This window comes from Papaver somniferum, chromosome 10 (assembly GCF_003573695.1).
Source record: "Papaver somniferum cultivar HN1 chromosome 10, ASM357369v1, whole genome shotgun sequence".
NCBI classification, from domain to species: domain Eukaryota; kingdom Viridiplantae; phylum Streptophyta; class Magnoliopsida; order Ranunculales; family Papaveraceae; genus Papaver; species Papaver somniferum.
Genome location: NC_039367.1, coordinates 37,884,787 through 37,956,875, shown reverse-complemented (window position 1 = coordinate 37,956,875; position 72,089 = coordinate 37,884,787). Strand labels below are relative to the sequence as shown.

At 38.0% G+C, this 72,089-nt stretch overlaps 2 protein-coding genes across 2 annotated transcripts; both read left to right on the top strand.

Annotated features, from left to right (window-relative positions):
• Nucleotides 1-12,717: 12,717 nt before the first annotated feature.
• Nucleotides 12,718-13,749, top strand: LOC113315544. The gene has a single exon (XM_026563811.1). The coding sequence runs from the start codon at nt 12,718-12,720 to the stop codon at nt 13,747-13,749; it is 1,032 nt and encodes a 343-aa protein (XP_026419596.1).
• A 22,805-nt stretch (nt 13,750-36,554) lies between these two features.
• Nucleotides 36,555-37,871, top strand: LOC113315543. The gene is made up of 2 exons (XM_026563810.1): nt 36,555-37,018; nt 37,289-37,871. Exons 1-2 carry the CDS (start codon nt 36,555-36,557, stop codon nt 37,869-37,871), a joined length of 1,047 nt encoding a protein of 348 aa, XP_026419595.1.
• The last annotated feature ends 34,218 nt before the right edge of the window (nt 37,872-72,089 follow it).

Here is a 72,089-nt window from a genome sequence, read left to right as displayed (position 1 = left end):
GTTGCAAATGAAAAATTTGAAAAGGCTCAATCTTCCTTAGCGCAGCAGGAAGAACAGACTAATCATTTTAAGAGTTTGGCGGCATCCCGCGAAGAGGCCGTTGGTGCAGCTTCTAAAGAAGTGAATCGTCTATCTTCGTTGTTATCCCAAGCCCAACAGCGGACGACAGTTATTATGCATAAGGCTCGGTGTCAATTGGCTGAGGAGACAAACAAGATGCTGGAGAAGATTGAGCTTGGCCTTAAGACCGAGCATGGCCTTGTGAAGAGCTATCCGCGTCGTCCAGTGCCTGCTTCCTTGCCTGGCTCCTCGGGACCCTCATCTGGTGGGAGCGTCCCTTCAACTCTTCGGAACAACCCTGCTGATGGGGCGGCATCTTCTAAGTAGAGACCGCGGCATCATTATCCTTCCGTTAGATTTTGCTAGTCTTTTGTAAAAAGAATATTTTTGATGTGTATTCCTTGTAAATTTTTGATGTGTAATTTACAATCCATGGCCTTGCCGCTTTTTGTAACCAACCTTTATGAAATGGATCATTTTTTTGATATACCTGCAATATCAGTTTGTTGTTTATTTTAGGCATTGTGATGAAAGACGCTAAAAACAAAAGAGTTTTTTAAGTGTTTGGGTGCGATACCGAAGGGAGGTACCTTCGTGATCGGCTTGAGACCTGTCACCCCGCTGGCGAACCCTTGGCCAGAGGATTCCCAGACGGGGGGGCCGAGGCAACGTTCTAGGATATGGGGTTAAAAAATTTACATACACCCATTCCGTCGACCCGTTGCCTTAAGATTGGTTGGGTATCTCTTTCTGCTGGGTGCCTTCCCCCTGGTCTTACACTTATGGACACTGATGGGGGAGCCCTGAGAGATTGTAGATTAACTACTTTCCCCAATATTGTTGATAAGTTGATTTCTTGAATTTTTAGGAAAGCTTGTTTGATTGATAGGTTGAGGCCTGCAATTCCTCGTCCAGAGATAGAAACATGTAGAGCGGTCACGCTGCCTTCTTCTTCTGGTACTCTTCACGCAGATGCAAAGCTGCGTTGCTCCTATGGGTAATATGGTTTAAGCCACTTAGCATTCCAAGGATGTCGGAGGACCTCGCCTTTCAGATTGCGAAGGTAATAGGAACCGCTTCCCGCAATGTCGTGTATTATAAAGGGTCCTCCCCACGTAGGTGCTAACTTTCCCCATCTCTTTTCTCGTTGATACTGTGGGATAGTTCTTAACACATACTGTCCCTCTACAAAATTCCGAAGCTTGACCTTTTTGTTGTACTCCCTTGCTAGTCTTCGTTGATAATTTTCCATCTTCTGCAATGCTGCTTCCCTTCTTTCTTCTAGGTCGTCCAATCTCTCTAACATCATGTCTGTTGTGAGATTTTTCTCCCATGCTTCGGTCTTTGTGGTTGGCATGAGGATCTCTGTCGGGATGACTGCTTCAGCTCCATAAGTGAGGAGAAACGGGGATTCCCCGGTGGCAGATCTTTGTTGTTCTGTATGCCCATAACACATTATGCAACTGTTCACACCATCGCCCCTTATGTTCGTCTAATTGTTTTTTGAGGATAAGGGCGAGGGTCTTGTTGGTAGCTTCCGCTTGTCCGTTGCTTTGAGGGTATATGGGGGTGGACTTGTTTTTCCTTATTTTGAAAGTGTCAAAGAGCATGTCTATGTTTTTCCCCTGTAATTGTTTACCATTATCGGACACGATTTCCGCTGGTATGCCGAATCTGCAAATAATATTTTGGAATATGAAAGTAAACACGTCCACGTCTCTGATCCTGGCTAAGGCTTTGGCTTCCACCCATTTACTGAAGTAGTCCGTGGCTACTATCAAAAATCGTCTTTTCCCTGACCCTTCGACGAAAGGCCCGACGATATCTATGCCCCATTTCGCAAATGGCCACGGGCTATCTACAGAATTTAACAGTGTTGCCGGCGCGTGTATTTTTTGGCGAAGCGCTGACATTCTTCACACCGTCGGGACATCCTTGCGGCATCCTGTATCATTGTGGGCCAGTAATATCCTTGCGTTTTTGCTTTGTCGGCTAGTGACCTCATGCCGCTATGATTCCCTGCGTCACCATAATGGATGTCGTTTAGAATTCGGTGCCCCTCTCCGGGATAAGCAACGTAGTAATGGCCCGAGGAAGGATTTCTTGTACAGGACCCCATCCCGGAGATCATATCTTCCTACTTTGGAGAGTATTTTCCTAGCTTGTTTATGATCCGCGGGTAAGCTTCCCTTTTCGAGAAACGCATGGATCACCGTTCTCCAATCATCTTCGTTGCTGAAGTCTTCGTCTTGATTTGCTCTTGACAGGATTCTTCTTCGTCAAAATCGTTATGGATGTCTTCTCCTTGGTCTTCGATATTTTCTTCCACTGTCTTGATTGGTAGCGAAGGAGAATTGAGATGCAATCGAAGGCTCGTATACCCTTGTTATTTTAATAGCTTCGACGCTTTTATCCTTCAGCATGGATGATATATATGCTAGGGCATCCGCATGCCTGAGATCCTTTCTGCATAAGTGCCGGAATTTGATGTTCGGAATTTGTGACGCCAATGTTTGGACCAAGGCCATGTAAGCTGAGAGGGTGTCATCGTACACATTGTACTCGAGCTCTATTTGCCGTATGACAAGCTGCGAATCACTTGTCAGTCTTACATCGGTTACCCCCATTTCTATTATTACACGGAGGGCATGTACGACTGCCTCGTATTCAACGATGTTGTTGGTATGCTCTTTGAATTCTAACCTGAGTGCCTGTACAATTTTCTCCGGTTGGGGTGGTGATGACAATGCCTATTCCTGCTCCTTCCTTATTTTTGGAACCGTCGACGAAGACTTCCCATTGTCTTTGACTCGCGGGTTCGAGGATATCCATTGGATCTTTGCTTTCTTCTTCGGCTTCTGGTATTCCCTTAATCTCTTCGTCGTTGTCCAGGGGGAGGTCTGCTAAGAAATCCGCCAAAACTTGGGATTTTCGAGAATGTTGAATTTCATGAATGATGTTGAATTGGTCCAGGTGGGTGTTCCACTTGGCTATTCTGCCCACTTTTCCCGCGCTTTTGAGGACTGCTTCCAGTGGTGCTTTGCATGGGACGCGGACGAAGTGAGTTAGGAAGTAGGTTCTCAGCTTTTGAGTAGCCCAAACCAATGCTAGGATAAGCTGTTCGATCTTTGTGTAGTTCCTTTCCGCAGAATTGAGGGTCTTACTGACGTAATAGATAGGTGTTCTATCTTCGTATTGGTTTTGACCAACACTGCGCTGACTGCGTCTTCTGTTGCTGCTATGTACAATGCCAAAACCTCATCAGGATCCGGTTTCTGCAGGATCGGAATTGAAGCTAGGTGTTCTTTGATTTTTTGGAAGGCTTCTTCGCATTCTGCGGTCCATTCAAACTTGCTCCCTTTTTTGAGAATATTGAAGAAATGTTTGCATTTGTCCGAGGATCGGGCAATAAATCTGCCCAAGGCTGCGATGGACCCATTGAGTTTCTGCACTTCTTTTAAATTCTTCGGGGACAGCATTTCTACTATGGCCTGAATCTTTACTGGGTCTACCTCAATGCCCCTTTTTGTTACCAGGTACCCGAGGAATTTTCCCGAGGTGACGCCGAAAGTACATTTCTCTGGATTCACTTTCATGTGATGTTTTCTCATTGCTTCGAAGATATCTCTCAGATCCTGGTGGTGATCTTTGCGTAGCTTGCTTTTGACGAGCATATCATCAACGTAAACTTCTAAGGTACTACCAATCCATGGCCTGAAGATAGCATCGACCATTCTTTGGTATGTTGCCCCTGCGTTTCGAAGTCCGAAAGGCATTCTAGTGTAGCAATAAAGGCCATGTGGGGTGTAAAACGCTGTGTGTGGCTGATCTTCTTCTGTCAGGGCTACTTGGTTGTAGCCAGAATGTCCATCTATGAATGACAGCTCTTCATATCCTTCTACCGCCTCTACCAGCTGATCTATGCTTGGCAAGGGATAGCTGTCCTTTGGACATGCCTTGTTGAGGTTAGTAAAATCGATGCATATCCTAACCCCTCCATTTTTCTTAGGAACGACGACCATATTGGAGATCCACGTAGGGTACTTGACTTCCTTGATGAAACCTGCGTCTAGTAGTTTCCGAAGTTCTTTTTCCACGGCCTTATGATACTCCGGTGCAACTTTTCTTATTTTTTGCCTGAAAGGTGGTGTGCCTGGTTTGATGCGCAGCTCGTGTTGGATTACTTTTGGGTCAATCCCACGCATATCTCCTAATTTCCAGGCGAATACATCCGCGTATTCTTTAAGTAATTTGATTAGAGAATCTTCTCTTTTTTCGTCCATTATGGTCCCTACTTTGATCATCTTCGGGTTTTCTTCCGTTCCTATGTTGATTTCTTTTACGGGCTCTACTGGCGTGAACACCGGCTTCGGACCCCCGAGAACTGGGACGTTCTTTGATTGCTATTTAGTATGTTTCTGTCCTTCGTTGGCTGCTGAAGTACTTGTCTCTGTGTTTATGACATTATCATCTTTGGTCAAACCCCTTTCTGTAGTTTCCTTGAGGAACAGGTCTATGGCCTTCTCTTTCGCGGCTTCTTTATTTTTAATTCTTCGGGTTTTTCGCTGCTCTTCTTGTTCGTTGTTCATGCGATCCTGAGTGGCTTGGCACTCCCTTGCAGAGACCCGATCTCCCTTGATTTCCATTACTCCCTCAGGTGTAGGGAATCTGAGATATTGGTAGTACGTTGCCGCCACTCCCTTGAGTTTATGTAGCCACTTTCGTCCGATAATGGCGTTGTAGGGGGATGGGGCGTCAACCACGCTGAATCGTGTTTCTACTTTCATGGGTCCGACGTTAACTTGCAACACGATGTCTCCCAATGGCTTCGTGGGTGAACCATTGAATCCGTAGATGGTGTAATAAGAGGTCATCAGCTGTTCTTCATGGAGTTTCATTCGTTTGAATGCGTCGTAGAATAGAACGTTTACTGAGCTTCCCCCGTCTATGAGGATCTTTTTGAGGTTACATCCGGCCACTGGTAGTGTGAGGACCAGGGGGTCGTTATGGTCTTCCATGTCCTCTTCGATATCCTCAGCATCGAAAATAATAGGCGAGTCCATCCACTCTTCGTGCTCGTCCACCTCTTTCCCATCGATCTTATACAATTCGCAGCGGTCTTCGAACTGCTTCCGTAACCTCTTTCCTATCTGTGCTGTAAGTGAGGGCCCTGCGGCTTCAGAACACGAAATGGTGTTGATTGTGCGGTTCCCTTCTGGAAGCTGGACTGGCTTGGTTCGTTTGGATCTATCCTCGGTGACATCCTTTCGTATGTACTGTTTGAGCTCGCCAGCATCGATTAATTTTTGGATCATTATTTTGAGGTTTTTACATTTTTCGGTCTGGTGTCCGTTGAAGCAGTGATATTCACAATAATGTTTAGACTTCTCGGTTCTCGAGGGATGTTTTCCCTTAGACCATGGCCACTCCAGGTTTTCCCTTCCTTTGATCTCTCTCTGGATCCGAGCATAGCTAGCATTGAGCTTCGTGTAAACTTGATCTTCGAATTTTCGATCGCCTGTTCGTCGTTCGTCCCTTCGTTCCTTCCTGTCTTTGTGAGGCCTCTCCGCTGAACAATTCATTTTGTCCCCATTGGTTTGTTCTGCTGAATTGGTACGGTGAGACTTCTGCGTGTATGCCCTAGGGTTTTCACGCTGGATTTCTTCAAGACGAGCGTGCTTTTCAATAATTATTCGAAGATCTCCCTCTGTCTTAGGTACGCTTCCATGAATCTCAACGAATAGTGGACTCATTCGGTCTAATACCCACTTGTAGCAGTTGATACTTACCACCGGGTCCACACTCCCTATGGCTTGGCAGACCTTGTGCCATCTGTTAGTGTATTCCCTCGTGGTTTCCTTATAGCCGATTGCTAGCGAAAAGAGCTTATCCATTCCAGTATTAACAGCCTTGTTGTACATGTAAGTTCTTAAGAACTTTTCTGCGAGTTGGTCGTAGGAGTGGATGGAGTCTGGCGGCAGATTATCAAACCAAGACAATGCCGATCCCTTCAGGCTCGATGGGAAGTACCTACAGAGTACTGCGTCGTTTTGACTCCATCTAGCCAAGACACGGTTATAATATCGAATGTGTGCAGCGGGATCACTGGATCCGTCATAGCATTCAAATGTCGGGACAGGGCACTTGAGTGGAATGGGGGTGCTGGCCAGGCGATGAGTTAGGGGCGTGGAGTTAGCCTCTCTCATGACCTCTTCTAACCTTCCCCCGCCTTGTCTACTTTTTAACTGCCTGATCTCTTCCATCATTTCATCACGCAGCTCTTCCATCGCGCGGTGGTGCCCTACGCTCTTCTGCTCGTGATAGCTTGACTCTCCGTCGTTATAATCCGGGTCGGATGCGCTACTACCCCTTGCCGCTTTTCCATTTGCTGCTATGATGACTCTTCGGTCTCGATTTGGTTATGGTGCCTTTGAACTTGCTTCATCGAGTTGTTGGCTCGTCTTTGTGCTTAGGGCAATCCGGTCTTTTAAATCCTGGTTTTCTCTGGCCAACAGAGCTACAACATCTGCGTAAATCTTCTGGCTCTTCTTCAATTCCTCAAGCTCGGCCATCAATCGATGTGATTGGTTCGACCCCTGATTGGGAGTCCCAGCTCGTGCTACTACGGAAATGGTGCCGCCTTCTTCTATGGTTTGCACTAAAGGTGGGGGAGGTTCATCTTCGATTGTCGGCATTTCCAGATCGGGCGAAGTGCCCATCTGCGGCGTTAGAGCCGCCGACAAGTTTGATTTTGCTCGTTTGTTGATGGCATTCCGAAGGTCGGCGGGTGCGCGGGTTGGTGTGTTCTGGATTCATCCACCCTTTCTTTTGGTTGGTGAAATTGATTCGTAGCAAAAGTTTTACTGGCTTCCGCAGCCTTTGGGGCAGCCGCTGTTATACTATACTTTGTTGCCGCTGCTCTGAGGGCCGTGGCTGCGACAGAGTTAGCGTTCATAGGCGAAGTGATTTCCGCAGTGTCCTGCCTCTGACTGGTCATTTTGGCTTTGTCTCCTTTCTGCTTGCTCCGGGTGATGATCGGGGTTGTCCTTGGTGCTTCCTTTGACGTGACTTTGGATTTTCCTGCTTCCTGCATCTTTTCCATCGTGGGTCCTTTTGTCGCTTTCGTTTTCTTTCTGCACAAGGGAATTTCAAACAGCGAGAAACAGAAATGTCCGTGCGGATCGGGTTAGTTTACAAAATTCCTTACTCTAAGGCCGGGAAAAACTGCCCGAGGGCCACAGAACTTTTAAAAATGCGGATTCATTGAAGGTACGCGGGAACGTGAAAGGATCCCCTTGAAAATGCACGTAGATATTTTTGAAATTTTTTGAAAGCGACCCACTAGAAAGCCAGGTCCGTACGAGATCTAAAAAATGTAAATCCATGGATCTAAGCGATAAATAATTTAACCATTTTAAGTAGCTTCGACAGATACTTCCAGGACCATCGAAGATAACGGGTGCGTTTTTGAATATAGTAAAGTTAACAAAAGGTAAATACTGCTACAGCTGATGAAATAGAGCAATCATATGCTAATTTAATATGAAATCACAGGATAAGATAAATCTTTTACCGGGACGAAGTCCCTGTTTCTAGCGCCAAATTGTGAACACATAAATCACGAAGGCATCTATATGTTCACAAACAATATTCTCACTCTAGGTACGGACTCGCACTGATAATACAATGGCATTGATTCCTTGGCTCCAAACCTTCGGGTTTATCATAGCCTCATCCAATAACATCGAGAGGGGCGTTTACGTAGGGGAAGTTAAAGAACACGAAGCATAAAAGTAAAACTCATGGAGCGTTAGGCAAATATAAAGTGCTGAAATGTAAATAAGACTGGGATTTACGTGGTTCAGCACTAAGGCCTACATCCACGGGGTTGTTGTTTCACTATATACTCGATGGTTACAAAGGTAGTCGAGTTACTTTGGGGTTTACATAGATCTGTATATGGTAAAGGACTAACTTACACTCACAATTTCTCTCTCCTTCCCTTCCTCCATTTTCTGATCCCCTTACTCTTGGTGGAGAGGGGGTATTTATAGGGTTAGAGTGTGGGACCCATCTCTGAGGACCGTTGGAACCTTATCTTCTTGTGTTCTGTGTCCATCACGCGGGGGTCTTCGTTTATTACTTCATCACGCAGAGTCGTCCTCGTTCGTTCCACGGGTTGATCGACACGTATGCTGCTCAGAGTGTTTAATGCGGGTAGTTGAGGTGGCTGCTCGTGTCAGGCAAGTGTCTTCTGCCCCTGTCACATCCATGTCAGTTCATTTTCTCTCCACCGTTGATCTTGGCTTCTTTTGGGGATGAGATAAAGTAACTCTTCGAGAGTTATCTAGTGCTCCGCAGTACATCGTGTTACCGGTACGTCTTTTTAACTTCTGCCCTTAGATTTGTTCGGGCAAAGATCCAACGTCGGCGGGATGGTCATTTTGGCTGTGGGCACATGTCATCATGCTTTGATGACTTTGTCTGCATGCTCTCCATGTATGTTCCTATATACACGTGTTTGATGATGAAATATGTGCACACAATAATGTATAAACAATTATTCATATTTTTCTCTAATATGGTAGAGCAAGAGTTATTCTGTTTGATCTATGTTAAGCTTCAGAGTTAATTGTCTAGCCTCCACATGCATACATGTTCTAGTAGTTGGATGATTAAAAATATAATATCACTTCAAAACCTTCTGCTTGGAGCAAACATGTACAGATAATTTGGAAGTCTATGATTCATTGGTATTTGATGAAAAATAGCTACAACTGGACGTATCCTGTAAAATGTATCCAATATTTTCCGAGATTACTATCAAGAAGAACGACATAAAACACTTTACTCAAGTTACATCCATCTACCTAAGAGACACAATTATGATGGACATATTAAAGAGTCAAAAGTTGTTGTTGTTGGTGGTGTTTTATGAATCAAAAACTAACCGATAGATAATGGTACAAGAACAAGCAGTTGTTCCTACCCTACAACTAACTCATGAAAGTAGCTATCATGATGACGTTATAAAAGGGATAGTTGTTAATACGAATATTTAGTAAAGAAAAAATGTATATTCCACGGAGGATTCGTATAAGTGAAGACATTCTGGACTGCACTCGCCACTTTAACTCGATCCAATTCACTCATATCAAACGAGAAGCCAATTTAGTGGCACTCACTCTTGCGATACTCGTTGCTAAATAATATCCACAATTGGCCACCGGTCACTCCCAATTAAATTTCTCATATGTTGGGATTTTAGATTTTGATGGGTGTATTTTTCTTTTTCTTTTTTAGGTTTTCTCTTCTTTTATTAACTTGTTTGGTTTTTGTTAAATCTATTTAAGTCCATGAGCCTAACTAACCTGAAAACTGGTTTGCAAGGTTAGGGTTACCAAGGCTTATAAACTGCAGGATCTTAGATAACCCGCATTATGTGGGACTAATAATCTCAACACGCTCCCTCACGTGTAGTCTCGTTGGGTCTAACACATGGTCAAATGATTCGTCATAAATAACCTACTTTGATACCATATTGAAGTCCATGGGTCTAACTAACCTCAAAAACCGGCTTGCAAGGTTAGGATTCCCAAGGCTTATAAACTGCAGGATCTTAGATAACCCATACAATGTGGGACTAATCACGGCCCCTCACGTGTAGCCTCGTTGGATCTAACACGTGGACATTAAATCGGGTGACGCGGAATAAAGGTGATCAAACGAATCGTCACAAATTGCATGTTCCAATACCATATTGAAATCCACGGGACTAACTAACCTCGAAAACCGGCTTGCAAGGTTAGGGTTACCCAAGGCTTACAAACTATAGGATCTTAGATAACCCACACCGTATGAGACTAATCTCAACAAGACCGACATCGCCTGGTTTTCTGGGTTAGGTCATATGATTTTATCCCAAGAAGATTTGGATACTAAACTTTCTCCAAGTTGCTCGACTCTCTCTCCCACTTTATCAAAGAAAAATGTTGACATATGCAAGTAGAAATTTATCGCTAGTGTTATTTTATCTGTAATGAAACAATGTCGTTTAACGCTTTTAGTTTTCCTTTTTGTTTTGACTTAGAAAGGTCAATATAGTAGAAAGACGATTCAAACCCCACGAAGGTGTTAGAATTGGAAAAAAGATCTCAATTATAGTGAAGTTGGGATGTGCAAAAGATCAATACAACATAATACAATGCATTTTGAAACGAAACCGTAAAAAGAAATAACTAATGCATTACAGCTCGGAAATTTTAGTACCCACACGCCAATTAAAGATTAGTATTTTGACACTGTCACATAATTGTCTTTCACATCCACGTTTCTTCCATTAAACATTCTTCTATTTCTTTTAATCTACAAGCTCACCAAATGATAAACGATTATGGCTCAGATGTTCATACGAATGCTAGAACCTGAACCTTTTCTTTCGAACTCTATTATTATGGCATCAAACCCAAAGGATTTTGGGGCCTAAAATGATAATTGCCATCCAAACGTTGGATATGGGGGGCCTAATCCTTTTGAAAAGTCAAGATTACCCTTACCCAAATCTAACTATTCATTAAAAAAAAAAAATTAATTCTCTTCTTCTTCTCTTCTCTTCTCATTCATCAATCATGATGAAGATAATGATCACAATTTCATCATGATGAATATGATGATCATAAAAAAACAAACCAAAACTATTATCTTCTCCTTCTCCTTATCTTCACATTCTCAAATCATGATGAAAATGATGATCATAATTTCATCATGATGATGATCATAAAAAAAACTCAAAACAATTATCTTCTCATTCATAAATCATGATGAGATAATGATCATAAAAAGAAAAATCTAAGAAAATCCATTATTATTATTTTTCTTTTGAATAGCTAAAAAATCCATTTCGAAGAATATCGGCTTAAAAAAAAAATATGAAGTTGTTTACGACTGGGAGTTCTTATTTTCCCAACCGTAAATCATATGTTACGGGAGGGAAAATAGGAACTCCAAGCCGTCAGATAGGTATATAGTTGGGAAAATTTAAATTCCCAACCGTAATTAAGTGTTCACGGTTATAATTTCCTAGCCGCAGTAAGTAATTCTCATAATCACGAAAGGGAAAAAAACAGAGGTTTACTTTCGCATAGGTTTTCCTAGCCGTAAATATGAAAATCTCTGGGTTTTCCCAGTCGGGAGTACAATTTACATCCATAAAAACCTAGTTGTAACTTGTTCTGATGGTAAGAAAAAAAGGAAAAATACACAGGTTGAGTACGAGTTGATTTTTTTAGCCGTAACTTGAACTTTCGGCTTGGAAAACCTAGAAGTTTTTGCTTCTACAACTAGGACATTCTAATGACCCAGACGTTTTTGATCCCACTGTTGGGTTTACAGCCGTGATAGAGACACAGGTGACTGTGGATGTTGATTCGGCCAAGAGTTCATCTTAACCATGCTGTAACTATAGATTACGGCTAGAAGTTCTAAAATTTCAAACTGTAAAGTTAAATAACGGCTTGGAATAGAGCTTTTTTCGGGCCGCTCTTAGGTATTACGGTTGGGATGACAACTTCTTCCCAGCCGTAACTGGTAAAAAAAATCCAGATTTCCCCCCAAATTCTAACGAATGTGAATCAATAAAAATTGCTCATGGGGGTTGATTACAAGGTTTTTCCGACTATTTTTAGGATAAGTTTCATTATTTCCTTCAAATGTTTTCAAAGAAGTTCATCAAAAATCATCCTTCTCGTTTTTTAAATCAAGGAAAAAAAAAAGAAAACTAGTTTTGACTTTCGGGAGATCAAAGTCTCGATTAATCTTAATCCATTCACTAATACTGATTAGTAAATTTAGTCATCTCAATCAGCAATAATGAAATTGAGGAAGAATAGGTATTATATAAAATATTTAGAACAATGGGTTCTATGATTGCTATTTCATGACCCTAAAAAACCCCAAAAACTCATAAGATTTCTAATCCCCGATAACAGAGTTCTTTCTTTCTCTCTTATTCCGTTTGATGCTTATGGCTGTTGATCGGGTCCAAAGACTCTAAACATGTATCATGAAATTATTTTCACATTCTTGGTCAACCACTTAACTGTTCCACATATTCTTTAACTAATGGTATATGATAAGTGCATGATTATATCCAAGGAATAACAATCTAAACAATAATTGTTTGAGATTAAATATATAGCTTTGAGATTAAATCTATAGCTTTGAACAAAACCATTGGTGGAACGAGATTTCTTTTTAATTATCAATGGGTGAATGAGACATTGAAATCTTAATAGTAGATAAACAGGTTATGTATATGAGCAGCCAACATATGACGTTCCAAAATACATAGTCTCATTCCACCGTAAGAAACATGATGCATACGTATAAAAACGTTAATGGGAATATCGACAAGTTGGAGTTTAGAACCAGTGTCAAACAATGTTCAACCAAAAAATATCTCGCACTTACAATTGTGTACTATTTTATCCGAGAGGGAGGATCCATGGATGGACACTATCTGACAAGATTTGATCTAAATATTTTGATAATACGTTCTTTTTTGATATTCAGAATGGTTGTTGGAATGTCAGTCTGTTATCAACTTTGTTCTTGCCGGAGGATGTAACTAGGATTAGGTCAATTCGAATCAACCCTAATATGAGTGATAAGTTTATGTGGCCCCATACTAGGAATGATAAGTTTACTATTAAATCAGCTTACAGAATCTATATAAATGACATTGCTCCCTTAGATGACTCTGTCTTTTGGAGGAAAGTTTGGAGTATCGACTGTTTGCCCAAGATTAAGTTTTTCTTATGGAAAATTTTTGCGTATATGATTCCAGTTAATTCAATGTTACAGTTTTATAACCCTGATGTGGATGTGATTTTCCCTCTCTGTCACTGTCATGAAGAAACAGTTCTACACTTGTTCATAAAATGTACAGTTGCAAGACACATCTGGTTTGGAGTTTCTTTACTTCATTTAATATCCCCGGATTTGGATTGGATCGATGACTACTTTCTGTATTGGCATAATTCTGATCTGGGTGAATCTCCCTTTAATGTTTCTTGGCCTAGCATAGGTACTATTACTATGTGGTATATTTGGAAGCTACGGTGTGATGTGATCTTTAGAAATGCTTCTATTGATCTGAATAAGTTCATCTTGGATACTAAGAGAATGTTTAACATTTACATTTCTCCTCGCATTCGTCCTGCTGATGTGCATAGTGATATTAAGATCCCTATTGCTGAAGTGGATCATTTTATGTTTGTTGATGGCTCTTTTAAAGACTTTAATATGGGTTTGGGTGTTATTTGGTGTGATGTTGCAGGAAATGTAAGAAGTTCTTGTTCGGACTATGGTTTGATTCCAGATGCAGTAGGTGCTAAAGCTGGTGCTCTAATTTTGGCTATCTCTTGGGCAGAAGAGATGAATCTTTCCAGAGTCGTCTTTGTTAGTGATTGTATTCAACTTGTGCACTTCATAAATGGAGTCAATTCTAATATTGCTTGGATAAGTAGTGATTTACTAGATCGATGTCGGAGTTTAATTTCCAGTTCAGTTTCATTTAAAATCATGTACATTAAGCGTGTGAAAAATCATCTAGCTGACCGACTTGCACGTCGGGCTAGAAAACTTAGTCTTTCGGGTCTCCCTTCCTTCTTTTTTGAACTCTCTTATTAGGAAGGAGAACCTGAATGTTGTTTGTAATTCTCTTCTTTCTTAATCTATGGGTGTGTTTCTTAGCCAAAAAAAAAAGATCCTACAAAAAATGAGCATAATCGGAGACGTATAACACCATTATATATCACTTTGAAAATCAATCGTATACTAACGGTCGAAACTAAAATCGGTAGATGATGAGGTTCAATATCTCGATTGTGATTCGTGTCCGACGTGGTGTGACTCAACTTTGAATGAGAATTGCAATTTTTGTAAGGATGGATGCGTTTTGTGTTGGTTTGGTTGGTTTAAAATGACAACAATGTATCTGATTGTTTATATTAAATAGGTTTCTTAAGCGGTCTTTATATTTAGGACTGATGTGATAAAATGTTAGTATTTTGTTAAAAGTCTTTTATTTTTATTTATTTTTCCGAGTAAAAGAAAAATAACGACCGAAATAGATATACTGGATGAGATATTAAAAAATTGAAAAACTGTATTGTTCGATGATCCAGAGGACCTCTTGAAATTTGAGGGGTTCCACGGCCTGTGATAATACTTTATTATGATCCAGAGTGTGTTGGGTAGCTTACCAATTTATTACTTATCTATGTTTCAAATGCCGGCAACAGTAGCTAGAGATATTGAGAAAATCTTGAGAAATTTTCCTTGGGGTTCAAGTAATTTTACGAGGAAGAGAAGTTGGGTTTCTTGGTGTAGAGTGTCATTGCCTAAATATAGAGGGGATATTGGTATCAAGAAGTTGCGACGTGTCAATAAGGCTTTGAATGCAAAATGGATTTGGAGATACGGTGCTGGGAAATACGCCCTTTGCAGGAGAATTATTAATCAAAAATCCGGGGGTACAGTAGAAGTGTTCATCCCATCTGCAACAAAATCATCTGTATGTCGTAGTTTATGGGCTGAATTTTTGAAGGCAAAAGATTTTGTGATGAATGGTATTGTTTTATCTCTTAGTTATGGTTTGTGTATAAACTTCTGAGATGATGTCTGAATAGATGAATATCCCCTCAAGCAACTCTTTCCTTCCCTCTATCTCCTTTCCAACACAAGAACGCAATGGTAAGTGATTTGATCTCTCTTTATGGTGCTTGGAATTTCAATTTTTATCGACATTTGAAGCAGAGATGTTGGAGGCAGTAGATTTATTACAACTATTTGGTGACCCGTCTATATTTTATGTCGAGGATACACGATAGTGGAGATACGGGGAAGATTTCTCCGTGGATAATGTTTATGAGGCCCTGAAAACTGGTGGATTATTAGATTTCCCTGCAAAACAGTCGTGGAATTCTAATGTGCCGCTGAAAGTATCTTTCATGGTTTGGACATTGTGTTTTAGTGGTGCCCTTACTTTCGACTATCTTTACAATGAAGGTATGGTGCAAGATCCTACTTGTGTTTTTTGTGGTGATGTTGTGGAGACAAATGAACATCTCTTCCTTCATTGTAAGTTTGTTTTTGATATTTGGTCTTACTTCATAGATAGTTTTGAGATCAAATGGGTCTTAGCTACGAATGTGAGCTATAATTTATGGGAGTGGGGTGACAAGAGCCGGAAAAAATCTAAAAACAGAAAAAGGAAAATATGAAGTATTATGCCTTTTGCTATTTGGTGGTGCGTTTGGAGGGGAAGAAATGCAAGAATCCATAATAATGTTAGCAAAGATTTGAGTCAGTTAATAGTAGATATCAAGTGTCTCATGTTTAATTGGGGTTTGAAGTCTGATTTGTTCTCAGGTTTTTCTTTGTCTACTTTGTTATGTAACTGGAATGTTGTCATGCATACTTCCATGTAATCTGTGTACCTGGTTGTCACTATTTTGGTGATACTAGGTTTTATTTTATAAAATTTTCCTTTTCAAGTCAAAAATAAAATAAAATAACAGTTGCCTCGGTGATAGTTTGTGCCTTGTATCTCAGTATAAAGTTCTTCTCTACACGGTTAACTCTCGTGATAATTGTATATCTACCAGGGCTGAAATTTTGTGGGATTTCCCGGTAGACACAACATCAGTGGGACCCACAGTGGGTAATACCCACCCCGCAATTCTCCAGCGGGGCCTGTCAATTAGCAACTTTGTCCTCTCTCTTGCTATCTCTCACTCACTCCTTCTTCTTAAACATAACCCATCAAGAACAACCCTTCTCTTCCAAGATCTGGTCCATTTTGGATCGGATCTGAGCAGATTTCTTCACTATTTCTTGTTTTCTAGGTTAGTTAGTAGTTTTAGCTTAATTTTTATTATGTTTTCTACTTATCTACACTATTATGGTGGTTTTATCTACTCTTTTGAGGTTTATCTTCGCTTTTATGGCGGTTTTTGGTTATTGAGCTGGGTTCCAAGATCGATAGAGATGCTCTCCAACGACGAAATCTTCATCTTCATCGGTGATTTCTTTGACGATGGAAGCTTCATCACTAATTACAAGAGATTTGAGTAAATCGATTACTCCTATTTCGGGAGCATATCTTTCTAAAGAAGAAAAACAAACTAAATGGTTGAGATTTACTTCCGAGAAAAACCATTCTTCATCTGATTTAATCGGATCTTATTCATACTTGTATTTGTCTTAGGATTAGTTTAGTAATGTTGTGGCTTTTGTAAAAGCGTTTTTCTGCTCCGTTGTGTTGTGTAAAAACAAAAAACAGTCAAGTGTTTGGTAAACTAGATACCAAAAGCTAAAACCGATTAAAAAAATGATCAAATTGTGTTTGGTAAAATATAGGTTCACTTATTGTAGTTGTAACAAATGACAAAAACAGACATAATCTTTTAATATAGTTTTATTCAATTTTATGGGACTTAAACGTATTAGATATTTATATATATTTTGAGTAACTATTTTTTATTATTGATATAATTTGGGATAAAAAAATTTATACTAAAATCAAATTTTTATTTAATATTGGTTTTTAATTATTTATTTTCTGAGTTGAAATGTATATAAAATATAATTTGAAGGTGAAAATAATAATCTTTGAAGAATGTGACATAGATTTAAAATAATAACCTTTGAAGAATATAGTATGGAGAATAAAAAATTGATTATCAAAGATTTAAGGGCAATTTTGGTTATTTTATATAATGCAGCAAAGATATAAAAGAAAAATCATGCATTAAAATAAGGTGGGACCAAAACTTATGTTTTTAGAGCTTTTAAAAGCTCATCTCCCCCAGCTTTTAAAAGCTAGGGAATTTTGGAAGTGTTTTGGGTTAAAAGCACTTTGAAAATATTTTACCAAACACTAATATGAAAAATAATAACCTTTGAAGAATATAGTATGGAGAATAAAAAATTGATTGATTATCAAAGATTTAAGGGAAATTTTGGTTATTTTATATAATATAGCAGGGATATAAAAGAAAAATCATGCATTAAATTAAGGTGGGACCAAAGCTTATGTTTTTAGAGCTTTTAAAAGCTCATCTCCCCCAGCTTTTAAAAGTTAGGGAATTTTGGAAGTGTTTTGGGTTAAAAGCACTTTGAAAATATTTTACCAAACACTAGTATGAAAAATAATTACTATATATATTTTTTGAAAGTGCTTTTTGAAAAATAAAAGCATTACCAAACCCAGCCATACTCCGGTAATCATTCTTTTTCTCTTGTCAGATTTCTCGGTATTGTACTTTTATGGTATGTTCTTGTTATTTTGTAATTCTTTTATTTTCGATTTTAAACTCATTGTAACCTCGAATTTTCATTAATGAAAGGCTCCTTGTTTATCAATATATATATATATATATATATATACCCTGTCAATTAGCAGTGTGTTTGACGGAATAAGGAATTGATTGCTGGGAATCATATAAAATGGCATTCGCAGATGACTGCTTTTTATTCAAAAAAGCTAATCTAGGTGAGGCAAAAATTTTATTAGACATCTTATCAAGATTTGGGGAGATAACAGGACAGATAGTCAATCTACAGAAATCCGGTATCTACTTCATCCCTAGAATTCATCCGGAACATGGGAAAATCATTGCGAGAATTCTAAAAATTCCTCTAATGACAAAAAATGATAGATATCTGGGAACTCCTCTCTTCTTCGATAAAAATAGAAAAGAAAATTTTGAACCTCTATTACAAAAATACTATGTCACTCTTCAAGGCTGGAAATCTAAATTGCTCTCTCAAGCTGGCAGAACAGTTCTAATAAAATTCATTCTTCAAGGTTATCCAACTTACCAAATTCAAATGCTAGCTCTTCCTAAGGAAACGTTAGATCAGATGGACAAAATCCAAAGAGATTTCTGGTGGAAAAAAGACAAGCCCAAAAGCAAAGGAGGATATATTAGGTCTTGGGCCAGCATCTGCAAGCCTATATCCCAAGGAGGTCTTGGAATCAAGAATCCACACCAATTTAACATAGCTCTCCTTACTAAACTAGCTACCGTCTCATATCAGAGCAAGATCAACTTTGGGATCAACTTCTCAAAGCTAAATACTTCCCAAACTCTCATCCTCTGGAATTCTCTAGATCTTCCAAATTATATTGGATTTGGACTAGTATAAAAAAAGGTTTGGATCTCACTAAAAGAAATTTTATCTGCCAACAGCTTCTACAAAAACTTGGGAAGACAAATGGATTCCTAGCACAGAGATCATTCAGAAGCCCATTAATATTCAAGAGCCAGCTCCACAGAGGGTAAATGAGTTGATCACTCTCGAGGATACATGGGATAAAGAAAAACTTGATACTTATTTTGATCCAGAAATAAAAGCGAGAATCCTAGCTATTACTCCAAAAACACAAGAACAAGACAACGTCAGATGGCAACATCATCTTTCAGGAACCTTTTCGGCAAAAAATGTTTATAAATTTCTCATAAACCAAGATCAAGAGAGTAATTCATTAACCTCCTTTCCCTGGAAAAAAATATGGAAAATCCAAGTAATCCCAAGAATAAAGTTATTCGTCTGGAAATTAGCTCAAAAATCACTTCCATCTAACTCAAGACTTGGGGCACATAATTCAGACATAAACACAAAGTGTCCAATGTGTAATTACCAAGAGCAAGAATCAGAACAACATCTTTTTTCTCCTTTTCCCCTTTGCAAGAGAAATTTGGTTTGGTCTTTCTCTAGAAGCGGTGAATGCTACAATTACTTCGGATTCCATAGAAAATTGGGTAAAAGAGTGGATCACGGACCAAGATTTCAATCAACTATCGGATAAAATAGCTACTATATCCTGGTTCATTTGGAAGCACAAATGCTCGGTGGTTTTTGAGAAAATAAACCCGAACCCGATTCACCTTATGGAGCAAATCAAGAAATTTCTAAACCAGAATACTCAGGAAAGGGTCCAAAACTTAATGAAGATAGAAAAAAGAAATAACCCCAAAGAGAAATGGCCTGACATATCTTCGAATTGGATAATATTTATTGATGCGGCTTTCAAAAAATAGGATTCGACCATGGGATATGCTTTTTTACTTTACTCTGTGGACAACGAAACATTTATGTATATTGAAGCTGGTTCGGAATGGGCCTCCTCAGCCTTTCATGCAGAATCAAAAGCTTTACTAAAGGCATCTTCATGGTTAAGTAAAAATATATTATCCACTGTCTCAATAGTAACGGACTGCAAAACTTTGGCGGAGACGATCAACAAGTCTTGCAAAAACTCTCCTTGGACTGCGGATAACACCATACAAGAAGTGATCTCAATTCTGAAGAAACTTACGCAAGCCCAGGTAAAGTATATAAACATGAAATATAACTCTGCAGCGGACCACATAGCAAAAGAAGCTCGAGTAAAGCATCTTCGGCACAGGTTCTCTCACATTCAGCACAGGGTTCTAAAATCCAATGTTATTTCCAATATTTTTGATAAAAATGAGATTTTAAACGTGTTGTACTATATTTCTTGATTAATATAATTCTTGTTTACATAAAAAAAATATATATAAAATGGCATTACTTGAGGCGAAGTTGTAGCCATAACTGAATTTTTAATATATTCCCATCACATGACCAAGCATGATGTGCATCGAATCTATCTTCTCCCGCGAGCACATCTATATCAAAGAAAACCCACTTGATAACTACTCGAGACCCACTGTTCTCGTGCTTCAGAACTAGTCGATTACGACACAAGATAAAATTGCTTGTTTGTAATTGTATTCGGTTCACTGGGATACTCCACTACCTGCTATGAAGAAGCAAATAACTGCTGAGATTACTGAGATCACTGATCCTCACAGTCAGCAGCTAATTGAACAAGTTAAGGATATTCCAATGGTTGAGGAAAATAACAAAGTGATTGCTCTTCCTCACCAATGGTTCAAAGGTGAAGCATCTTCTACAAATGTTGGCAACAGTGGTGGTGATTCTAAAAGAAAATGAATTGCTCACATGGACTGAACCAATATGAACCCTACAAGGCAGAAACCTACTTGTGTTTAATGTGCAGGACTCCTTCGGAGTCTATGGCTCTTTTCTTGGTTTTTTTGCTAGTTCTGCTTATCTGGTTTTAGTTTTTGCACTTATACTAGTTACTGCTTTATTGTGTTTTTTACTTTCTTTCCTGCAAATTGTATATCTTCCTTTCATGTTTAGTTATTTAGGACTTGTAATATATAATTTGTACTTATTTTGTGTTGTTTACCTTGCCTCTGTGTTTGCATCCTTTAATAGGTTTTTTGAAACTCCTTTAAGTCTTAAATCATACTTTTTATTGGCTGGATCCTTTTCCCTTATCTGTCTTTGGCCCCCATTTCTTTGCTCACCAATTCATCCCACCTTTTCTCTCCTCATCAAGTTTACTTTTCCTGCTATTTGTTGCACTCTGCATTCTTGTTTTCTTTCTTTGACTTTGTGTTTCACTTTGTACTTTTTCCATTTAATCTCCTCCTGCCTAAGAGCTTCCTTGCTTTGGTTCCCTCTGTTGTTAAATAAAATGAGGTTGCTCTCCTGGAATGTCCAGGGTATTGGTAACCCTCTAACTAAGGACCATCTAGACTATCTATGCCAATATCACAAACCCGATATTGTTTTCTTAGCCGATACAAAAGCCCCCTTGTCTAGGATGGAGTTGCTTTTAAAAAAATCTCACTTCCATGACTGGTTTATTGTGCCGTCGGTGGGAATAGCGAAAGGACTAGCAATAGCGTGGTATAATAATGTTGAAATGAAACTAGTTTCGTCAAAATTTAATGTGTGTCATTTCGAATTAAAAATACAAGATCTCGAAACTTTAGTTACATGTGTTTATGGTGCTATCGATACTAATGATAGAATAAATCAGTGGACTCATATTTCAGAAACCGCGAAACTCATTTCAAAACCGTGGATTCTAATTGGAGATCTAAATGTAATTTTGGACCCGACGGAAAAACAAGGTGGCAATCAGACAAGCTCCAGCAGTAAATCCTTTATTATTCAGACTATAGACTCTATGGGATTACAAGACGCAGGATATGAGGGAGCGTTTTTCACGTGGTCTAACAACCGAAAATGGGAAGCAAACATTTGCGAAAGAATTGACAGAGCGTTAACTTCCGTCATGTGGGCACAAAGTTTTCCGGATACTAAGGTAACTCATTTACCGAGAGTTGGTTCAGACCACACACCTATTTTATTAGACTCGAGCCCACAAAATTATAGGCTCCAGAAACCATTTAGGTTCCTTCGGTCTTGGCTAACTCATTCTACACTACCTACGGTAGTTGAAGCCTCTTGGAAATTACACTCGGCCAACTCCGGTGAGACCTCTCTCTCTGGGCATATTAAAGTTACTCTCTACCGATTTAGCACATTGGAACACAAATGTTTTTGGGAACATACACAAGAATATTAGAACCATAAACAATAGAATAGATAGCATCAATGGATCCGGGAACATCGCTAAAGAAATTGATAAATTAAAAAATCTGCAAGCGGAGCTAGGAAAATGGTATAAAATCAAAAATGATTACTATCACCAACTTTCAAGGGATAAATTTTTCAAACAATACGACCAAAATACAGAATACTTTCATGCTTCTGCTTCGAATAGAAAAAGAATCAATGTGATTAATTCCCTTAGAGAACCTTATGGGCTTTGGCTTTCAAATAGAGATCAAATCAACTCCTTGTTGCTTAAACACTTCCAACAAATAGGCACATCTCAAAACAACAACTTTGACTTTGATCTTTCCACCATCATAGACCCTTGCATCAACTCAGAGGAAAATGCCACTTTGACAGCTATTCCTTCTAAGGAAAAAATTTGGCACACAATCTCCAATATGAATCAATGGGAGCTCCAGGCCAAGATGTTTTCCAACCGGGCTTCCTTAAAGCCAACTAGGAGTTTTTGGGAACAAATATAATCAATACTGTCCAGGATTTATTTCGCTCGTCTTTGCTCGACAAAGATCTCAATCATTCCTTCATTACTCTCATCCGCAAAATTTACACTCCCCAAACCCTAGGGGATTTCATACCTATTAGCCTAAGTAATTCCATCTATAAAATCATCTCGAAAATCTTAGCTAATAAACTAAAACCTATCCTTGGAAAATTAATCTCTCCAAATCAATCGGCCTTTCTCCCTGGTCGACAAATTACCGATAACATTATTATTGCTCACAAACTTATCCATTCGATGATAACATCCAAGAAAAAAAAAGGGTTTTCTAGCACTAAAGTTAGACCTTTCAAAAGCTTTTGATAGGGTTGAGTGGAATTTTATTGAAAGAGTCCTCCTGGCTTTTGGCTTCTCGGATTTCTATACTAAACTCATAATGCAATGCATTTCAACAACCTCTTTCTCAATCCTTCTGAATGGTTCACCGGGACCATCTTTCAACACTTCTAGGGGTTTAAGACAAGGTGATCCTCTGTCACCATACCTTTTCCTAATATGCATGGAAATTCTCTCTAGACTCCTTGGTAAGGCTATTGAAGACAAGAGACTATCGGGTTTTCAAATAAACAAAGATGCTCCAAACATAACATATCACACCTCTTCTTTGCAGACGATTGTTTTTTATTCACAAAAGCGTACATGGGGGAAGCAAAAAGCCTCTTTGAGATACTACAACTTTTTGGGAACATCACGGGTCAAATGGTTAATCTTCAAAAATCAAGTGTCTACTTCAGCCAAAAAATCCATCCAAGACATGGAAAAATTCTAGCCAAAATTCTGAAGGTTCCACTGATGACAAAAAATGATAGATATTTGGGTACACCACTTTTCTTCGAAAAAAACAGAAAAGCCAACTTTGAGCCTTTGTTACAACGATATTACTTTATGCTACAAGGTTGGAAATCAAAACTGTTGTCCCAATCGGGGAGGACAGTTTTGATAAATCTATTCTTCAATCTTACCCAACATACCAAATGCAAGTGCTAGCACTGTCAAAGGAAACTCTTGATCAGCTATACCGAATTCAGAGAAATTTTTGGTGGAAAAAAGATGGACAAAAGAGACAAGGAGGATTTATACGGTCTTGGAAAAGTATAAGCAAGCCCATTTCTCAAGGTGGATTAGGAATTAAAAATCCCCATCAATTCAACTTGGCTCTTCTCACCAAACTAGCCAGCCGCAACTATGGGTCAAACTTCTAAAAGCTAAATACTTCCCACATTCTCATCCCCTTGAGAAATCCAAGGTTTCAAATCTTTCATGGATCTGGACCAGCATAAAAAAAGGTTTAAAGCTAATAAAAGGTAACTTTATTTGGCAAGTCAAAAATGGAGCTTCGGTGAAAATCTGGGAAGACAGATGGATTCCTAACGTGGATATAATTCATAGAATCCATAATACTCAAGATCAAGCGCCAACGAGAGTTCAAGAGCTAATAACATATAAAAATAGCTGGGATCAGGAAAAACTAAACCAATTTTTCCATCCGGAGGTTAAGGAAAAAATTCAAGCTTTAGCTCCAAGAAATCAAGAACAAGATGTTATTAGATGGAGACACCATCAATCCTGAAAATTCTCAGCCAAAAATGTTTATACATTCTTAGCCAATCAGGATATGGATAGTAATGATCCCATTGACTTCCCATGGAACAAGATTTGGAGAATTCCAGTCATTCCAAGAATTAGACTGTTAATCTGGAAATTAGTTCAAAAAGTGCTACCAACATCGGCGAGACTAGGTGCTCACAATCCGGAAATCGATCCATTCTGCAATTTATGTAACAACCAAGAGCAAGAAACGGAAGCTCATCTCTTCTGTGAGTGTCCGTGTACTAGAACAGTCTGGTTTGGTCTTTCTCTTCACAACATTATACCCAGAAGATCCCATAACTCCATTATGGATTGGACCAAATGGTGGATTACGGAAGATAATTTGAGCCATAACAAGGTGAAGATATCCACCACGATTTGGTTCATTTGGAAATACAGATGTTCGGTAGTTTTTGAGAAAATCGACCCAAACCCAATAAGTTTAATAGGTCAAATCAATAGTTTTCTAAATTCTACCCCGTCAGATATTCCTCAAAGCAATAAAATGAATCAAAGTAAAATGCCAGCCAACACTACTTGGTCCAACCTAAATTCGGACTGGATAATATTCATTGATGTTTCCTACAAAAAAGAAGATTCTTCGATGGGATATGCTTTCATCCTATATTCTACGGATGAGGAGACCTTCATGCATCTGTCTGCGGGTTCGGAGTGGGCAACGTCATCTTTCCACGCGGAAGCAAAAGTCCTTATAAAGGCTCTTACGTGGTTAAAAGAAAATATTTTATCGAGCGTATCCATCGTAACCGATTGCAAAATTTTGGCAGATAATTTAAACAAGGTTACAACTGATATTCGTGGTCGGCAGAAAATACTTTGCAGGAGATTAGAAGTCTTATGAGAGATCTTCCACAAGCGAAAGTGAACTACATAAGGAGAAAAAATAACAAAGCAGCGGACTACGTCGTCAAGGAAGCGAGGATCAAAAAACTACAACACATGTCGGAGAATCTAAATCAAAAAGTTCATAGATGTAGCATTGATTCTAATATTTTTGACAAAAATGATTTTATAAATTTATTGTATTACATTTGCTAGCTTTAATAAATGAACGTTTCCATCAAAAATAAATAAATATTGTATTCGGTTTGAACCAAGTTGACTAAATCAACACACCATTATATAAATGATATGGGAGGACCATCTTTACCTTGGACATATCACAATTCACAACTCACAAGTTGATGATGATCCCTTTTTCTTAAAGTTAAAGGGAGATCTATTGGTGGTCTATACTTGTCAATTGTATTTTATGACACCAATGCTAGTGCTATCTAATAATAGACAAATCAACCATTTTTTCTCTCTTTTAAATAAGAATTTGAACCAACTGTATCTTTACAAGGGACTTGCGAATGGTAACCACGTCATTGCTGCTGCATCCTACATGAATGAGACTGGCCCATGCATCATTCTTATTTATTTATAATTTTACTGTTACAGTGTTCCATGGATAAATGAATTAATGCATGAAAACTAGGTGGAGGAAGTCGAAAGACATCATGATTAGAGTTATTATAATGATCTGTTAAAAAAAAAATTGATGCAGAATGATCTGTTAATTGTCAACAAAACCATATCACACAAGTGCTTTTAGCTAAACCCTTTCCCGAATTAGCTTAATTAGGTTGTGTCCAGATTACTTTATAAACTAGAGAGATGGGCACAGGCCAACAGCTCCCTTTACATGAACCTGATAAAATCACCAATTAAACTCCGTGAAAACTATAGGGAGACCCATTCTTACATATTTTTCTACTGTGAAATCCACCCTCATAAAATCTCACGGGCGCACCCAAAAGCAGCCAACAAATTATTTGCAGGCCCAGAGTTTTCAAAATTCGTTTATTTTCTTTTTTATTTCCCAGTTTAGCCTCACTTTCAGTTTCAGTATATCCTGTTTATTTTCGAGAGATTGATTATCGAGAGATTGATTCAATTTACTCAGCAAGCTTTAGCCTCACTTGTCCTTGATTACCGAGAGAGATTCAATTTACTCAGCAAAGCTTCAGGTTCGTTCGTTTTTATTCCAATCTTTGATTCTGATTTTTTTTTAATCTTGATTCGATTCTATGTTTTAGTTTCTGTAAGATTAGGATCTATATTTTAGGTTTCCGAAGCTTAATTTAGTTTTTCGAATCGTTTTTTAGATCTTTTAAGCTTGTTTTTGAATTTTTATTTATTTTCTAGGTTTTGAATTTGTTAACATCAATGTAGATCTTTTCGAATTAAATTTTTTTGTTTCGATTTCATGTTCCAATGTTGACATACCAATTTACTAGGTTTTGCTTCTGTTCTGTTGGATTTTTTATTTGATTTGTTTTTCCATTCTTATTTTTGATCTGTTATCTGTTATTGATTTTGATATCCTGTTGATTTCTCATCTGATTATGGTTAATGTAGATTGTTTGCTGTTGTTGATTTGATCTTTTAATTTTGAGTAAGAATTTTTGTGAAGGAATATGCAGGATAAATATGTTTGGTTTTTTCTCTTTTGTGTTTTGCAGGGTGAAAATGCCTGTTGGTAGTGCACTAGCTTTAATTCACTACTTCAGTGAATTCTTAGCACATCTTGTTGATGTCAACAAAACTTTGGAGTCTTTGAAGACAGCCGTTTTCCAGAAACGGACTTGTTTATTACCGCATCATGTCAGATTTTCCTTTAATGATGGAAGCAAGTTTGTGCAAGTTGATTCTGATATTCTGCTTCAATGTTTTGTATCTCGTTGCCACTGTAAAGGTCAGAAGAGCTTTGATTTACTTGTCGAAGTTGGTTGTAATTCTTTCAGAAGTCATAGTAGAGCTTCAAGTAGTCATGTAATAAAACCTGAACCCGAACAAGCTATGGTGAATTTCCTTGAAGATGGTTCTGTGCCTGTTAACAAGGTTCTTAGGACTGAAGGTTGGGATAAATTACTTGGTGAAGTTGGTAAAGTGTTTTTTGGAGGTGTAGTAGAGGTACATATCGTAGTGAAGAAATACGAGTTAAAAGCTGGGCGTGTTCTTGTATATAAGAAGAATGAACCTAGCAGGTTTTATGAAAAATGCTCAAAAGAAAATTTCCCTTGGGAGCAGTCATACCTGTGGTCTTGGAACTGAAAGGCTTTTCCACAGGCTCAGCAGTAAATTTGTTTCTAGTCTGATCAAGGATGAAATCCGAAGTGATCCGAGTTTCAAAGCATCTGATTTGGCAAAGTTTTTCAAAACTAGCTACGGGATCAATGTGAAATACTACCAAGCTTACAACGGAAGAGAGAAAGTGTATGAGGATATATTTGGTAATGAAGCCATGTCGTATTCGCATCTTTCATGGTATGTGGATTCTATTCGCAGCACAAATCCTGGGAGTTGGATTGATTTTCAAGTTCAAACGGATGAACCTGAAGCGAACGAGGATAGTTCAGCTGAATTAGAAGATGAGGCACCTTCAAATAAGTGTGTGCGTCTTTTTATTGCTTTCGAGGCATGCATCCATGGTTACCGTTACCTTCGCCCCATGGTTTATGTCGATGCTACCTTTCTTACAGGGACATATAGAGGATGCCTCATGGCTGCAACCGCTATCAATGCTGAAAATGGTAATTTTTCTGATAATGCATCCTTTTTATATATGTGCATAATGTCTCATGCATTATTTATTTTTGCTTCATAATGTCTTATGCATTATTGTTTTCACTTTTCTGGTTATGCATCATTTCTGTTTTAGATGCATAAGACATTATACATTTTTTGTTTTAGGTGCATAATGTCTTATGCATTATGGTTTTCACTTATTGATTTTATGCATCATTTTTTATGCACATGCATAATGTCTTATGCATCATTTAGTTTAGATGCATAAGACATTATGCATTATTTGTTTTCACTTTTCTGGTTATGCATCATTTCTGTTTTAGATGCATAATGTCTTATGCATTATTTAGTTTAGATGCATAAGGTCTTATGCATTATTTAGTTTAGATGCATAATGTCTTATGCATTATGGTTTTCACTTATTGATTTTATGCATCCTTTTTATGCACATGCATAATGTCTTATGCATCATTTAGTTTAGATGCATAAGACATTATGCATTATTTGTTTTCACTTTTCTGGTTATGCATCATTTTCTGTTTTAGATGCATAATGTCTTATGCATTATTTAGTTTAGATGCATGAGCCATTATGCATTTTTTTAGCTGCACATACTTCATGTAGACGCTGGCTTGATTTTATATTTTTTTCTGTGCAGGCTTCTTCCCACTAGCCATGGCCCTGGTACCTGGTGAAGATAATGATAACTGGGAATGGTTAATGAGGAATTTGAGTAATGTTCTTGATCATGATCAAAGGCCAATCACATTTTTATCTGATCGTGCAGAAGGATTAAAGAGAGCGATTCCATTTTACTTTCCTGGAGCCTTCTATAGTTTCTGCTATTATCATCTTAAGATGAACTTACTTATTAATGCATCTGACGAAAGGTATGGTGCAGTTATTGATTCATTTCAAGCTGCTGCTTATGCTCTTAGTCGCGAAGGTTTCCAAACTGCCATCGCTACTATTAGGGGTCTTGGTTGTGGTTGGGTTGCCGACTATATTGAAGATATCCCTCCAGAGAAGTGGTCAAATGCCTTTTTCCAGGGTTGTAGGTATGGTAGGACATCTTCTACTCTTGTTGAATCCTTAAATAGTTGGATGAAGGTACACAATAAGCTCCCTGCAAATGCTCTTCTGGATCAGATAAGGAAGGATGTGATGAGTATGATGTCATAAAGGCGGAATACGGGTAATAGTTTCATAACAATTCTCACACCGAAGAATGAAAATAAGATGAAGGATCTTATTGATGTGGGTTTAACCTGGATGGTTATACAGTCCGATACTCATGTTTATGAAGTGGAAGGAGGGGACAGTTCTCATAGTGTTAACCTTGAGGCAAGGACATGTACCTGTCAGAGGTGGCGCGTCTATGGGTTTCCATGTGTGCATGCTTTCACATCGATAACAATGTCTGGTTCTAATCCATATGATTTTGTTCAACCTTATTTCACTACTTCATACTTCAATAATTCCTACAGTCATGCAATTCATCCTATTCCGAACTATAACAGGCCTGAAGTTTCTGAAGGTAATGATATTATCGATGTACCTGATGTTAGGAGGCCGCCAGGGAGACCACAAGCTAATAGGCATTTGAGCAGATATGAGAAGCCGCCCAGGAGAGCTATTCGCTATGGTAATTGTTTTGAGCTTGGTCATCATAGCAAGCAAACATGTACGAATCCTACCTGTTACAAGAAGCCTCCGAAGCCGCCAAAGCAGCCTAAGGGAAGTTAAAGAAGAGCAATTATCTTGTTTGTTTCTTCAGACTATTACTTTTATGTTTGAACCTTATTCATTTTTCTTTCATTAGTTTCTGTATTAGTTTTTATGAACAAGTACTTTTTCTGTACTTAGTTTCTTTTTTGTATTGGTTTTATGAAAAATACTTTTTTTTTCACTGTGTGTTTTTCTGCTTCTATCAAATAATATTTTCATTTTTATTCTTAAATGCATAATGGATTATGCTTTAGTTTTTGATGATGCATAACTTGTTATGCATTAGTTTTTATGATGCATAACGTATTATGCGTTATTGTTTTGAAGATGCATAATCTCTTATGCATTGTTTTTCGACGATGCACGATATGTTATGCATTTATTCTTTTAAAGATGGCGTCATAACGACTCATGCAAATGTGGTTCCTTCATGCATCTGCATCTGCATAACAAGTCATGCGTCTGCATAACAAGTCATGCACATTTATTTTATTAGGAATAACATGTTATTCGGGTTTATTTTGTTGCATAACTTGTTATTTAGATGTTTATATGTAACATGTTGTTCCTTCATTTTCCTTGTAAGATTTATATCATAGTACAGTTAAATGAAATAAGATTGCAGCAAATAGAAGCACTGAAACCAGCATTGATATATAATAATATATATATAAACATTGACAAGATAATATAAGTTGTTCTGACAAGAACTACTAACTACTTTCCCATTAGTTTTCACTCCCAAGTTAAATTTCTCAACCTACCAACAACACACAGGTTGTTAAAACAAAGTTATATTTGAGCCTTTCTATTATGCACAGCTTCACATTTGACGCTCAGCTTCATCACATTGACGCGCAATATCATCCCAGATGTCTTCATTGGCATCTATCGCCCAACTGTTTCTAAGATCCGTCAGCATTTTCAATACTAGACTTACTCTTTTCTTGTTGGCTTTTTCTACTGCATCTTCCTTTCCCAACTTCAGCCATTTGTCCCTGACTTGAGACTTCATGCTCATCTTCATATAATAGCATACAAATATGAGGCAGTCGGGGTGATGACCTTGTTCAGGAACAATCTTGGTAAAAATATCCTTGTATACAAGCGGTTCCCGCTTTATATCCACGATTTGTGGTGATAGATTCAGTTCATCATATCTTTGGATCAAATATGGCATACAAGCCTTTGCCATTATGAGAGCTTGTTTCTTGCAGTTAGATTTATAGCCTTCAACACTGTTATAATAGTTCCACTCACCCTCTGAAAATTCATACTCTAACAATGTCCAATGTGTACCAGCAGGATATTCCTTTGTCATATAGTTCATTGGAATGAACATTCTCTCAACTTCAATAGGGAGATTCAAGATGAATTCTCCAACAAATTTGGCAATCCCATCTTTCTCCTTTGTTTTAACAAAGAACTGCAAAAGAAATATTTTTTAGGAAAAAAAAGTTAGTGGATGCAGTTGAAAGGGTGCACAACAGGTGTAGAAAACAATGCTGAATAACTTGTTATGCAGTTCAATCTAGTTGCATAACATTTTATGCTGAAGTAATTATATGGGCATAAGATAATATGCAGGAATGACTTGTTATGCAGCAAAATGATTTTATGTTCTTGACTTACCCAAGCATCTGGCGTCATGAATGCAGACTCCGCATACCTATGTTCAACACTATCAACCATCTTTTCATTTTCCCGCTTCTTGAACAACCTATAACTGTAGTAGCGTGCTACTTGGTCTTCTAAGTCTTCGTTGTTCATTAAGCTGCCTTATTATATCTCCGTGAATCCGAATATCCCACAAGTACGGGTCTTCTCCTTCTCTGATACTCCAAGCCGAATTTCTGCAGATGACATAAGACACAATTGGTGAGATGTTTTATTCAAGTGACATGCGGCAGAACCATAAACTAGAGGGTTGTGTTATGCATGGTTTTTTTTTTAAGCATAACTTGTTATGCATTTATTTCATAAGAAGCATAACCTGTAATGCATTGATTTCTTAAACAAGCATAATAAATATAACAACATTTTTTGCATAACTGAACATGCATTAAACATTGGAGCTTCATAACATGTGATGTAGATATTTTAAACAATGCATAACTAACCATGCATTAAACATTGGGAGCTGCATGACATATTATGCAAACAAGCATAAAGGTAATTTTGATGTACTTACAGGCTGTTGGCATTCTCAAAGTATGTCTCCAGTACTTCCATCATGGATGGTTCTATTGTATCCTTGTAATCTTGAAAGCATTCCATTGTTTCCAGCGGAGGTAATTTTCTGAACGGCAAGTCAGCAGACGTACGGGGATTTTCTTCTTCAACTTTATTCTCATCAGGCTTGTCTTTTTGCTTCTTCTTCTTCCCTAGCTCACAATCTTTGAGTAGTACACTGGTTGTCCTTTGATTCCATGTTGTCCTTTCCTTGATTCTTCTTACCTTGCTTCCTGGTTGCTTCCCATCCTCTTCTGCCTTGTTTGCTTTTCGCTTCAATACTGACTTTTTCTTCAATGGTGACCTCTTCAAAAATTCTGTTCTTGGTACAAACTCCCCTCCTACGTCTTCTTCCTAGAGATTCATGTAACCAAAATGTGTTAGATATAAACAGTTTATTATGAAATTAAGTAAATAGTTGATTAAACAACAAAACAACAATATAGTAAACAGTTTATAGTTGATTAAAAATAAAAATACCATAATAAAAGATGTTATATTTTAGGTACCAGGTTTTTTGAAACGGTCTCCATCTCAGCATCTTCATTATAGCCTTTTTCTTTTTCAGCATCTTGTGTGGCACCAGGAGTTAAAGGATTCTCAACCACCATCTCCTTCTTTGCATCAACAACCATCTCAACAGCTACTTGTTGTGGCTTTTCAACCACTGGCTCTTCTGGTTGTTGTGGTTCTTCAGTTTGATGTTGTGGTATCTCAACAGCGGGTTGTTGCAGATTTTTAGCTTGCTCTTGTGGTCCACCAGCATCATCTTTAATTGCAGCAGCAGGTTGTGATAAATGAAGATTAAATGTGGGCACCACATATTCTTCTGCTTTCTTCTGAGTTTCTGGAAGAATGTCATCATCACCACCGGTCAAAAAGTCTCTTTCCTGTGCTTCAAGTCTTTCTTGTGTTGTTGCTATATTTGGTGTTGTCTCCAATTCTACTTGAGTTTCTGTTTCCTTGTCGTCGCTGGAGAGATTAACAGCTTTTTCCATGTCCATGAACTTGAAAGGTGAAGACTGGATACCTTGACTAGCCGTTTGGTCTTGGCTATCGAGTATGATAACTTCTGGAACTGATTCTTGTGTAGGTGGTTCAGTTGAAGATACCAGTTCAACAAAAGTCTCATTCCTTGGCAAGTTTTGGCTCAGTGGGTCGCTTGGCTCAGCTGATGATACATTGACACTGGGTCCACCTGACGACTCCTCCTGCACTTCTATGTTGCCACAATCAACGAGCAATTCCTTCACGTAATTATACAACTTTTAATTGAAGTCTACTCCACTCTGTCTATTCCTCTCCTGAGTCTGCTTCATGTCTTTCAGCTTTTCTTCAATGATCTGCAACCTTGCTTCATCACAATCGGGTGGACACGTTTCTTGTTCAATGATCTTAATCGCATCCAGAAATGCTTCTTCATACTTGTCCCTGTTCTCTTCAAGATTCATTGCGACGAGATCATATATTTCTTTCCTTTTTCTTGGTTTTCTTGTTTCACAGAATTCCATCTCCATTGCACTGTACTCATCTCTAAATTTCTCATTATACTGCAACATGATTAATGACACTCATCAAAGGAATGCATAAAAAATATAACAACATTTTTTATATGCATAACCTGTGATGCAGCTAATCTAAACAATGCATAACTAGTCATGCATTTAATATTGGAACTGAATAATATGTCATGCATTGATTTGTTAAGGTGCATAACTTATTATGCATTTAAAAACACAACCCTGCTTAACTCCTTTTCAATATTGAAAAACGCATAACCGGTCATGCATTCATATATTGGGCTGCATAACATGTTATGCATTGATTTATTAAGGTGCATAACTAGTCATGCATTTAATATTGGAACTGAATAATATGTCATGCATTGATTTGTTAAGGTGCATAACTTATTATGCATTTAAAAACACAACCCTGCTTAACTCCTTTTCAATATTGAAAAATGCATAACCGGTCATGCATTCATATATTGGGCTTCATAACATGTTATGCATTGATTTATTAAGGTGCATAACTAGTCATGCATTTAATATTGGAACTGAATAATATGTCATGCATTGATTTTTGTTAAGGTGCATAACTTATTATGCATTTAAAAACACAACCCTGCTTAACTCCTTTTCAATATTGAAAAATGCATAACCGATCGTGCATTCATATATTGGGCTGCATAACATGTTATGCATTGATTTATTAAAGTGCATAACTTATTATGCAGTTATCATTTTTTGCTAACGTAACTTATTATGCATTCATTTTTAAGGAATTTAGAGATAAAGTCATAGATGCATGAAGGTCAATTATAAATCATGAAATGTTCACAAACAGGTACCTTTAAGAACGTAATATTCTTCTTGAGCATTGTTTTCTTCATTGCTGCCAAGTCCCACTTCGCAGCTCTCAGTGTAGCATTGGAAATGACCTTGACGATGTCTAATGATATCTCATCTATGTTATAATGCTCAGCCAACCAAAGCTGCAAAAAATAATAACTAATAAGATATTTTGTATCCAAGAAAGTAATATTTATTGACAGATGTTATAAAAGTAAAAAAAAAAACTAACTCACAAGAGAATATATAGTGCAACCACTGCAATTCCTGATATGAAGATTGTTTCTTTTGATAGTCTTGATGCTCTCCATCAGGTGTTCATGAATAAGATCAGGAAAAGAGACAGAGTCCATGGTTTCCAAATCCTTAACCAAACCAAAATACGAGACATCTAAATTGTCTCCACTTGAACGACAAAAGAACAAGACGACTAGCATGTAAAGGCAGATAAGGCAGACAACTTCCTCTTCATGACCTTTCTTATCAAGTTTTTCCAACACCAGCCTTTCAATATCATCTATCCACACCTTTGTTACCCGTGCTTTGGGATCTTTGCTGATAAATCCTGGCTTTGTTTTGAATGGGAATTGCTTGACGAGGGGATGTGACTGAGTCATCTCTATCTCTGCCTTCGAAGTCAGAATATCATTTCCTCTATCTCCTTCAATTCTTGGAATCAGAAATGTAACAGCAAGCTCACTAGACGTTGATGCTATGGACTTGTTTTCAGACAACTTGAATGAATGTCGATTCAATTCTTCATGGTCATATGATAGAAAGACTTCATCCATCAGCTTGTTGCTCTTACCATCCAAGTATGCCATGTTTGCAGCATATAACCAGTTATAGAACTTTCCAAACACACACACATTCATCATGTTAGCCTGCAACGGATTCAAACCACCTCTGTATTTTATCTTACTAAACAAGTGACCTACCCTAAGGAAACCTGCTCTATAAGTACCTCCTTGAACTGTAGATTTGGTTTTAGGTTTAACTGCGTAAAAAAAAGAACAAAAAAAATGCATTTTAGGACTGCTATTTAGAATAACAAAGGAATGCATAACAAATATAACAACATTGTTTTATATGCATAACCTGTGATGCAGCAAGTCTAAACAATGCATAACATGTTATGCATTGATTTATTAAGGTGCATAACTAGTCATGCATTTAATATTGGAACTGAATAATATGTCATGCATTGATTTGTTAAGGTGCATAACTTATTATGCATTTAAAAACACAACCCTGCTTAACTCCTTTTCAATATTGAAAAATGCATAACCGGTCATGCATTCATATACTGGGCTGCATAACATGTTATGCATTGATTTATTAAGGTGCATAACTAGTCATGCATTTAATATTGGAACTGAATAATATGTCATGCATTGATTTATTAAGGTGCATAACTGATGCATAACAGGAACAAGAAGGAATTCAACGCACCTTGTTTATAGACAACACATTGCTTATTAGATTCAAAGCAAATCTTACCATCTTCGGCATCATTTGAATTATCATCCTCATTATCTGCATCACCCAATACTTCCTTTGGTGCAGCTTTCTTTGCTTTCTATGCCTTGATTTGCATCTCCTTCAGTGTTTCGACACTATCAATTTCTTCTTGTTCATCTTCAACATCAGAAGGTAAAATCACATTGAGGAGAAAATTATGTTAAAATCGAAGAAGAATAAAGTGATAACTCAAAAAAAATTATGGGTATTCAGGATTAAAAAAAATAAATTCAAAAAAAAAACAAAATCAAACACTGACAGATGAAGCTAATGATAAATCTCACCGGGTTTTTTCTGTTTCTTCGACTTCATTTTTCCTTTTTCATCTGAAGCATCAAGAACAAAAATTAAAATCGAAAATCAATAAAATCAAATGTACCGAATGCATGCAAGAATAAGATCGATTAAACTAGTTTTAGTACCTAATTTCTTCTCTTTTGATTTCTGAAGACGTGTTTTTGTCGATGTTTCATCCATTTTGGTTCTACTGAATTCTAGGATTAATGTTTTTTAGAGTTTGAAATTGATTTTTAGGGTTTGATCAACTTCAATAATCAATCATCCATTACAGTGTTTATGGAGGAATAGGAATAGAAAAACGGATGAAGAAAAAATGAGAAGAACGGATGAAGAAAAAATGAGAAGAAGAGAAAAGAAATGGTTCCGACCGTTTTTGGGAGTTAATAAAACCGCTGAAGGGTAATTGAGGAACTCTGCACGTTTTTAATGATTTTAAATAATGTTGGGCGCGACTGTAGGGAAAAGTAATTCTGGGCCTGGCGGTAAGAAAAAAAAGAATTCTGGGCCTGCGCCTAAGATCCCCTAAACTATTTCAGTTTGTTTAGTTTAACAAACCCATGACCTCTGCAGATAACACAAATCCCGTGGGTCCTTAATTTCTGCCCCTTTTGTCTGGAAAAGAAAAACAAGAACAAACCATTTCTTTCTTATTCTTAAATTCTACCCATAACAAAGCTGCCCAAGGCCATGAATCCATGACCTGTGCAATTAAATCCAGTGGGTCCTTAGGCCGGTTCCTATGGCAACTGGCTAAACCCTCCATTTTCCATGCCAGCTAGCTGGCCTGGCAAACTGGCCGCGCCACTATGGGAGAAAACATAAGCGGTCGAATCTCCACAGAACGGTTGAGAAAAGACCGACCGGCCTTAAGAAGACCCTCGACTCCTAACGGTCTTTTTAAAACCGGTCGGTCTTGTAAACGTCGGTTATTAAATAGTGAAATAACGGCTATTCCCCCTCCCCCCACATTTTCCTATAAATTCACCCCATTCAATTCAATTTAATCACACCTAATTTTCTCATTAACTCTATCTTACTCACTCTTTTGTACCTTAATCATCTGTTTAATTTTTTTTTTCAACTCAATGGATATGGATTTTTCTGACGAAGAAGTGCGTTTTCATATGGATCGATTTGAAGAACAACAACGAATATTCGTTCAGGCGTTGAATCAAATTGATGATGAGTCATATGAAGATAAAGAACTAACCAACAACTTGATGCAGCTATATTCATCGGGGAAAATACCTAGAGATCCAGAGCCAAGAGAAGTCTTCACAAGAAGATATACGTACCGGGGTCGGGATGAATGGCACGAGAATCTTATGCACGATTATTTTCTTCCTAAATGTGTGTTCTCTGATGAAAATTTCCAAGGCCGATTCTGCATGCCCAGACATTTGGTGCTAAAGATTATTGGTGAGCTTTGTCAGGTAGAACTTCAATTTAATTATCAGTATGATGCACTGAATATTAGGGGTCATAGACCTGAACAAAAGGTTACTTCGGCTTTGAGGATTTTAGGATATGGCAGACCTCCAGATTCTAATGATGAGTACCTTCGCATTGGCAAAACAACTGCATACAAGTATCTTGTGTTGTTTTGCGAAACAATGATTAATCATTTTGGTCCTACTTATTTACGAAAACCAACTGACGCAGATATTAGAGAAATATTAAAGCAGAATCAGGAAAGGGGATTTCCTGGAATGCTGGGTAGTCTTGACTGCATGCATTGGGTATGGACCGGATGCCCTACCTATTGGGTTGGTCAGTATAAGGGTCACTACGCAAAACCAACAATGATCCTTGAGGCTGCTGCTTCTTATGATTATTGGATATGGCACGTTTTTTTTAGTCTCCCGGGATCTCAAAACGATATAAATGTTTTACACAAATCGCCTTTATTTGAAGATCTAAAGTATGGAATTTCTCCTCAGGTAAATTTCAGTATCAACGGGAATCACTACACTCATGGTTATTATCTTGCAGATGGAATTTATCCAAAATGGTCAACTTTAGTTCAATGTTACCGTCAGCCACCTGCGGGTGAAATGGGTCGTTCATACTCGTATTTCAATAGTAAACAAATGAATATGAGAATGGATGTGGAGAGGGCTTTTGGAATTCTGAAGCGGAACTTCTCAATCGTTTGTGGGCCTTATCGTGGTTTAAGTGCTCGTGAAGTGCATAAGACTATGCTGACTTGCATCGTTATGCATAACATGGTTATCCAGGAGACTCGTCGTAATAAGAATTGGACTAACCATCAAGATGAGGACTTAAGGCTTGAGATTATACGAGCTAGAGGATTACCTGCAAGGAACTATGCACAAATGACCAGTCATATTGAGAACAAAAATCTGTATAACAGGTTGAGGGAAGATCTCAGAGCGAATCTGTGGATTGAGTTTGGAAGAGATGTGGGACGAATTCAGTAGTGTTTGTTTTATTTGTTTTTGTTTATTTATTATTGTTTCATTTGTTTTTTATTTTTATTTTTTTAAATTGTTTAAGTTTCAGTTGTTGTTCCATAATTTTGTTTTGTAGTTGTTTTTTAAGTTTAAATTTTTTAACGGTCATTAAAAGTAGCGGTCTAGACTTAATCGCTAGCGGTCTAGACTCAACCGCTAGCATTCCTTATAAATCCTTCACTTCATCCGTTTCAAACTCACGCATCACTTCTCTGCAAAAACTTTTCTATTTTCTGGTTAAATTATGGATGATCCTAGATTTACTGAAAATGAAGATTTATCTCTTTGTAGAAACTATGTAATACACTACCCGAAGATAGGTGAAGAACGACGGATGAACGGTTTACCTAGTATGAGTTATTTGGGTAAAATTCATGATGCCTTCTGCACAGAGACAGGTAATCCTCATAACCGGGATCGTGCTGCTTTGTTTTTCCGGTTCATGGATATCAAAACAGAGCTTGTGGATTTTATAGCTATGAAAAGGATTGTCACTCGATACCATCTTAGAGGTAAGACAAATGCTGAATTGGGAATACGAACTCGAGAGGAGTGGCGAAGATGGAAACGAAAGATTTCGAATACAAAGCGCATCACCAAATTCTTAAGGAGTTTTTAATAACTTGTATGGGATGTTAGTCTTAATAATGTTTTCATGGATGTTGTCAATTAGAACAATTAGTTTAAGTTTTAATGTAACGAAAAAAGTAGAACAATTAGAACAATTTCATTCACCATAACCAAACTACTACTACATATTCATTAAAATTAAAGCTGATGCATTAATTAATTAAGTGGCACTACTTCGTCGTCGTCTTCATCTTGAACCCCAAATTGTTTTTCCATGTTTCTTTTGTTTCTTTTTTCTTCTAATTCCTCTGTTAACCTGTCCATCTCCATCTCCCATACCATCAATTGTCTGGCATTCATTTTTTCGGTGTATGCATTTAAAAATCTTATTCTTGTCATAGTCTGAAACAATTTTTTCATGAGTTAGTCGATGTTTTTTCATCTCCTTAGTCAAGAACTTGCTATCTACAACTCTTTGTTTTTCGACGACCTTCTGATGCTCTATCAAAGTTTCCATAGTACTACTACCTCCTTCACTTGCTTCTCCTTCTTGGGTAGCTTTTCTCGCTGCTCTTCCATGATTTCTTCCTAATAATTTTCTCTTAATTGCAGTATTGACATTCAAGTTGGAATTGTTGTTTCTGGTGGTTTATGGTGTAGAAAATGGATTATCTGAAGGGGGATGAGATGATTGAGATGGTTGTGAAGCTGGCGTTGAAGGTGAAAAAGTGTATGGTGAACTTGCAGGTACATTCTGCATGTTTACTAACACTTCTGAATTATATCTAGGCAACACTTTCAAAATATGATAACAACTTTCATAAGCAAAATTTATCCCATGTTTATGGTGCCAATCAGTTTGGCACTTTCGTTCGACAAGACCGCTCTCTCGACCACGAACAACTTGCATTAGAGCAGCGACATACAAGGCAACTTGGGCGTTGATTGTAACAAAGCGACCGGACAATCCATTTGCATCACGCTCGTTGATGTTCATAGTTTCGTTTCGAAACTTAGCAAATATGTTATCCCACAACTTGGTAGATTGTTGACTGGCACTATCGATACTATCTTCTGTAAAGAACACATAGTTTCTGCAAATGCTTTCATATTTGGTTACGGTAAATTTTGGACCCCTAATCTTCTTCTTTTGTTGTTTAGATTGAGTATTAGATTGAGACATATTAAAGAAATTATACAATACAAGTGAATGAAATAGTTAGATGATGAATTTTGTTTTAGATTAACAAATGTGAACAGTAAAGAAGAGAAGATGTGAGTTAAAATGATAGAGTAATGTGGTATTTATAGGGGGAATTATGGCCGTTGGATCAGATTCTACTCAGCGGTGCAAACTAAACCGACCGGTCTTATAAAACCCGGTAGCGGTGTAGTAAACACCTAACAGTGCAAACTGGACCGAGCGGTCGAGACTCGACCGCTCGGTAGAAACTTGACCTAGCCTGGCTAAGTGGCAAGTTTGCCAGTTTGCCCCCTCCATAGTGGGTGCTTAAATGGCAAACATTCATGTTTGCCACACCCATAGGAAGGGGCCTTATACAAACCTCTTTTCTTTTCTTTTTTGGTACACGTCCTTATATAAACCTAATAGACTGATTGTTTTCCTTCTTATTCACTTAGATGCGAGTTGTTGTAAATTGAATTTTTAATGAATTTTTTACGTTAGAAAAATTTCAAAAAATTTAAGCAAAAACATTAGACTAACAATATCCATTGTCAGATAACAGTTGCAACAAAAAATCAGGGTTTTGAGTTTAAGATATAAACTGTTGCGAATTACAGGAATAATTTTCTTTAACCTCATTTTACCTACTTAAATAGTTTAGTCATTTTTGTGCCAGAATAATCTCTGAAGAGAAAGTCGACTACTATACATCTGCTGCCGTTGTGAGGCCGATCGAAATTTTGAAGAAATTTGTTAGGTCAATTTTATTGATATCCATCATTTCGCCACAGAAAATTAATTAGATTGCATATATTCATTTCTAACTCTTTCTGTTTTATAGCACGACTTTTTTACCGTATTTTTCGATTTTTTGTTTTAATTTGAATCAATCAAAGGTGAAATTGATTGAATTAATTCGGTTTTATAGAGTTTTAACTTTATTGGGGACCATAAATCATCGACTATCAATCCAATTTCGGAAAACGATAATCATTTTCAATCCAACTTGATCGAATTGAACGAAATTATAAAAAGAAAAAACTACGCCATAGTTTTCTTTTCGAGGTTTTGTTTTCAAAATAATTGTTGCTCAATTCGACTTTTGATCAAGTTAATGGTGCTTAACATTAGTTGACGGATATAACTCTTTGATTATCAATTCAATTTTGGATAAAATCGATCAAAAGTATTTCAATTGAATCACTCTTTTTTCAAAAAAAAAGTGTGGTGTAACTGACAGAGTGCATTCTTGATCCCTTAGGCACTCTATCCCTTCGGCCCGTGTCCAATTACCTCTTCCTTAATTCATCAACTACAAAACGTACTTTTATTTGACAACATATTTTATTACTTATCTTGCTTAACTAATTAGTAGCTTACTTGAAAATATACTCTTCATATTTCTCAGCAATGGTACCTTTTCGTCCTTCAGCTTGTATTGTGATTTAGAAATAAATTTATACCTATTATTTATCATAATTTATGATGGATATCATGCTAATTCCCTATTGCACATTTGGACCTCAAAGCCCAAATTCAATGTTTGTGTTTTAGGGCCATAGGTGCCTTTACCAATACCATTGATAACACCATCACATATAAAGTTATAAGCATGATCATATTTGGCAGAGATTGTTAACAACAAAAATGTAAATACTTCTTGGCAAGCACAAAATAATATCATGAAGGTAAAATATTTATTAGATTATCTTCCTCAATTGCAGGGACGTTATATTAACATGAAACATAACAAGGCGGCGGACTCAATGGCAAAAAAAATAAAGAGGATACAACATATTCAACACATGCGTCAACTCATATTCAGTAACAAATCCTCCAGTACACTATTTTAAGTAATATTTTAAATAATCAAGAGATTGATAGCCTATTGTACTATATTACTTGATTAATAATATTTATCCTTTCCATAAAAAAATAAAGTACTAATTTTTATTAGAATTTGGCTCACAAAGTTGGAGTTTATTACGAACTCTCGATACACTGCATCCACAATTGCAATCGTATGATCTTGATTATCGAATTTTATTTAATCACGTTTCGCACATGGCACCCATACGGTTTGGATTTAACCCCTTATGTGAATTCAAGAGATTCGTGTTCAAATAATTCGTTGTTGGCTTTCTACTATCTTTATGCTCCACCCAGAGAATTAAAATGGGGTTTTTAACAAGGTACCCTCTTTTAAATAGGCTAGTTTGACTTTTCTCATCCACGTTTAACTTTTCTCATCCCGTTTTTTTCGATAATTAGTTCCTATGTGGTAGTTAGGTCTCCTAGTAAAAGACTATTAAGTCCATGGACAAATCATAAGACAAGGATTGAGTTAGCAGAGCGAGTCAGTAACGAGTCAAATTGTCGCTCAGTGCTATAATAGCAATTGTAACAATCGATGAAAATTGTGTCCATCTTATTCCAAGAATCCTAATTTCTAAACTTATAAACCCAAACATCAAGTTCAGTTAATTGAAAATATTATTATATTAAATTGAATCATCCAAAATTAAAATTATATCCAAACCTTTGTTTTTTTGTCATAAAAATGAGTCTACAATAACAAAATTAGTAAAACTCAATTGGCAGTAGTGGTAGCAGTGGTTTCAGAAGATTTGCAAAGCACTTTTCCTTTTCTAACATCAACAACTTCTTTTGCACCTTCTTCGTATTGATGGAGATAAGGGCTTTAATTATTACCCAATGTATATGCAGCTTGATACATCTTGATCTTTTAAGAATATTATTCTTGAATGTAATAATATTATCACTAATATATATATATTAAATCTGAACCATCATTATTCTTAGCAGTCTTTATAAATAAATTAAAGTTTGTTCAGGTGTTAAAGCAGTGTCAGAGCCTCAAATACTTACAGTAGTCCCTCAATTAATAACCGTTTTTCGTAGAAATTATCCTAAATTTTTTTTATCCTAATTTTCCTCTATTATCTTCCTCTTTAATCTAGATTTACTCGGTTTAAGGTCTGAGATTTCAGATCTACCAGGAAAATCTATGAAACATTAGTATGTTTTTAGTTTTTAATAAAAATATTGTGTTTTCGCAATATTAGGTTTAGGTTTGGTTTTTGTGTTTTCTTTATTAATGGCTACTACACGTCATTTGTTTTTTCATTACGCTTATAAAGCGGTTTATCCCGAGGATTTCTAATGGGATTTATTATTATAATCAGTATATGTGTTACACATATTTTTTCTTCAAATCTTGTCTCAACAACCTTATCTATCTAAGTCAGTGGAAGGAAGAATAGAGAAGATGATTTATGTTGGACGAAATATTTTTTGGTTATTTGTGTGGAAGATTATTCAGGATAGTTTGGTAAAAAAAATTGGATACCAGATTGATTTTGATACAACTTCTTCTCTAATGGATGAGATAAAGGTATATAATTTGGAATTTCAACTGAAGAAAAATCTTAATCTTTTTGAAGTGATAATTGAGGGGGATGCAATCAATAACCAACAAGCCAGTTTGGAGAATGATCAAGATATTCTTTGAAGCATCATATTTCTCACTCGTGGATCAAACCTCTGTTAGTCTCTTCCATGTTATTTGATTTTATATAATCCTAAAAAACGTATAATGATGAAATAGGAGGATGTGTTTATCTACCATCTCTTCTATGTAATCGTTCAAATCTCAATTTGAATGAGGTAGTTTAATAAATAAATCTTAGGGGCCTTTAAATCCCCTCATTCCTTAATAAAAAAAAGTAGTACCTTAATTAAATTAACGAATGGGAGTTTAAGAAAAAATAAAATTGGGACAATGAAGAAGGAGGCGGAAAAGAAGGGGGAGGCGAAAAGAATGAGGAAATAGAAAGTATGAAAAGTATTCTATAAGGATCTTCTACTTTAGGATTTTAATTGTAAGGACGATCTAGTAATTTCAACATAAAAATTTGACAAAGTTAGTTATACTTAACCAAATGGGTAGGTTTGGCTAAAGGTGAGGATATTAAATAAAGAAAAATTTCTTGTTTGGTCCTAAGCCCATAAGGTTATTTATAGCAGGGTCCAACTAGATTTTACTCTTATTCTAAGGTCCAAAGTTATTTGAAAACATGAAAATGACTAATATACCCCACTGTTTAAGTACGTGTGAAATAACATATTTCTACCAAATCGGGATTTTATTTATCTGGAGGTCCAAATTTAATTAAAACATATAAAGGACCATAGATTTGAGTACATAACTGTTACACTGTTTACAAATTTGAGTACATATTTGCTACACTACTTAGGAATCTGAGTACTCCTCAATTCACTTTACTTTATTGCAGCACCAGCACCTCTGCAGTCAACCATTCACAAACTGTCTATACCTTATCGATTCCGAGAGAAGTATCAAGACCTTGGACACAGAGGCTGTCACGAACAATGCCAAGTCGAACAGGACAGCCTAATGAGTCTCTGCCATTCCACTTTACTGCCTGCAATAGTCATGAGTACAATTAAGATACAAAACTTGCAACAAATTTTGGAGCATAAGCTGGGAAATCTACCTCCTTCGCAGCTTCTTCAGATGCAAACTCAACATGGGAAACTCTCCTTAAAGTAGGTTGATACTTGTCGCAAGAGAAATGAACATCAGCGATATCCCCAACATTTTCAAAGAAAATGATCCTATGGCAGAAACAAAAAAATAGTGTTAAGACAGTGGAATGTGGTAAAGGTCAGAAAGGGTAAGGTTAATCAGCATATATACCCGCACATCAGATTTCATAATGTGAAATGGCAGGTTCTTAAGACAAAGTTTTTTTGATGCTCCAGTGCCTCTTGCTTGACGGCAAAGTCCAACTTGACTGCCCGATAATTCTACCCCACTTAGCCTTTCTTCCTGCAGCAGTAAGTTAATTACGAGTACAATCTATACAGAACTTTCAACTGGAGCATAAGTGGGGAAGTTTACCTTCTCTGCAGCTTCTCCATTGCAAACTCAATAAGGCCAGACCAGCCGAACTTTTCATCTTATCGTAAAAGAAACGCACATCAACAATTTTCACAACTTGTTTAAATAACTTGATCCAACAACAACAATAACAAAAGCGTGTTAAGAAGATGAAATGTAACAAATGTCAGAAAGAATAAGGTACAACAATCGCATATATATATACTCACACATCAGATCTAACAGTGTAAAATGGTATGTCCTTCATGAGAAGTGTTTTTGATGCTCCTGGGTCTTCCAATCGAGGGATAAGTTTAATACGGGGACCCAACAAGTATTCACGAAGATTTACTGCCTGCAACAATAAATTAATCATGAGTGCAATTTAATATATACATAACATTTGACTAATTCTAGAGCATAAGCTGGGAAGTATACCTTCTTTGCAGCTTCTTCAGTTGCAAACTTTATATGGCCACCCATTACACTCTGGACTTTCCATCCTTACCGTAGTAATAATAAAGACACCCATCAACAATATCCCCAACCTATTTCAAGAAGTTAATCCCGCAACAACAACAAAACAGTGTTGAGACGAGAAAGGCCAAAAAGAGACGTTAGCAATTATACTGACACACATGAGATTTAACGGTGGAAAATGACAGGAATAAGTGTTTTGATGCTCTGGTGCTTTTCAAAATGACACAATTACAAAATGTATCTATCACAAGTTAGTGCACACCAACCAGAATGTATCCACTGATTTTGTTCACAGTAATCACCACCTACAATTCCTCCTCTATCTCATCTATATCTTCAGTTTACATCAGCAACCCAACCTTCTATGTTCCTCCAAATCCATTTGCAGCACACCTTCTTTCAAACACACATCACAACCAATTTATAACTTCATCAAGACCACCACCAATTTCACAAGCTTGCAAATATGAACCAACAACAACTCATGTTCCTATCATTCAAAATCTGTCATTTCTTGCAATAAGTTCTGAACTGCAACTCCAGATCATCTCCATATCCAATTCCAGTACTGAATCAAACGTAACAAAGAGCATCTATTTCAGTATTTCATATACGTACTGAATCAAACATAACAAGGAGCACTTCCTATCAATATGCGATATATGTACTGAAGATTCATGAACTACAAATCAACAGTATGACAACAACAGGTGACAGATCTATGAAAAATAAGAGAATCGAAAGACATATTACAGTATTTCACATAAGTACTGAAGGGTAAGACTAAAAAGGAGCAAAAACACAGCAAATAGCACCTCCTATCAGTATTATACATACATACTCATGGATCGAACCAAAAAAATTGGAAAAACTTCAAATAAAACAAAATTAGAAGAGTTTTGTATCAGTACGCCATATATGTACTGTCAATTCATACACGAAAAACAACTGTAACAAACCTAAAAACCATAAAAGCGTCAATCAAATCGATTTGATTATCAGAATACAATCAAAAAAACAAATCAAAAGAAGAAAAACCGAACAAAATAATCAAACAAGATGATTAGAAAGCATACATGGAAACAGAAAACAAATATTCTCCTCGTAAATCATAACGATGCACCATCTTGTTCTTCTTCATTCAAAATAAGCTAGGTTTCTGTCAATACATGATATACGTACTGTTGTTTCATACAAAAAAACAAATCTAAAAACAACAAAATGGAACTAGTATGATCAAAGATAATAACGAAATGAACCAAAAACGTGATTATTCATCTAGATCTAGTAAATAATCAAGAAATCAAACATGGAGATCAAAATCCTAATCAAACACCACAACGATTAGACAAAAAAAAACAGTTTGTATCAGTATGCCACATATGTACTGCTGATTCATGAACTAAAAAAATAATTGTATGTAAAGAATCTATCAAAATAACATAATCGAGAGAGTCTTATTTCAGTATCGAAGATATGTACTTATGAATCAAATAACAACAAGTGATAAAACTAAGAACAAAACAGAATCAAAAGCAATTTGTATCAGTATGCAACATATGTACTGTTGGATAACACCCCTGAAACAACAAACAATCACGATTTTGATAAAATAAAAAAGCGAAAACAACAAGATAATCAAATCGAAAGTTCAAATATGTTAAAAAAATCATAATCTAACCAAAAAATTGAATAATTACGATCAAGATTCATCAAAAACAAACCAAAACAAAAATAAACGCAAAAAACAAACAAAAAACGAAACAAGAAAGTGAAAACGTAATCAAAACAATCCAATCTTCACAGATTCAGTTGAAAAAAACAAACAACAGCAGCAGAAAAAGATATTACATAACATACCTGTAAATCTTCAAAGAGATCTTCAGAAAAACTCTAGATCGTAATCCAAAAGCAGAAGCAAAAATTGAGCAGAAGCAGAAAGAGAGGAGGAGAGCGGATCTCGGATTTGGAAAAAATGGTGATTTTTTTTAAAGAAATATATATGTACTATCTGGGAATGGGTAGTTTGGGTATTTTTAAAAATGGATTATGACATCCCGCACGTGTACCGGACCAGGGGATAAAAAATTTGGTCCAATTTCCTCTTTTTCTTTTTATTATGGACCTCTAATTACTGGGCTTTAGTGGGTGGACCTGCCATTAACTAAGACTACCATAATAATACCTATTGGTAATTCCTACTTAAATAAATTCGAAAAAGAATGGGCTACTCTCAAAAATCGAACTTTGTTATTAATAAGGTACTTTATTTATTTCCTCTTTAAAGTTTCCCTTATTAAATCTTTTTGAAATGTGGTATTAAGCTGCCTATGAAAATCATATCTAATGGGGCCTATTAGATGTGAATGAAGTTCTATTACTTGGCGGTATTTTGGGAAAAACTACATTAGTTTTAGTTTTAATTTTTTTTTTTTTTTTTTTTTTTTTTTAATTGTAATGGACTGCTAATTCTTTCCAAGGTTTAAGGAAGAATTCAATATCTATTTAGAAAAAGCTCGTGTTTTTTTTGGGCAAATTCATAAAGTGACCGGCTTCAAACCATATAATTAATAAACCAACAAATATTTCTAATTCTTCTATAAAGTGGCCATTATGTTAGATCTCACACACGGACCCACCAGATCGGTCAGCGGCGTTGAATAAGTCAAACCCGCCTTATAAAATTACCACCTTAGACTTAACCAAATAAGAGATGCGGTGGTGTTATCTTCTCCCATATATTTTTCTCTCTTTTTCTCTCTCGATTTTTCTCTTCGTTCTTCTCCTTCATCATTCTTTTCGTCCGAAAATTGGTTGCAACTGAAAACTAGAGAAGACGGTGAGATTGATTTTTAGAGAACAACTTATTTAAGACGTAGATTTTAGTGAAGACATCTAGTTAATATTTCGGGTTTCAGATAAGGTTTTGATTTTGTGGAGATGAGGTATTTTTGATGGTGGTTTTTAGTTCAGGGCTAAATTTGTAAAACCCTGCATTTAATGTGTCGTCATTCTGCAAGGAAACAGAGCCATGTAAAAGTGATGAGTGTTCAACTTCTTCACTGGCACATTTATTGAGCAACTCAATATTTTCTCATGAAATTTGTCTAGAATGGTGCATGTAGCAACAATCCCAGATATTCTGTAAATTTTGGCGCTTTGCCTATATTACTCAGTTAATATAAGTTTCTTTGAATGCTTTCTTTGCTATGTTCCCCAGCCGAACCCTTAATATTGATATGGCATGACAATTTGTGTTCACTCGCAGCAGAGTAGCACGAATTTCCAAGTATCAAGGTTAAGGTCCTTGCATAAAGTATTTAATCGGAAAGCACACTGCTTTCTGGCAATGAACTTAAAGGACTCTGTGTCAACACATAGAATCCAATAAATTTTGTGATAATTCACAATATTCACATATTACCCTCACTTTTGCGCCTTGCAGCACTATATTAGACCCCGTTGGTCAAAATTAAGCTTAGGCGAACTAAGAAATTAATCCGCCATGGATTAGTAGGTGCAAAATCCTACCCAAAATCAGAAAACAAGGAATAAAAAGAGCCGCAGAATAGGAGCAGCAACAAAGAGAGTTGTGGCCATGCCTTATGCCAGCCGTCGCCATTTGCAAATTATCCACGCCCCATGTTGCCCGACCGGCCTTATTTCCCTGTCGACCAATCAGGTCGCCTTAAACCCGCCACATGTTGGTTGGGCCCACACTTGCCATCCCTGTTTCCCATCGACCAATCAGGCCGCTTTAAATCCGCCACACGCACACCAGAAGTGTGTCCACGCCCCCTCTTGGCCGCCCCCTCTTTTTTCGACCAATCAGGTCGCTCTAAACCTGTTACAGTATCAAAAGAGGCAAAGTTGCGCCAGAAGGTCACAGTGCCAAATTGGCTTTCCAAAAGCCGCGCCAACATGCTAATTGGCATGCTAAACATGCCAAACGTGCCATTCCGCTCCAGCGTGCTAGTGGAATACCAAACATGCCATGCCGCGCCAATACCCTAATTGGCATGCCGAACGTGCCACTTTGTCGTAGTATCATGCCAATCGTGTCAACATGCGCGCCAACGTGCTAACCTACTTCTTGTTCGTGGGCAACGCCATGGTGTGCTTAAATTAGGGTTTTCTAGTCAGAAGCACGACTCTATTTTAGGTGCGTTAACCAAAACCCTAATTTCCAATTGTGGCTCAAATCACGCCACTTTGAGCCCCACAACATGCCACGAGCTATGCGGGACCCATGTACCCCAGGAATGGCGCAATATCATAGCCACTCGTGGAAATACTTTCTCATGCCGACGTTTCCACATGATGGCCTGGCTATGGTTCCTTTGGCGTGGCTCTGGCACCGTTTGCATAAAACGCCGTTGTTCCACGGCCATACCGCATGTCGTATGCGCTAATTAGGGTTTCGTCATGCCAAACCCTAATTTAGGAAAAGTTGCTACGCCAACCAAGCCAAATAATGTTCCACAGAGCATTGGGATTGATGTGGCATCTAGAACTGATGTTTCCATACCACATTTGGGTCTAACACCAATGTGCATGGCCGCTACTTGAACCACCGTGCCACTGGCATGCGTTAAAAGCGCCACTACGCCATTGACATGTGCCAATGGCGCCACTATGCTATTGTCAGACACCAACAGGATGTGGCCATAATCAATGGCTACCCTTTCTCATGAGTTATAATCTCAGCCGTCCAAGTTCGCCACAGAATTGACAGGCTTGTGGCAAGTTTTAGGCGACCAGCCAAGACGAGCCTAATAGCATCACATGTTATTTTCCTGCGGCAAGTCTCTTGACTTTGACTTGCCACACGTAGCAAACTGCTACACGTTTTCCACGAAAACACTAGAGACATCAAACATGTCACAAACTGGGGGATACTCATCAGGGTATTGGTCTGGCGGTTTACATCGTGCGGTGTGCAACACGCCCATTATAAGAAAGTGTCAGGAAACAGGGTAGTTAGTGGTGGCAAGAAGTAATGGGTGTAAACAAACCCGTTTCCTTCATCGTGGAAGCGTGGTTTCTGGCAATTGTACATTATTCCACTCTTCCATCACTCAATCACTCCCACTTCCTACGGGACCAGGGTGCGTTCAATTATGACTTGTATAAATAGGTTTTACATATTTACACCAAACAACAAGTTTTGGTTAGAACAACAACACAGTATCCAGAAAATACCAAAGAACTGATAGCTTTCATTCAACAAGCCAGTTCCAAATTATGATACAAGTCATAAAATAGCCACACCTTCAGAATTAACCATTCTGGTCTCAACACCTTTTTCGCTTCTCTTCCTAAGACCAACCCTTCTGCTTCACTTTGTGACCGAAGCAAGACTGGAACGACCATTTCTTGGTTTAGGCCAGGATTGTACAAATTGATCTCTCGAATCTAAAGTACTCCCGTGCAGTGCATTTGTTTTAGGTTTAGATTTGTTTCTCATCCACACACCCAAATTTTCCAAAACCGGCAGAAACAGTTTTTACCCACAAACAACTGGCGACCAAACTGGGAGAATAATCTCTCGGTTGCAATTCCAATTTCAAAAAGATGGTCGGTCTTAGAACTGATTCCACAAATTCAAGTTCCGTTCAGAACCTGGCGAATGGCGATATCTCCCCTCCCAACGCTATACCCAATGGTGCAGCCAATGAATAAATCCCAAGACTGATCGACTTAGCACGAGTTCAGGAGATCCACACAAGACACATGAACCTGATAAAGGAGGCGATAAACAACATACTCGATTTTCTTGTCAAATTGACATCATATTGGAGCGGTTCACCTGTCCCAGAAATTCCAACGCTAGGGACTGACGCCCCGGATGATCGCCCTCAGATCAACAGTTTCACCACCAACCAGAGGCCAGTAGACCAGGAAGCAGCCTCTTTGGTAGAAAGTTTATGTGAGCTTCTACACCTTTCAAGTAGGGGTGAGCATAAAAACCGGAACCTCGGATTTCATCCGTATCCGTCCGCAAAATTGCGGATGAAACCCAATCCGCAAGATGTATGGGCCGGACACGGGTGAGATTTTCAAATCCGCACATTTTAGCGGTTTGGCTGCGGTTGGATATTGAAATCCGCGGATTCACCCAAACCACAAGGCAGTAAGGGAATTAATAGAATACACACTGAAAAATGATTGATCCAAGATGATTGATAAAGTAGCAAACAATAGAATAGGTGGGAAGATGATTGATCCAAAATGATTTAGATATTCAAACGCATTTTGTTTCCGGTGCATTTTGTGCTAGACATGACTAAACTCATATTTATCGAAGTTTTGTTAAACTCTGTCGCAAGTGCAATTGCAAATACAAGCGCAAAGCAAACAAAGTCTTGCTGCTCAAATGTCAAGAGCCTGTCACCAGCACACAGATCAAAATGAAGTGAGTCTTGAAGACTGTTGATCCCATCCTCTCCGCCTCCTCACCCATCATGATTTGTCCCTTTATTTCGTAGCTTTATTTCTTAATGGATAAAGAGACTAGTCTGGGTTTGCCTTAGTGTAAAGATGGATACACCAAGAATCAATAATGACTTTTTCTTCTTAGTGTTCTAGTTTTTTATTTTGTGATTGGATTAGTCAAGTCAGGATGGATTCTCTTCCAGTGCAATAAATATTCCTCACTACAATATTATGTTGGGTGAAGAAAGTACCAATATCTGCATTTTGTTACTGCAGTGATCATAAAGGCTTTATCTCTGCATCTTAAGGGAAAATCTGGGGTGTAACCAGCATTTTCGTGGCTTTTGCTACTGTGTATTCTAGTTGTGCATACTTTTGATATCTTTCTGTAAACATCTTTTGGGGGTTTATTAATGTTGCAGTATGCAAGATGATTGATCCAAATCTACCAAGAGATCTAAAATGAAGACATGTGGTGACTATGTGGGTCTATCCCATTCGATACTGCAGTATATGCGGATTTGCTACAGTCTAGACTCCATCTATACATGGATAATAATCCACCTTGCCAGCCGATAGACAGAGGTGATCGAGCATCATTCATCTCCATATACAAATTTCATCCTTTATCATATATTTTTTTTACTAAACCGAGGTTAATCCGCATCCGGCTCGTATCATCCGTTGATCCGCGGATGTAAAATCTGTGGGTGATTTGTTTGATTTTCCAAATCCGCAACTTTGATGGATTGGACGCGGGTGACCTCTAATCCGCAACCGTCCATCCGTTACCCGCCCCTACTTTCAAGGAATCAGCGAGCAGAGACATTTGATGTAATCAATCAAACATCCTTGGATGCGCGTTTGGCTCCTTCACATCCAGAGACCTCAAGAATGTCAGAGATGTCCGTCAACAATGTTATATTTACCGAAGATGACATGATGGCAAAAGAAGGTCATAATAGAGCTCTACATGTCACTGCACGCATTAAGAATTCAGAATTCAAAAGAGCTCTCATTGACACAGGATCATCCTGGAATGTTATTACTATTAGAACACTCAAGACAGCCAAGGTGCGTCCAAATGAAATCGTACGAAAGCCTACCACAATGACGGATTTCGAAGGAAACCAAACCAGCACATATGGACATATCAGTCTGAATCTGTCAGTAGGACCAGTCCAGTCAAAGGTAAAATTCGAAGTAATAGAGAAAGAGCCGGACTACCACATGATATTGGGAAGATCGTGGCTCCATGACAACAGGATCATCCCTTCAATGTATCACCAATGCCTGAAAACCATGCTAAACGAAGAAGTTGTCCGCATTCCCGCGTCATTGTCTCCTTATGCACCAATTTATGGCATGGAGCTGTTCGAGCCAAGGGAAAATTCACGAAACTCGTCAGGAAAGGTTTACTGCACTCCACTCCCCACATGGTCATCAATTGAGGAGGAGGATAGACTGGCGTCCCTAAACAAAGGGACCCAGTCTCATGGCACACCTCCACCCACAAGGCACGCCAATTTCCCCTCATCAAACGGAAGGTGGCTCATCCTCATACAAAAAGAGAGAGGGCTTTTGTTGCAAGCCGTGATGAAAAAGAGAAAACCGTATATCGGCGCCGCTGTTAGCAATTAGCAGGGGAGACTACCATCCAGTCTCTCCGCCTAATGGAATGTAATCATAATGACAAGCTACAAGAAGAAGTACCATACGCTCTGCGACAGTTGCAAGACGTCACGAATTCCACCACAGATGAACTCGAGATTGTCAACATCGGAAGTGAAGAATCCCCGCGACCCGTCTACATTATCTCGGCTCTATGTACAGACAAACGCACAAAACTTGTGAACCTTCTTAAGGAATATCAAGATGTATTCGCATGGAAATACGAGGAAATTCCTGGCTTGGATGAAAAACTGGTCACTCATCATCTACACATAATATCCGGATCCAAACCAGTCAAGCAACCTCCAAGGCATTTCAGACACCATGTGAAGGAACAAATCAAGACTGGGATTCAGAAGTTGCTAGTCGCCTGTTTCATCAAACCCATTCACCATCCTACCTGGTTGGCCAATGTGGTCCCTGTAAAGAAGAAGAAAAATCAAATCAGGTGCTGTGTCGATTTTAGGGATCTGAACAAATGCTGCCCCAAGGATGATTTTCCTCTTCCCAACATTGATATGCTGGTATACGCCACCAGTGGGCATGGCATGTTCTCCTTCATGGACGGGTACAACGGATACAATCAGATAAAGATGTATGAGCATGACGCAAGTAAGACAGCTTTTCGAACCCCTCTCGGAAATTTTTATTATACCGTGATGCCTTTCGATTTAAAAAATGCTAGCACTACTTACCAACGCGCCATGACTGCAATTTTGCACGACATGATGCATAAGCAAGTTGAGGATTACGTGGATGACATAGTGGTCAAATCAAAAACCCGAGCGGCACACACAGAGGTTCTGCGACAAGTGTTTGAAATATGTCACGAGTACAAACTGAAAATGAACCTTTTGAAGTGTGCTTTTGGCGTCTCTTCAGGCAAATTTCTGGGATCCCAAGTGACTGCTGAGGGAATCAAGGTGGACCCAACCAAGACCCAAGCCATCCTCACGATGCCGCCTCCTCGAACGGTGAAAGAACTCTAGAGCTTTATGGGCAAGGTAAATTACATTCGGCGCTTTATACCTCGTTTAGCCCAGCTTATCGCTTCGTTCACCCCCTTACTGAAGAAAGGAGAAAGTTTCGTTTGGACCGCGCTACAACAAGAGGCGTTTCAGAAGATCCAACAAATATTGTCATCCCCAGCAGTCATGAAGTCTCCTATATAAGGAAGACCATTGTGTCTCTACACCGCTTTCAGTGATACTGCAGTTGGAGCTCTCCTCGCTCAAGAAGATGATGAAGGAATGGAACATCCTATATACTATTTCATTCGAACTTTAAGGGATGCTGAACTCAGATATCCTAAGGCATAAAAAGTGCACTTAGCCCTAATTCACTCCATTCAGAAGTTTGGACATTATCTGTTGTCAAACAAAGTGGTGCTGATATATAAGGCTGACCCCGTCAAATTTTTGCTTTTGAAACCGGCCTTGATGGGAAGGTCGGCCAAATGGCTCCTCCAAATTCCAGAGCTGGATATAACATGCGCTTACCCAAGGGCCATCAAAGGAAAAGCAGTCGCAGATTTACTAGCAACTTTCCCGGGAGAAGGAACCGCCGCACTGCATGAAGACCTTCCTGGAGAATTTCCAGAAATCTCTTTTGTTAAAGAAGAAGCGTGGATACTGTATTTCGATGGCTCTATCACCCCTAGCAATAATACTGGGGGAGCGGGTGTAGTTCTGGTGTCTCCCACTGGTGAAGTCTTTTCGCATTCCTTCAAGATGGACTTTCAGTGCACCAATAATTCAGCGGAATATGAAGCTTTTCTCATAGGGTTGTCGCTGGCCAAACAAGCAGGCGCCACATACCTGGAAGTTAGAGGCGACTCTAAGTTACTGGTTAACCAGATGAATGGAGTATACGCACTAAAAGAAGTAACACTGGCTCCGTATAGATCTGAGGCGCAAAAGTTATTGAATTACTTCGCTGGTGCAACCATAACTCATGTCGGTTGAAGTAACAACAAACACGCTGATTGCCTACCCACATTAGCCTCGAAGATGCAATTCGAAGGTTTAGAAGAAACCATAACAGTGGGGAGACGGACTGTAGCATCGACATGGCTCTGCCACCCATAGCAATAATATAAGGTTTAGAAGAAACCTTAACAGTCCAAGGATGCTGAAACAAACGATTGGAGGACACCGATTATCCAAGAGCTCAACAGTTCACTTTCCCAAGGAAAGGTTAGTCTCAAAACCCTACAAAATTTCTTTATGCTTCATGGAGTGTTGTATCATCGAAACCCAGATGGCTCCCTGTCAAGATGTCTCGGCGATGAAGAAGCATAGCTACAGCTTAACCACGTTCGTGGCGAAGTTTGTGGACAAACGTTGGTGGTAACTATTTACCGTCGTCTTCAACGTGGCTACTACTGGATGGATATGGAGGTTCAGTCTCTATTGCTCCAAGGGTCTTGCTCCAACTGTCAAGCACCGCCACATCAGTTGGGGATCTTTAACATTGACCATGCTGGGGACTGGCGAGGGCCATACATCAATTACCTCCGCGACGGTGTATTCCCTGCAAATAAGAAAGACGCAACCAAGATGAAGCAAAGAGCCAAAATATTTGTGTTTCATGAAGGAACTTCGTACCGTAAAAGCTTTGGAGGTGATCTATTACGATGTCTGGCAAAGGTGGAAATCCCAATAATGTTGAAAGAGACACATGAAGGTGAACACCAAGGGAAGAAGAAAATATTCCTCCAGATACACGAGAAGTATTACTGGCCAACTGTGGAAGATGATGCAGCGACGTTTGTTCAAAAGTGTCACGAGTGCCAAATTCACGGAAGCCTCATCCACACACCTTCTACTCCCCTACAATCAGTGAGTAGTCAGTGGCCATTTTACATCTGGGGACTTGACATCATTGGGAAGATTAACCCGCCATCATCAAAGAAGTATGAATATATCATAACTGCAATAGAGTAGTTTACTAAATGGGTTGAAGCCATTCCTTTGAGAGGAACTAGTGAAGCGACAATTGCAGCATTTATTAAGGAATACATCATTTGTCGTTTTGGCGTGCCTAAGCACATCATTACTGATAATGGCACTCCCTTCGTCAACATGCAAGTACAAGAGTTACTCGAAGAATACGGAATTCAGCAAGTCTTCTCTACTCCTTACTATCCCCAAGGGAATGGGCAAGCCGAGAGTACCAACAAGACTTTAATCCGAATTCTCAATCGAACAGTGCATGATAATCCACGGACATGGCACGAACAACTGCCCATAGCAGTATGGGCATATCGAGCGGCACCTAGAAGCTCTACAGGCGTCTCCCCCTATTCACTTGTCTATGGCGCGGATGCAGTTCTCTCAGCAGAGATCAAAATTTCGTCGGCCAGAATTATAGCAGCAAGTGGAGTTCAATGGGATGAAGCCGCAACATCAAGTGACAGAATAGCAAAGCTAGATACTCTGGACTCCAAGATAACTAAGGCGGAAGAACATGCTCAGGTATACATAAATAGGGTTTCCAGGGCATACGATAAGGCCGTAAAACCTCGAGTTTTTCAAACAGGAGATTTGGTATTGAAGACTGCTAAGCACATTCAACAAGACATGTCTGAACCGAAGTTCTCTCCAAAATAGGAAGGACCTTATGTGGTTACCAAAGCATATAACAGATGGTACTACAAGATTATCAAAGAAGATGAAGGCAAATTGGAAGCGGTCATCAATGGAAAATGGCTCAAGGAATACTACACGTGACCATCACTCCATCTCTCGCCGTTTCACGACACGACCAACCAGGCATTTTCCGTTTCCCTCGTTTTTGAGTTATCAAAATTTCATCTAGTCAGAACGTATTAATGAAAATTCCATTTGCTTTTCCCGAAAACCAATACAATTCAAAAAACAAAAATGTTCAGAACCCAAAAGAAAAATCAGACATTCTCATGGCTGCACATTCAAAATAACAACTCAAAAAAGACCATCCAATAAGTTGTAGTTTCTTGAAAGCATTATTTTCAGCCTGTTTTGGTACCTTTCAGTCATACTCTTCAAATCCCGGATTGCCTGTTCCACCTTTTGAGATTCAGCACTCAGAGCCTTTTCCTATTCCAGAATATCCTTTGTAGCAGGAACGACGTTGGCAAAGATGCTGGCTCGATCAACTTTAACAATGTCAAGACGGTGCCGCATCCAGCTTACGTTAAACTTCAGGGATTCACAGGTAGATACCATGTTTTCCCACTTTTCAACAGTTGCTTCAGTGACGTCGCGAATGTATGTGCCTTCTATTTCAACAATCATGGGCAGAAGACAGTTCACTGTAGTGACCAACGCGGACGAACAATGCTGCACCACATTCCTGGTTGCAATGTGGTCGTATCTTCTCCATATTTTCATGTACAAAGCCACGAACTCCTTCCGCACTAAGAATCTACTTACACTTTGGTAGCTAGAAGATAAACACTTCATGTGGATATCGAACGACAAACCTTTATTGGGATATTCGTAGCAAGAAATACCCAAATCAGCATTTTCCAGGTCTGCAGCAGTTGGCGTACTCGAGTTTGAAGGAAGAGGTGTGGTCAGATCGTCGTCATCAACCACGGTCACGCATGTTCCAACTGGGTACCTCTACACAAAAGAAAATCTCTCTTTGTTAACTACTGATGGTGGCAAGCAAATATCTATTTGTCAGTGAAAAGCATACCGGAATAGTCTTCTTGACTCGGATGACCCGGATGGGGGAGTTGTCACAAGACCCAGAAGTTCGCCCACTCTAAAAGAAAAAAGAAGCAGCGATGTTATGAGGAAAAGTGGAATTATCACTTCAAAATCAGGAGATAATTAGAATCATACTCTGGAAGCGAGCCGCCTGCGTTTGACTGAGGAATCCGGCTGAATCGAGGATGATTCACTTCTGTACGACATAATGAAGAGATATGAATTCAACGAGAAGGGTCTTTATTCTGAACTGAGAGGAACAATCTAGTTTTATCTGCATATATATTGAGGAAACCCTAAGAAGAAACAGATGCCGAACAACCCCAACGAGACTTATCCGACAACCAAGGATTCAACCCTGACTGGGTAACGTTTCTCATCGAAACCCTAAGGAAGACCGGAAGGAAACGACCAGATAGTCAAAGGACAGATGCGTCTCCATCTTGAAGCCATGGCAAAAAACACATCCTGAGGATATGAGGTAGCCACTTTCCTGGTAATATTTACTTACTCTAGCTTGGCCTTTTATCGCTTTTCTGTCACTATTTCATGCTTACCCCGCAACAATGCCACTGTTACGTGCTAAGCATGGGATTTAATGTTGATGGTGGTTTTTAGTTCAGGGATAAATTTTTAAAACCCTGCATTTAATGTGTCGTCACTCTGCAAGGAAACAGAGCTATGTAAAAGTGATGAGTGTTCAAACTCTTCACTGGCGCATTTATTGAGCAACTCAATATTTTCTCATGAAATTTGTCCAGAATGGTGCATGTAGTAACAATCCCAGATATTCTATAAATTTTGGCGCCTTGCCTGTACTACTCAGTTAATATAAGTTTCTTTGAATGCTTTCTGTGCTATGTTCCCCGGCTGAACCCTTAATGTTGATATGGCATGACAATTTGTGTTCACTCGCAGCAGAGTAGCACGAATTTCCAAGTATCAAGGTTAAGGTCCTTGCATAAAGTATTAATCGGAAATCATAGTGCTCTCTGGCAATGAACTTAAAGGACTCTGTGTCAACACATAAAATCCAATCAATTTTGTGATAATTCACAAGATTCAGATATTATCCTGACTAGTTTGCAGAAATTAGGGTTTTGCGCCTTGCACAATATATTAGACCCCGTTGGTCAAAATTAAGCTTAGGCGAACTAAGCAATTAATCCGCCAAGGATTAGTAGGTGCAAAATCCTACCCAAAATCAGAAAACAAGGAATAAAAAGAGCCGCGGAATAAGAGCAGCAACAAAGGGAGTTGTGGCCATGCCTTACGCCAGCCTTCGCCATTTGCAAATTATCCACTCCCCGTGTTGCCCGACCAACCTTATTTCCCCTTCGACCAATCAGGTCTCCTTAAACCCGCCACACGTTGGCTGGGCCCATACTTGTCGGCCCTGTTTCCCATCGACCGATCAGGTCGCTTTAAGTCCGCCACACGCACACTAGAAGTGTGTCCACGCCCACGCTTGGCCGCCCCCTCTTTTTTCGACCAATCAGGTCGCTCTAAACCTGCCACAGTATCAAAAGAGGCAAAGTTACGCCAGAAGGTCACAGTGCCAAATTGGCTTTCCAAAATCCGCACCAACATGCTAATTGGCATGCTAAACATGCCAAACGTGCCATTCTGCTCCGGCGTGCTAGTGGCATACCAAACATGCCATGTCGCGCCAATAAACTAATTGGCATGCCGAACACGCCAAACATGCCAAACGTGCCACTTTTCCGCAGTAGCATGCCGAACATGCCAAACATGCCAAACGTACCACTTTGTCGCAGTAGCATGCCAATCGTGTCAACATGCCATAAATAGCGCGCCAACGTGCTAAACCACTTCTTGTTCGTGGCCAACGCCATGATGTGCTTAAATTAGGGTTTTCTAGTCGGAAGCACGACTCTACTTTAGGCGCGTTAACCAAAACCCTAATATCCAATTGTGGCTCAAATCACGCCACTTTGGGCCCTACAACATGCCACGAGCCATGCAGGACCCAGGAAACCCCAGGAATGGCGCCATATCATAGCCAATCGTGACAATACTTGCTCCTGCGGCTGTTTCCACATGATGGCTTGGTTATGGTTACTTTGGCGTGGCTCTGACACCGTTTGCATAAAAGGCCGTTGTGCCACGGCCGCATGCCGCATGTCGTATGCTCTAATTAGGGCTTCGGCATGCCAAACCCTAATTTAGGCAAAGTTGTTATGCAAACCAAGCCAAATAATGTTCCACAGAGCATTGGGATTGATGTGGCAATTGGAACTGATGTTTCCACACTACATTTGGGTCTAACACCAATGTGCCAAAATCTAGCGGCCATGGCTACGCCAGGCGCTACTTGCACCACAGGCATGCGCTAAAAGCGCCACTACGCCATTGACATGTGCCAATGGCGCCACTGTGCTATTGTCAGCCGCCAACAGGATGTGGCCTAATCAATGGCTACCCTTTCTCATGAGTTACAATCTCAGTCGTCCAAGTTCACAACGGAATTGACAGGCTTGTGGAAAGTTTTAGGCGACCATCCAAGACGAGCCTAATAGCATCACATGCTATTTTCCTACGACAAGTCTCTTGACTTTGACTTACCAAATGTAGCAAACTGCTACACGCTTTGCACGAAAACACTCGAGACATCAAACATGTCACAAAATGGGGGATACTCATCAGGGTATTGGTTTGGCGGTTTACAACGTGCGGCGTACAACACGCCCATTATATGAAAGTGTCAGGAAACATGGTAGTTAGTGGTGGCAAGAAGTAATGGGTGTAAACAAACCCGTTTCCTTCATTGTGGAAGCTTGGTTTCTGGCAATTGCACATTACTCCACTCTTCCATCACTCAATCACTCCCACTTCCTACGGGACCAGGGTGCGTTCAATTATGACTTGTATAAATAGGTTTCACCTATTTCCACCAAATAACAAGTTTTGGTTTGAACAACAACACAGTATCCAGAAAATACCAAAAAACTGATAGCTTTCGTTCCGCAAGCCAGTTCCAAATTCTGATACAAGTCATAAAATAGCCACACCTTCAGAATTAACCATTAGGGTCTCAACACCTTCTTCTCTTCCTTCCCTTAGACCAACCCTTCTCCTTCACTTTGTGACCGAAGCAAGACTGGAATGGCCATTTCTTGGTATAGGCCAGGATTGTACAGATTGATCTCTCGAATCTAAAGTACTCCCATGCAGTGCATTTGTTTTAGGTTTAGGTTTGTTTCTCATCCACACACCCAAATTTACCAAAACTAGCAGAAACAGTTTTTACCCACAAACAGGTACAAAGCGGGGTTTAAATCAGATGAAACAAGAGTTAGGGTTTCCTTAAAGAATTCCAAATGGAATTAGAAGAAGAAATTGGTGATGGTGTTGATTCGAGTATTAATTCAACTCTTAAGAAGAGGTGAGTTAAATTTAGGGTTTTGTAATTGATTTATTATTTTATATGAAATTGAGCTAATTGAATCAATTAATAATTGTGTTTGGTTCTGATTGGAGTGAAAATGGTTGTATGAGGTTAAATTTTGATTTCATGGGGAATTAGGGTTCAATGGGCGTGTTATGTTGGTGGTGGTAAACATGGATTTTCAAGTACATGTGTTGTTTGAAGTTGGAATTACAGGTGGTGATAGTTATGCTGAGTTGGTTTGGATGGTAATGATGGTGAAGTTGAATCCCTAGAGGTAGCGACGTTGAACTAAGAAAGATGCATGAAAGAAATAAAGTTGTAACTGTTGGAGGAGATAATCTTGAGTTGCAATAATGGAGTTGGTGAGGAATTAAATGTTGGAGTTGGATTTCAGTTGTGTGCAGTTGTAGAATGGTTAAGGTTCTGGTGGTGGAGTTGCTAGTGGATATTGCAAGTGGTTGTAATGTTGTTATTGAGAGATTGTTGTTGTTGTAGCTTTAGATAATGATTAGCATGTGTTGGTAATCACTGTATACCAAGCAATAACCAGCTTATTATAAGTTGCTTGAGTTGAGCTCAATTATGGGTGGTTTTGAAATGAGATTGTTACAGCATAGCTCGGTTGAACCCACCAAGCGTTGGTATGTCAAGTTTGGCTGTCATATTTTAGTGAACAAAAACTCATTTAAAGAGTCGCTTGATTATTTACTAGAGTCAACTTTGTATAGGTTAGCTTGAAAGTATTAGGATATGAGATATTACAAGTATTATGTGAAGACTTGAAGAATGTGAAGAAGTAAGGAGCTACAACGACGAAGACATCTTTCCACTTGAGGTTAGTAATATTTGACTTGAACTGTTTCATTCCCTAACTACATTTCAAGTCGTGCATATTGAAAACGTAACTGCGAACCTGTGAATGATTATACTCTAGTTAGACATAGTATTAAGGAATTACAATACGAAGTATAATGTCTATCTTTTGAACTTCGTATATAAGACATCGACATAATCATATGAATGCTATTGTGATTATGTATGTATGGGTGAAGATTTCGTCCTAGAAAACAATGTTTTACATTCGTTTAAAGAAAGTAAATTCATAAACTTGTTTTGTGAATTGAAAGGAAAATTTCTAGTCTTATTGGTATTATTATTTATTGCATATCTTTTGAATTACCAATATGTGTGTTTAGTATAACCTCTCATAACTTGTTTATGTATCTTGGTAAAAATATTCATAAGGCCTGACTTTTGTATTGGTATGACTTTTATTAGTGAAACCGATATTGAGTAATCACCTAAGATGGTAAAATCGATATCTTGAATTTGGTGTGACTGAATACTAGCCATTAGGTAACGATCCTAGTAAGAGGTGTGACCGATCACAAGAGAGAGTGTACTCGATCCTTGTAAGAGGTTTAACAAGTTTAGTAAGTTGGTGTAACCGATACTATAACTTGGTCAACCGATCACAAGTTTTACCATAAGAAGTGGTAATTTTAGAAAAGTTGTTGCGACACCTGTAGTAGGACAGAGGACTGATAGCGATGTCCGCGGACCGATTTACGATGTCTCTGTCGCTGACGTTCGTCAAGCAGGCCAAGTGGATTGGCCAGGGTCTTCTTCGACTAATGAGACCTCGATCCCGAAGCCTGCAGAGTATCTTTTTGATAGGGGCCTCTAGCTGTATGGGGAATTCGTTGCTGAAAGATCCCGCCCAGTGTTCCCTTCTTTCTCCCGCCGCCTTCCGAGTATACAATGACAACTTCTGGATCGTTACACTCATGCCCGATCGTGAGACTGCGTCCGATGGCTACTCCCAGAAATTAATTCCTTCTTAGATCATCTGGATCCTTTCATCCTCTTTATCCCGTTGCTGTAGTTTCTGCAAATCTCCGGTTGGTAACCAAGAAACTCTATTTAGTCGAGGAAGCTATCCTAGTACTTAGTTAGCCATTTTATGGTAACTAGTGTAACCGATCCTAGTACCCACTTGGAGGTAGAACCGAAACTTTATGTTGAGGTAAAACCGTGAAACCCATTAATGGTGATTTGATAGGATGATCAATTACATAGTTCTTAGAAGTCAGATGAACCAATTCTAAACTTGTTTGGAAGTGTGGCAAATCGGTTCCAAGATTGTAAATATGAAAAAGGATTTTACAAAGTAAAGATGTCGACATACTTTGAACATGTGCAATAACTCTTATCTTTTATTGTTCAAAGATATTCCTTAATAGCTAAAGGAGAATCCCGGATCGAAATAAATTGAGAATCTTTTAATTAAGGTTTTTTGTTTCATATGCTTTTAATTTACAGCAATTAAAATGCATATCTTTAGAAAATAAAAATTAGTAATGTGCATTTACTACTTGGAGTTTTTCTACTGAGATTTCGGTCATTAATTGGACAGAGTATTTCCAGGAATTATGAAAACCGATTTTTGGCTTTATTGCATATCTTTGAGAATATTCGGATTTGGAAATTCCTTGGTGTCCAAACTTCCTTGGTCTATAAATATTGAAGTTTGCATTTCTAGCAAACTAATCCTCAGAGCCAGCAAAACTACCTAGTTGTGTTGTTACTGGTGGAGCCGCCTATTCGGAGAGGAAAGTACCCTAATTGGAGAAATCTCTTACGACCGCTCAGTTTAAAGACTTCTTTGGGATTGAGAAGCTCTATTAGTACCGTTGGTGGGAAACTAGATAATTACAGTTTATTATTAGTTTTCGATTGATTTGATTGACTAACGGTGGTTGAACTTTGATTGCACCTAGTTTATTTATGCTTGAGAATCTTCCCTCCTGATATAAGTGAAAAATTGGGGGTACAACAACCACGCCCAATATTTCGATTAGCAATCTGTATGGACTAACTCCAATATACTTTTAAGAGAATCAACTAGACAGTCAGACTCAATCTTAATAAAAGTATATCAAATAGTTATATCTCAATTTCTCGATTCAATACTTACTCAAGCAAATAGAAATCTGCGAGTCTAATTGAATACAAGAGAAAACACTTGAACGGTACCAAAGACCAATGTTCAAGGATCAATCAATTTCAATCAATAACCAAAGGTTGGATTTCCCAATTGATCGATTTGAGCACACAACCTGTGATATTTCAATTATATAAAAAAATATAATGCGGGAAAGAATTAACACAGACACAAGAAGTTTTGTTAACGAGGAAACTGCAAATGCAGAAAAACCCCGGGACCTAGTCCAGATTGAACACATATTGTATCAAGCCGCTACAGACACTAGCCTACTACAAACTAACTTCGGTCTGGACTGTAGTTGAACCCCAATCAATCTCACACTGATCCAAGGTACAGTTGCGTTCCTTACGTCTCTGATCCCAGCAGGATACTACGTACTTGATTCCCTTAGCTGATCTCACCCACAACTAAGAGTTGCTACGACCCAAAGTCGAAGAATTTAACAAACAAATCTGTATCACACAGAAAAGTCTAGGTAATAGATAAATCTGTCTCCCACAGAAATACCTACGAGTTTTTGTTCCGTCTTTTGATAAATCAAGGTGAACAGGAACCAATTGATAACCCAGACTTATATTCCCGAAGAAAAATCTAGAATTATCAATCACCTCACAATAATCTTAATCGACTAGCGAAAGAAGATATTGCGGAATCACAAACGATGAGACGAAGATGTTTGTGACTCTTTTAATCTTGCCTATCGGAAAAATCAATCTCAAGCCAATCTTACGATTGTACTTAGCACGATAGAAACAACAAGATCAGATCACGCAACTACAAAGAAAATAGTTGGGTCTGGCTTCACAATCCCAATGAAGTCTTCAAGTCGTTAACCTACAGGTTATAGGTAGAAACCTAAGGTTAAAGAAGAATCGATTCTAGCATATACAACTAGTATCACACAGGAGTGTGGGGATTAGATTTTCCAGTTGCTAGAGTTCTCTTTTATATAGCCTTTCAAATTAGGGTTTGCAATCTAAGTTACCTTGGTAACAAAGCATTCAATATTCACCATTAGATGAAAACCTGATTAGATTCAAGCTAATATCTTTCAACCGTTAGTTCAAAACTTAGCTTGTTACACACAAATGAAATGCAGGTTTTAGGTTTGTTTAACCGTACCCAAACATGTACATTTGGTTGGTTCAACAATAGTTAACCAAATGGTTAGCCATATGAGCATTTTCATATCAACCATATTCTTCTTTACTATAACTAGTTCAAATGACTCAAATGAACAAGTTAGAGATTTGTTCAATTGCTTAGATCTTATAGAAGTATATAAGACACAATCGAAGCAAAAATGATTTGATTCACTCGAATCGATTCATGAACTTTATAGCCACGGTTTGCAAATATGCATTCCTTAGTTTATATAAGTTTAAGTTCACGAATAATCGTTTTCAGAAAATAACCAACCTAAGTACGCGGACTTAAGTACCCGGAATAAGTTTGTTTTCAATTCACAAACTCCAGAAGATTTTCACAGGACGTGAACTTCCGATGGTGCGCGTACTGGTACACGGACTTTAGTTCTGGTTTTCCTGATCAGCAAAGTACGCATACTTTGGTTCAAGGAATAAGGACTTACACATGCATGAGTTATCACACAATGTTTATATCCAACAATGGTTATATATTCTAAACTATCATTTCAATCATTGAAACATTCTTAGAGGACATATAATTATTATTCACAAACCATTTTTTGTCAAAGAAATTTTTAAATAATTGAAACTTAATAACTTTCGTCACTAGTAAAGATGAATTTGGCCAAAGCGAAAGCTTACCAACACATATTTCGAGAAATAGATAAGCGAGATAAATTCGGATCGAAATAGCAAATGTGTATAATCAAAGTCTATATAGCAATACGACTTTTGTCTCGAGATAAGAGATAGAGTATATGGACTTTTGATTGATAGATAAGTTCAGGTCTCTACATATCTTTTAGTCGATGAAGTTCCACCAGTTCCTTGAGTAGTTCTTCGTCTTTGTATGATGATCTCCATGGAGTCTAGAGCTCAACTACACTTTCTATCCTAGTCTGAGACTTAGCTATAAGTAGACTAGAAATCAAGACTTATAGTTTTGATCACTAATATTGACAAACATGCTTGAGATAGAAACGCATGCGAGTTCGATCGAGCAGTGCTCTAACAATCTCCCCCTTTTTCAATTTTAGTGACAAAACTATCAATACATATGGAATAGAAAAAATAGATATAAACTTTTGTAGCTTCTCTTCCACATGCCTGATCTTCTTGGTTCTTCAACATTACTCGAAATCTTCGTCACTTCCAAGTACTCCAATGATCCCAAAGGTTGTAAGTTTAGTATCATTGTTGTTGAAAATCCGTAGCCATAACAATGAGAAAACAAGAATTCTCAATCATTGTTACACAGTGTCATAGTATTATTATACAACATCAAAGTTTAATTGTACCACAACTTCGACAACAATACTATGGTGATATGTATCACTCCTCCTTAGTCGATACTCCATATCACATGGAAACTACTCCCCCTTACATAATGATCTGAAAACCATATGTATTTTTAGTGTGAACTACACATTAATTCTCCCCCTTTTTGTCAATACAATTAGCAAAGGTACGAACACTAGCGGGATCCTAATGAATTTTCTATAGAGATATTTCATGACCAAACGCAAGAAAATATCAACTTTTTAGATGCAATCATATAGCCGAAGCTAAATGCTTTCTTCAAGGAAGTTATAAAGATACAAGATAACCCCTATAATATTCCACAGCCGCACTCCCCACAAAGATTTGGCAATTAAGCACAAGTTCAATTAAGAACTCTCACCTGTAAAATGTCATTCCCGAAAGAACAACAAGAGCGACCTTACTTTCACAGGAAAAGAAGGATTTCTTTTGACATAACAAATTACATACGAATATGAATTTGAATCCAGAAAATACTCAATCAAATTAACCTCAAGAAAACCCATGATTAATTTAATCGGAAATGCTCAACATAAGAGAACTTACAGAGCCGTACAGTATATACATAAAAATATGGATCAGGGAAGATCAATACTGCGGAATAGACAAGGATTCATTCTATTTTCCATCACTATTTGCACAATGACATACAATAGACATAATCCTCGTAAACAAAAGTTCATCCTATCTTCCATCAATATTTTCATAATGACATACAATAGGCTTAAAACTTTTGTAATGTCAAAAGTTCATTCATTCTTTTATCAATACATGCATATCGACATATGAAAGACTTAACTTTTGACAAGGTATGGGACAATCATAGTTCACAGACGCAAACACACATATCCCATAAAAAATTGCAATATATAAAATCATAAAGATTAATACTGCAAAAATCATCTTCCAAACAATTTTAGAATTTAAACCAATAAACCTAAAAACATGAAGATGAAAACGTTGGACATAGATATGTGTAATCACAATAATGGCTATTCCAAACTCTAGTTATCCTTCTTAAATAAAAACAAGAATAAAAATTCTCATAAGAAGTTTCTTAGACAAAACACCATCTATCCAAGACGTGCAATAAGAGATCGAACACAAACAAATTCATCATTGGCTTCCTTCAGTTTGATCTTCACAAACTCGATATTCTTTATGGCAATTGCAAATTGATCACGCATGACTTCAAAATCTTTAAGAAGATTTCCTACCAGCTGTGATGACATCTGAACTGATTGCTTGTTTTCATGATCAATTGCATGATAGCAATTTATAAGAACATGGTTCTCATAAAACTCAGAATATTGTTTTCTTCATTCTCAACTTCCTTTTTGCTTCCATCCATAGTTTGCACCATTATCTCACAGGAGACTATTGACGTTACCGAACGAGTATATATCAACAAAGAACTTCATTATATATATATATATATATATATATACATGTATGAGATACATATATGGAAACCCTAGGGTTACTTGTTTAAGGTCGGTAATGGGCCAGGTACGCAAACGCTCAAGGTTATGAACCAGGTTCCAAACCATTTAGGCAATGGAGCCTTAATTAAGAAGGTCTTTGACAGAAACAGATTGACAAAAGTCTTTAATTCAGTGGAATATAAGATTATTTTTGAGAGACAACAATTTAACTGTCAGTGGAAGAAATGCTGAAGATAAAACTTCAGTAAAACAACAGAATAAGATTTTCTCAAGAGTTTTGATCAACATTACTTCATTATGATAAGAAAGCTAGAGTAGGACTCTACTTAAAAAGATCATTTTATGAACCAAGCGAATACTACAAGAACCATTTTTGTCAAGAAGAGTCGCTTCTTGAACCCTATGTGCATCCTTATGAGGTTGTAACGAGGATGCACAATAAAGACTGGTCAGATTGTAGTCTGAGCATATAGATCATCAACTTTTTCCTTCTCTGAATCACAAGAAGGATTAACAGGATTAATCTCAATATAATTATTACAAGGAGGACAATACGTACCTGAAGATGTCTTCCTTAATTTTTTGATTTTCCGTTTGAGACTATTTATACTGGTTCTTATATCTGAAGCATGATTGTTGATGTGTATGTAATCAGAAGCAGATACTTTGGACTCAGTGTGTTCTTTACCAATGGATAAAGGGATTGAACCATTATTCTTCCTTTGACGTATTTTTCTCTTTACTGTAGCATCATGATTCTTAGTCGTCCATATGACATTTTTTCTTCCACGATCATAGAAGGAATTATTATCATACATATAACTAAGAAAGGACTTAACATAGTACTCTTTCAAATTTGAGACTATGATGTTTTCAGCACAGAGAGAAACAGGTTTGATTACTTCTTTTGACATCCATATGAGAATGTTATGAAGTTTTTCATTTCTCATCCGAAAACGACATTTCCTTTCAACATGACCTTTGTTTCCACAGTAGTAGCAGTTGAAGGTAGAGTTTTTGACGAATCTCCTCTGACATGTTTTTGAAGTATGACAATCTTTGTTCACAGGAACATCAGCTGTAGCAGGTGTTTTTTCACATAGCGAATTGTCATTAGCACATACAAAATTGATCTTACCAGTTCTTGGAGCGTCTATTCCTTTATATCCCAAACCACGTGTATCACGATGTTCTTTACATGCTCCTAACATGGAAGATAATTTTGTAGAGGTAGTATTGAATCTTTTCAGATTCTATTCTAGTGATTTTTCTTTGTTTACAGCTCCAGCTAGATCATCCTTCAATATTTTTTCTTTGGCAAGAAAAATACATTCTCTGTCATTAGAGTATTTCTGTTGAGAGTCATACTTTGCCTCGGATTCTGCAAGTCTTTCTTTCAACACACAAAAACTCTTCTGAAGTTTTTCACATTCAGTAATCTTTGAATGGACTTCTTCATCACGATTTTTAAGGATGGATTGTAAAAGTTTGTATCCACAATCGTATCCTTTAAGAGCTTCTTTAGTTTCCTGTTTTTACGACAGAGAGGAAACAAATATTCAGCCAAGTAAGCGGTTGACCCTTTGTTCTTTATAATATCGTCAAAGAGCATAATATAATGTGAGACCTCCTCATCAATACTTGATCCCTCGCCTGAATCACTGTCATCGGAAAATTCGTCCAATTATTTATCTAGGAGATTTTCACAGTTGACTTCGGATCCTGACACATGGTAAGATAAGAGAGATTTTTTGGAGGTCTCAAGGCTTTGAGCTGAATCAGAAGGGTTCTGATCTGGTTTTGCATAGTCAGAGATATTACAGTTGTCCATAGAGTCAGATCGCTACAAACACAGACTTGTAAGGTCTTTATATGTGTTTGCCTTCTCTGATACCAATTGAAAAAGCGGGGGTACAACAACCACACCCAATATTTCGATTAACAATCTGTATGGACTAACTCCAATATACTTTTAAGAGAATCAACTAGACAGTCAGACTCAATCTTAATAAAAGTATATCAAAGAGTTATATCTCACTTTCTCGATTCAATACTTACTCAAGCAAATAGAAATCTGCGAGTCTAATTGAATACAAGAGAAAACACTTGAACTGTACCAAAGACCAATGTTCAAGGATCAATCAATTTCAATCAACAACCAAAGGTTGGATTTCCTAATTGATCGATTCAAACGCACAACCTGTGATATTTCAATTATGTAAAAAAATATAATGCAGATAAGAAATAACATAGACACCAGAAGTTTTGTTAACGAGGAAACCGCAAATACAGAAAAACCTCGGGACCTAGTCCAGATTGAACACACACTGTATTAAGCCGCTACAGACACTAGCCTACTATAAACTACTTCGGTCTGGACTGTAATTGAACCCCAATCAATCTCACACTGATCCAAGGTACAGTTGCGCTCCTTACGTCTCTGATCCCAGCAGGATATCGAAGACTTTAATAAAAAAATCTGTATCACACAGAAAAGTCTACGGTAATAGATAAATCTGTCTCCCACAGAAATACCTATGAGTTTTTGTTCCGTCTTTTGATAAATCAAGGTGAACATGAACCAATTGATAACCCGGACTTATATTCCCGAAAAACAGCCTAGAATTATCAATCACCTCACAATAATCTTAATCGACTAACGAAAGAAGATATTGTAGAATCACAAACGATGAGACGAATATGTTTGTGGCTTATTTTAATCTTGCCTATCGGAGAAATCAATCTCAATCCAATCTTACGGTTGTACTTAGTACGATAGAAAAAGCAAGATCAGGTCACGCAACTATAAAGAAAATTGTTGGGTCTGGCTTCACAATCCCAATGAAGTCTTCAAGTCGTTAACCTACAGGGTCTCGGTAGAAACCTAAGGTTAAAGGAGAACCGACTCTAGATTATACAACTAGTATCACACAGGAGGTGTGGAGATTAGGTTTCCCAGTTGCTAGAGTTCTCCTTTATATAGCCTTTCAAATCATGGTTTGCAATCTAAGTTACCTTGGTAACAAAGCATTCAATATTCACCGTTAGATGAAAACCTGATTAGATTCAAGCTAATATCTTTCAACTATTAGATCGAAACTTAGCTTGTTACACACAACTGAAATGCACGTTTTAGGCTTGTGTAACCGTACCCAAACATGTACATTTAGTTGGTTCAACAATAATTAACCAAATGGTTAGCCATATGAGAACTTTCATATCAACCATATTCTTCTTTACCATAACTAGTTCAAATGACTCAAATGAACTAGTTAGAGAGTTTTTCAATTGCTTAGATCTTATAGAAGTTTACAAGACACAATCGAAGCAAATACAATTTGATTCACTCGAATTGATTCATGAACTTTATAGCTACGGTTTTCAAATATGCATTCCTTAGTTTATATAAGTTTAAGTTCACGAATAATCGTTTTCAGAAAATAACCAACCTAAGTACGTGGACTGGTACGCGGACTTAAGTACCCGGAATAAGTTTGTTTTCAATTCACAAACTCCAGCAGATTTTCACGGGACGTGAACTTCAGATGGTGCGCGTACTGGTACGCGGACTTTAGTTCCGGTTTTCCTGATCAGTAAAGTACGCATACTTTGGTTCAAGGAATAATGACTTACACATGCACGAGTTATCACACAATATTTATATCCAACAATGGTTATATATTCTAAACTCTCATTTCAATCATTCAAACATTAGAGGATGTTATATAGTTGTTATTCGCAAACCATTTTTCGTCAAAGCAATTTTCAAGTAATTGAAACTTAATATGACTTTCATCACTAGTGAAGATTAACTTGGCCAAAGCGAAAGCTTACCAACACATATTTCGAGAAATAGATAAGCGAGATAAACTCGTCTCGAAATAGAAAAT

Coding starts and splice junctions, on each gene's coding strand:
- LOC113315544 (XM_026563811.1), top strand. CDS start 12,718: ATGAGTGATAAGTTTATGTGGCCCCATACTAGGAATGATAAGTTTACT.
- LOC113315543 (XM_026563810.1), top strand. CDS start 36,555: ATGGATCGATTTGAAGAACAACAACGAATATTCGTTCAGGCGTTGAAT. Junction 37,019..37,288: donor GGCAAAACAACTGCATACAA/GTATCTTGTGTT, acceptor CGTTTTTTTTAG/TCTCCCGGGATCTCAAAACG.